Source organism: Cannabis sativa, chromosome 8, assembly GCF_029168945.1.
Source record: "Cannabis sativa cultivar Pink pepper isolate KNU-18-1 chromosome 8, ASM2916894v1, whole genome shotgun sequence".
NCBI classification, from domain to species: Eukaryota; Viridiplantae; Streptophyta; class Magnoliopsida; order Rosales; family Cannabaceae; genus Cannabis; species Cannabis sativa.
The window spans coordinates 30,170,909-30,242,997 of NC_083608.1; the positions used below are offsets into that span (position 1 = coordinate 30,170,909).

At 34.0% G+C, this 72,089-nt stretch overlaps 1 protein-coding gene across 1 annotated transcript; it reads left to right on the forward strand.

The window, feature by feature from the left end:
* The first annotated feature begins 891 nt into the window (after nucleotides 1-891).
* LOC115700010 (beta-glucosidase 40-like) lies at nucleotides 892-60,160 on the forward strand. The gene is made up of 14 exons (XM_061102756.1): nucleotides 892-2,043; nucleotides 2,528-2,594; nucleotides 4,683-4,741; nucleotides 4,859-4,934; nucleotides 21,165-21,236; nucleotides 21,342-21,429; nucleotides 21,549-21,789; nucleotides 21,863-21,978; nucleotides 22,050-22,258; nucleotides 36,869-36,873; nucleotides 42,877-42,903; nucleotides 44,065-44,167; nucleotides 44,274-44,382; nucleotides 59,960-60,160. The coding sequence occupies exons 1-14, from the start codon at nucleotides 1,891-1,893 to the stop codon at nucleotides 60,126-60,128; spliced, it is 1,494 nt and encodes a 497-aa protein (XP_060958739.1). The 5' UTR covers nucleotides 892-1,890; the 3' UTR covers nucleotides 60,129-60,160.
* Nucleotides 60,161-72,089: the final 11,929 nt, after the last annotated feature.

The following is a 72,089-nucleotide window of genomic DNA, read 5'->3' on the forward strand; positions in this document are numbered from 1 at the left end:
GGTTCTGGAGCAAATGCCGATTGTCCATTCTTTATTTCATTGATATATCTTTTTTGGGCATTATTACTGTTTTCAGCAAGATGCAGCTGTCCCAAAATGACCAGTATATCCTCGCCCTCAATAGGGGGAGGTTGCATTTTATGGTTATTTTGGTTATTAGGGTTGTTTGGCTGGTTTGGCTCGTTTCCTTGATGTCTTACATATTGTCTGAAATATCCACGCGAGATCAGACTCTTTATCTCATCTTTCAATTGTCGACATTCTTCAGTAGTATGCCCTAAGTCTTTGTGAAATCGGCAATATTTTATTGAGTCACGCTTATGTCTCACATGCCTCATGGGTTCAGGTTTGCGAAATGTAATCCTATTTTCATTTGCAAGAAATATGTTTTCACGAGTTTCATTCAACTCAGTGTATACTGAATAAATCGAAACATACTTGTCGTGCTTTTTCTGTTTCTTTTTATTTTTAGATGATTCTTTCAAATCATCTTTTCTTTTCGTGTTTGAACCACTAGGATTGTCTTCTTTAGTTGAGATTATACTCGCTATTGCCGTACTTGTGCCGTGTTTACTTCCCAAGCTAGTTTTCAACAACTTTGTTGACCTCGCTTTTAGCCAACGAAAATGAGTCTTAATTGTAAGCGATAAGTGATATAATATAGATATAATATGAAAAGATAAATAAAGAACACAAAGTTTTTAAAGAGATTCAGCCCCGAGCAATTCGGTAATAGCCTACTCCTCTTGATTTGTATTGACTTAAGAACAAAGAATATAATGATTCTTCTCTTAGAGATCTTACAATGAAATCTCTGAGTATACTCTCTTAGATAATTCTTTTGACCCTTTGCCCAGTGATAATATATCACTATTTATAGGGCTATGAGCTTAAAAGAAGGTTTCCCTTTTGTTTACAATGTTTATAATTGGTAAGATTACACATTACATATATAGAGTACACTGATTCAGGGATTTGGACAGCTTGCCATATCTCTGTGATACGATCCCAGATTTATAGGGATTACTTTTGTGCTTCATGATACAAGTGCTGAAGTTGCTAAGTGTTGATATGCTATTTGAATTGCCCACTGCTCGGCCAGGAGGACTTCGTCCGTGCAGGTATAAGTGGTGTTTTGTTCGGAATATCTCCTTCGGGTAAATATGGGGAGTCAATTCCACGTGTCACCAGCGTGTGATGCCACGCTAGAGTGCAAAAATTGAGATAATATATATACATATATATATTGATTGATATTAATATTTATGAAAATTAAAAATTAAAAATCATAACATTTTCTTCAATTTTATATATTGCTTGATAGCCTACTATTTGATCCTAGCTCCGCCCGTGCTAATAGGTTGTATATGGAAGATGGGATGGAGTTGCCGGCGAGGAGAGGACGAAGAGAGGCGCATGTACATTATTAACATTTGAAACAAACTTTTCTTGGAAGCTTCACATATATAATTGGGAGCTTGCTTCGTTTATCTATAAAAACGAAGCATTTCCTCTCCGTTCAATCCAAAGTCTCTCTCTTTTTCTACGCGTGGGGCGTCTGTTGTGTTCTAACTTTTCATTTCATAGAGGAATGTTCGAATCCTCTAATATTTAATCTCTAAATACAAGGAGATAACAAAGAAAAGTAAAACAATATAAAGATAAAATCAAAGCAACCTCATTATAAAAATAATAACAAAAAACAAATTAACAAAGAAAACATTTCTACAACACAACGATTATTTATTTATTTTTTTCATTTCTTTCTCTCAAGGCTTCCGCTCACTTTTCTTTTTGTAATGATTATTATAATTTATCAAACCCACAATTTTTCTGTACCCAACTATAAATATATACTAAATATTTTCTTGCCAGTCTGCATCAAAATCTATGAATAATTTTACGATGTTAGAAAGGAGAAAAAGAAAAGCTTTGGTCACTTTAATAGTGGTTTTTGGTTTGTTCCAACTTTGCTTTTCGGACCTTAACCGAGCAAGTTTTCCAAAGGATTTTGTTTTTGGAACGGCTTCCTCTGCTTTTCAGGTTTGTACTTTTATTGAAATAATAATAATAACAACGTATTCATCTTCACATCAGTAAATATTGACATTGTGGTGTAATAAAATAATTTAGGAGATGCTTAACAACTAACAAAATATAACTTTTTTTTTTTATTGGAATTGTTATTTGTTTAGTATCTATCCCAATGGTTTGTCAAACCAAAAACGAATTATATTTGGGAAAGTGGATTTAATTAAATAGGAATATAACAATTGTACTCTTATCAAAATAATGAATTAATTAGAGAAGTTTCTGAAGAGTGTGTGTGGTGGACAATTTTTGTTGTATATATATTATATGCTTAGTGAGAGAGATATGTTTCACATTTTTTATTTCTTAGTTTTGTTAATTGTGATTGTGGCTTTGCTCATCCAAAGTTGATATTACTACTGGTGTAAAATATATAGTTTTCTCAATTCGCCTTGAACAAAATATGATTGGTCTAAATGGTTAATTTTTATTTCAGTATGAAGGAGCAGTGAAAGAAGAGGGAAGGGGCCTTTCTATATGGGACACTTTTTCACACACTCCTGGTTACATTTTATTTTATACTTGCTCCAATTTTAAATATTAGCATACAGAGACAACAAGAACTTATGCACATAGAACATTAATTCTGCAATAATTAAAAGAGAAATGTTATTTGGATACTAATAATGTTCAATATCATCATAAGATATATGCACCCCTAAAAAAGTGTTCACTGATGTATCCTTTATTGTTTTGACATTTTAAAAAAATTTAGTATAATTTTTTTTTAATGATTTATACGTTATATAGTTATTTAAGACATCTTATAAAATTTAAAATAATTTACAATATGGAAAGCTGCTCAAACAATTTATTTCATAAGCATTTAAATAAAATTAAAAAAAAATAATCCTTGTAACAAATTATTTAAACTCTATTTTAAGAGTGGTGCACCCCTTTGAAAGAGCACTATAGAATTTTCTCTAAATATTTTGTATGATTATTGATGTTAATATAAAATATATTTTAATTCAATAATAATTACAAAAATTACTAACCACTCTTAACTAACTCCATCTGTTTGTTCGAAATCTGGATTGATAAAAATTTATGTTCGAGAGCATTATAGTGGTGCTAGATATAATAATGCCTTTAATATTTTCAATACAGATGCTCATAGATATTAAAAATATCAGTTTATATAGTTATAAAATAAAATACAGCAATTCTATATAGTATACCTCTTAAAAGGGTTCTTATGGTACACTTATTTTTTTTTGTTTCCGCATTCAGTAAAGTTTTTAATCTTTTTTTTAATAATTATATACGTTGTAATTATTTAAAAATACTTTAATTTATTAAAAACTTATGAATAGTTCATCGTATAAAAAAAAAATTAAACTATTTTGTTGCACGCCCACGTAACTCTTTTTCTTATATGCGTCGTAAATAATTGTTCGAGCTTTATTTTTAGCACTGTAAATTATTTAATATTTTTTGAAAAATTTACAGATTGCCTTAAATAAGTACAATATATAGAAAAAAAAAAAAAACTAAAAAACTTCACTAAATGCCAAAACAAATAAAAAATATACCAAAACAATCTTTTTAGGGTTTACTATAAATTTTTCAAATAAACTATTTTAAATAGTAACAAATATGTTCCAAGTGACATTTTTATTTTATTGTCCACCCAAATTGTTAATATTTAGGGTAAATAGCGGCATAAGCACCCAAAGTTTTAAGTTTGTAAGCGGCATAAATTTAATATTTATTTTTAGCGGCATAAGTACCCAATATTTGTAAAACTGTATTTTTCTTCCAGTTTTGTCAGTACAAACTCCGTTTTGAATTTATTAAAAGAATATTTAGAAGTAACTAATACTACATGTTTCTATCTAGACCCAATGATCTAGAATTCGAGCCTTATATGTATCATGTTTAAGACAATAACAGAGTCTGTACTAACAAAATTAGAGAACAATTACAGTTTTACAAACATTGAGTACTTATACTGCTAAAAATAAATATTAGATTTATTCTGCTTACAAACTTAAAACTTTTAATTGGTCAAATTGCAGGTAGACTAAAAAAATGCAATTTCTAGTGTAAAGTTGAATGTATTTAGAGATAAAATAAAAATTGAAGATGCTACAATCTTGAGTTTGAGGGGCTTGTTGAGACAATTAGTGAGTTACTGCCAATTTTCTGTTATGATTGTTGGCTAAGCTGTGATTGCTAGCTGTAACTTTCAGTTAGTAGTTAGAGTTGTTTTTCTCTATTCAAAGTGTAATATATAGCATCCTTTGATGCCACTCATTCAATAAGAAATTATCCTTTGGTTTCTTCTCTTTTAATTTGTTTCTCTTTAAAAATATTTAAAAAGTTCAATAACTACAAATTAAGTTTTTTAAATAAAATCTCATACTTTTATTTTGTGGAATAAATAAATTTTTATACTATACACTCAAGTGACTCAACCATACATAAGTAGAAATAATTTATTATTTGATTGTCTATATTTACATATCCACTATTCCTAAATTATTTCTACACTTTATATCAATCATTTTGCGTACAATCTTTAGATATAGATTTTATTACTTTTATATAATTCTTCACAATGACTTATTCTTTTGTTCCAATTTAAGGTATGATAAGTGATCGTACTAATGCTGATGTTGCTGTGGATCAGTACCACCGTTATAATGTAAGTACACATATTTTTTTTTTAAAATAATTAATATAAATTATAATCAAGTACATATCCTTATATAATTAATTACTATAAAATAAAAAAATATCAATTTTCAATAACTTTGAACAGGAAGATATACAATACCTTAAGGAGATGGGAATGGATGCTTATAGATTTTCGATAAGCTGGTCTAGAATTTTTCCAAGTAAGTTCTTTATAAATCTATTATTGTGTGTTTGATAGGTGACTTGATTTAGAGATGGTAGCTTAAGTTAGAGGCAACATAGGTTAAGGATGTGTTTCAAATGTTAAGAGAAAATTGGAATTGAGTTTACTTGAAGGTAATTACACAAATTTGTGTGTTTGTTAGAAGGTAATTAACACTGCCATCAAATAAACATAAAAAATAAAATCTACTTGGAAACATAAATTTTTGGGTCATTAACTTTTAATTTATTAAATATGAGTTGAGTTGACATTCTCATTCCCACCATATCTAACACCATACCAAATGCCCCATTAAGAAGTTCAAATTATAACAAATTGCTTGCTCAAAACCAGGGCCAGTCGTAAGGTATATGGGGCTTAATGCGAAATTAAATTTTGGGGCCCCTATATATAGTTTAACTATAATAAAATAATAGATTTAGTGCTTAGTGTAATGGTAAAGTTTTTAAAAAAACTTAAGAGATCCAAAGTTCAATCCCTCATAACTACACATTAAATATTTTTTTAATAAAAATTATAAAATAGGAGTTGGGAATTGATCCCATGACCTCTTATTTTAAAGTAAGACCTTTTACCACTACACCAAACAATTTTTATCATATTTTCTTCATATTTAATATTTTATTTATATATTAATATTTTTTTTTTCACAATTTTGGGATCCTGAGCATTCGGGGGCCTGAGGCGCACGCCTAGCCCGCCGACACTCAGGGTCGGCCCTGCTTAAAACAAGTGAGGGATACTGCTTTTTGAGAATGCAGTAAAAATATTATAGAATATATATGTATATATATATATTTGTATTTGAGACATAAATTAATATTGACTAATTATAAGTATACAACTTGAAAGAACTCTTTTGGTACACCCCTATAAATTTGATTTATAAAATTTTTTAGTCAAATTTGTTTTCATGATTATATATATTATATTTATTTAGGATCACCTATAAATTTTATTTATTTTTTAAATAGTTTATATTCTTGAAAATAAGGTTAAAATATTTTATTACATGTGTGACTGGTTTTTCTTAAACGCGTGGTAAATAATTATTTGAACTCTATTTTTAGCGCTATAAACTATTTTAATTTTTCTTAAAATTTACATGTGATTTTAAACAAATACAATGTACACATTTATATGTATAAAAAAATTAAAATAAAAAACTCTCTTGAATGTCCAAATTGATAAAAAAGTGTATAAACATTTTTAAGAATATACTATAGAGATTTCTAATAATATTTTTAGTTGATTCATAAATACACTCAATTTATTTTATATGAAAAAACTAATATAAAATATTTAAATTTGGATGAAAAACTAAAATACAAAAGTTGTGACTTTCTCACTACAATCAGTTAATTAGACCATAACAATTGTGTTCCTTCATAAGACTTTGTAATGTCTAAATAGAAAAAATTCAATATTAAAAATCTACAAGATATATTAATTAATTAATTAATTAAAATGAATTCAAAATTAATTAAATAAATAATAAAATACGTATTAAACCTAGAAAAGTTCCACCACAAAAAAAGTTTCACTACAAATTATTTTCTCTATAATATAAGATTAAACATAGAAAACTTCCACTACAAGAAAAAAGTAAAGTAGCAGCCAAATTATATATGCTATAACAAGTTAATTTTTTTTTTAATCTCTTCATGTTTAGAATAGATCAATTTTATTTATTCATTTTAGTCTTATTGTAGTGGTGAAATAAATATTAATTTTTTTTGAATATAAATAGTGGTTAAATAATGAGAAATTTCTTCCTCATTTTTTGTATATGGTAAGATAGTGTCCTCTAAATTGTCATACCATAGACTACAAGGTATGACAGTTATAGTAAAATCGTGGTCTTATTGTATGATAATTTCTATGGTAATGTTATCTAGTGGCATGATGTTTTTAAAACACGTCACCACAAGCATGATATTGCACAGTATAAAGCAGTGTGAAATCGTCATACCAACATCCACATCATATTTTTAAAACCATCATACGACATTAGTTTTATGGTAGTGCAACAACTCCATTATTAGCAGCAACAATTACGAGTTCACCACTAACAATGGACAAATAATAAGTAAATTTATTTTAATATGAGTATTAGTGTAAAAAATTTATCTATTAGTAAATATGAATTGTGGAAGAGTTTCCAACATTCATTTTAAAAAATTTTAGAGGCAGATATATTAAATATTATTAGCAGCAGGTACTGCTTTTAATAATAGTATATATTAAAAATCTTAATAGACACCATACCTCTTTTCTTTTCTCTTTCTCTCTCGCATGCACTTTTTTTGTTCCCCTTCTCGTGCGACACCTTTCACATCAGTCCAGTCATTTTCTAACATCAATGCACCAATTAGAGCACAAAATTGTGACCTCGACTCTCCAAACCCTTAGATATGACCTCTTGTTAGAAAAATAATTACAATAATAAAAATGATAACACCTGAGGCGTGCAAACAAGACACTGTCCTTAAGGATTTACAAAGTAATCCCCCAGGATTCAACAGGTCTTCTGATTACAATGAAAGAACCAGGAAAACAGAAACAGCAAAAATAACCCAGCCAAGAATAATTATATATATAAATAATATATAATGTATATATATGTTGTATATATGCGATACTGTATAGGTATGAAAACTCTTTTACGATATATATCTTATTGTTCTCTTAAGTGCCTATATATACGTATAGAGCACTAACGTTCATAAAGAACGTTGCTCTCAATTTTGAGATAAAAGTGGATCAGGTGGCATATTAATAGGAATGATATATCTCAAATATATGGCCAAGTCAATAAGTGAAAACTGCCATGATTTATTCTTTTGAAATATATATAATATATAATAATATAAATATACACATATATCTATATCTTACAACAATCCCCCACATATTTCAAAAGAAAGTTTATAAAAATAATTAATATTGCTGGGTAAAATATATGAGTGTAAAATGCTTCGAATCTGGTGTCTTTTGGACTATGAACCAGTTCTAGAAAGATAAGACATAATAAATAGAATATTGGTGAAACTTGTAGCTTCTATGAACCAATACTTTTTGGTATAAATTATAATCTTATCAATCACATTACACCCCCACAATTTTTGCTGTTTGGCGCGGTGTTGCGCAAATAGGCCGTGCGCGTGCCTGACAATTCATGAGTGCTCTAGAAATTATGCCACAATCTCATAGGAGCGGCCCCACTCCACACTCATATAGGTGATTTCATCAAGTATATACTGCATTTAATACACCACCCATAATGGATATGAAATTCATTAAGAGCACAGTAGCTCATCCTCACAATTATGCAGTCTAGCACTTCTCACACATAGGAAGGGACAAAATTAGTGCTAGCAGTATTAGCAAGCAACTTGTTGTTACCCATATGAACCTTATTCATGGGATCTCCAATAGAAAAGGTTGGGTTACTATCACTGCTAATATCTTAAATAAGCTTAAGTCCCATTCCCCTCGATGTTTCATTAATTAATTTTCTACCCAATGGTTTAGTCAGAGGATCGGCCAAATTCACTTCTGACTTCACATAATCAATGGATATAGATCCATCTTTTAGCAGCTGCTTTATCACTTCATGTCTTAGACGAATATGTCTATTCTTACCATTGAAGGTTTTATTCTTTGCAATAGCAATAGCTGCTTGGCAATCACAATGCAAAGACATAGAAGGTGTTGGTTTTATACCCAATGGAATATTGGCTAAGAAGTTTCTCAACCACTCAGCCTCATTTCCAGTTGACTCTAGAGCTACAAATTCAGATTCCATGGTGGATTTTGCAATAATAGTTTGCTTGGTTGATTTCCAAGAAACTGCACCTCCACCTAGAGTGAATATGTAACCACTAGTGGATTTTATCTCATCTGAATCTGAGATCCAGTTGGCATCACTGTAGCCTTCTAATACAGCTGGAAATCCACTATACAGGATACCATAATTCATGGTTCCTCTCAAATATTTCATCAGTCTGACTATTGCAGCCCAATGATCACGATTGGGATTGTGTGTATATCTACTCAATCTGCATACTGCATAAGCTATGTCAGGTCGAGAGAAATTCATTAAATGCATCAAACTCCCAATAATTTGTGCATATTCAGATTGAGCAATAGGCTCTCCCAAGTTTTTCTTTAATTGAGTATTAGCATCATAAGGGGTACTCACAGGTGTGACATCAAAATGTCCAAACTTCTTAAGAAGTTTCTCAACGTAATGTTCTTGTGATAGCATTATACTATCACCCTTCCTTATGATTTTGACACCCAATATCACACTTGCTTCACCCATATCTTTCATATCAAATTTAGAAGCAAGGAAAGCTTTGGTATTAAGTATAATGTCAATATTAGTACCAAAAATAAGCATATCATCCACATAAAGGCTAATTATTACACACTCGTTATCAACAACTTTAGTATATATGCATTTATCAACCTCTAAAGAAGAAAATCCATCACATATTAACACATGATCCAACTTCTCATACCATTGTTTAGGAGCTTGTTTTAGGCCATAAAGAGATTTTAACAATTTGCACACTTTATTCTCTTCACCATAAACAACACATCCTTCAGGTTGTACCATATAAATTTCTTCTTCTAAATCACCATTCAAGAAAGCAGTTTTAACATCCATTTGATGAATCAAAAGTTTATGGATAGAAGCTAAAGCAATTAAAACTCGAATTGAAGCAATTCTAGCAACAGGAGCAAAAGTGTCAAAATAATCAACATTTTCTTTTTGAGTAAAACCTTTTGCAACCAATCTAGCCTTAAATTTATCAATAGATCCATCTGGATTATATTTTTTCCTGGAAATCCACTTACAACCAATAGGTTTAACTCCAGGAGGTAAGTCAACCAAAATCCAAGTTTTATTTTTAATAAGGGAATCAATTTCAGTATTAATTGCTGCATTCCAAAATGATGAATCAGATGAAGAAATAGCTTCAAGAAAGGTTAAAGGATCACTTTCAATAAGATATGTATAAAAATCATTTCCAAAAGAAGTTTCTTTCCTTTGCCTTTTGCTTTTTCTAAGCTCTTCAAAAGAATTTTCAAAATTATTTTCAGCAGGCACATGAGAAATTGACTCATTTTTCAAAGGAAAAATATTTTCAAAAAATTCAGCATTCTTTGTTTCAATAATAGTATTACAATCAAGCACATCACTTTTCACAACAAGAAATCTATAAGCAACGCTATGATTAGCATAACCAATGAACATGCAATCAGAAGTTTTAGAGCCTAATTTTCTTTTCTTAGGATCAGGTAACAAGACCTTTGCAAGACACCCCCACACTTTTAAATATTTTAAGTTAGGCTTGTATCCCTTCCATAGCTCATAAGGAGACTTACCTGTTTTCTTATAGGGGATTCTATTTTGTAGATGACAAGCAGACAAAATAGCTTCACCCCAAAGATTATTAGGTGCACAAGAACTAATAAGCATTGCATTCATCATTTCTTTTAAGGTTCTATTTTTCCGTTCTGCAACTCCATTGGATTCAGGAGAATACGGAGGAGTTACTTCATGAATTATGCCTTCTTTTTCACACAAATCATTTATTGAAAGATATTCACCTCCACGATCAGATCTAACTCTCTTAATCTTTTTATTTAATTGATTTTCTACTTCAGCTTTATAAGATAAAAACATATTAAATGCTTCATCTTTATTTCTAAGTAAATATACCTTAGCATATCTAGAAAAGTCATCTATAAAAGTCACATAATATTTTTTACCACCTCTTGTCATAGTTTGTTTTAAATCTCCCAAGTCAGTGTGAATTAAACTTAACAATTCAGATTCTCTTTGAACAGATTTACAAGATTTCTTAGTTAATTTAGCTTCAACACAAATTTCACATTTATTTAGACTAGAATTATTAACTCCAGAAATTAGACCAAGAGATTGCATTTTATTTATATAACTAACACTAACATGTCCTAATCTAGCATGCCATAAATCAATAGAATCAACCAAGTAAGCAGAAGAAGATGCATTCTTATTAATAACATCAGAAACATTCAATACAAAAAGACCCTGATTACAATAGCCTTTCCCCACAAATATATTATTTTTGGTCATTACAATCTTGTCAGATTCAAATGACACCTTAACTCCAACCTTTCCTAATAGAGCCACAGAAATTAAATTTGCTCTTATATTAGGAACATGAAGTACATCATTTAGAGCCAAAGTCTTGCCAGATGTGAGTTTAAGAACAATTTTTCCTTTACCAAGAACTTGAGCAGTTCGAGAATCACCAAGATAAACATGTTCTTCACCATCCCCTACTGGTTTGTAGGAGGAAAAGACATCTTTGTTAGCACAAATATGTCTGGTAGCACCAGAGTCTACCACCCATTCTTTCACATTGGCCACAAGATAAGCTTGAGAAATGACCGCAGCAATAATATCATCTCCTTCTACCAAATTTGCATTTGGTTTAGGAGGATTGTCATTTCTCACCCTTTTTCTACACTGAGGTGCATGATGACCTGGCTTTCCACAGACAAAACAACTCCCTTTTTTCTTAAAGGTAGTGGTGTTATTAGCTTTAGGCTTGTAAACAGAGTTATTTGAATGATTGGGTTTGTTGGCATACCTTTTATTTTTGTTTTGTGTTTGTACCAAATTCGCCTTTGCTGCCATTTCTCTCGCTTTGGTAGCTTGGAGTTCCTTGCGGTTAGTATCTTCAATAATGATGTGGGTAATCAGATCTGCAAGGGACAACTGCTTATGCTTGTGCTTTAGGTGACTCTTATATTCGTTCCACGATTCAGGAAGCCTTTCAACTAATAATCCAGTCAAAAAATTTTCTGGTAGGATAATGCTCTCTGCCTTGAGATCTTCATTGAGTTTGTGATACTCATTAATCTGAGCCTTGATGTCTTTGTTATCCTCCATCCTCCAACGATCAAGATTGCCAACCACGAACTTTTGTTTTCCAGCATCTTCAGCAGTGTACTTTGCAATCATAGAGTTCCATATCTCTTTGGCTTCCTTATAAGAGCAGTAGACATCAAACAAATCATTAGAAAGTGTACTCAAAATTGTGTGTCTACATACCTTATTGGCATGAGTCCAAGCATCAGCATTAGTGTTTGTTTTCTCTTCAGAAAGCGCCCATGCAACAGCATGTATATCAAGGAGTGAGAAGACTCTTTCTTGCCATCTTTTGAAAAATTGACCATCAAACATTTCTATTTTCGAAATGTCAGGAAATGGCTTGGAGTATGGAACAACAGCAGCAGATGAAGAAGGAGCAGAAAGATTGATTGCTCCAATGCCAGATGATATATCTCCATTAATGGCAGCGGTGACAGAGGGAGTACCACCAATGGGAAGAGAACCTGAGGTATTATCAACAGCAGCAGTAGTAGCATTGGGATCCATAAATCCTTAAGATTGTTAGAAAAATAATTACAATAATAAAAATGATAACACCTGAGGCGTGCAAACAAGACACTGTCCTTAAGGATTTACAAAGTAATCCCCCAGGATTCAACAGGTCTTCTGATTACAATGAAAGAACCAGGAAAACAGAAACAGCAAAAATAACCCAGCCAAGAATAATTATATATATATATAAACAATATATAATGTATATATATGTTGTATATATGCGATACTGTATAGGTATGAAAACTCTTTTACGATATATATCTTCTTGTTCTCTTAAGTGCCTATATATATATGTATAGTGCACTAACGTTCATAAGGAACGTTGCTCTCAATTTTGAGATAAAAGTGGATCAGGTGGCATATTAATAGGAATGATATATCTAAAATATATGGCCAAGTCAATAAGTGAAAACTGCCATGATTTATTCTTTTGAAATATATATAATATATAATAATATAAATATACACATATATCTATATCTTACAACACCTCTCATATTTATCTCTCCCTCAATTTGTGTTTTGGATTTCCCTTTTTTTTTTTCTTCTTCTTCCTTCATGGTACTATAAGCACCTACAACATCAATGACAAACCCATATTTAAGATTTGTTCTTGGCATCAATGACAAAACAGAAGCGACAAACGGAGAAGACAAACATGCATTTGATGTTCTTGAATTTATACTTTTCTGAACATTAGTTGTATCTCTAAGATTGGTTTCATTTCTCATTGACTAGTATTTTGATCTTTATTCTCTTTTACAATTTGGGATTGTGTTTTAGAATGTGAAAAAAATGAATACTCTTCAAATGTTACAATTATTTTGATTATATTTTAATATTTGGTATCATTTAAAAATAGAATTATAACAATACTAATTTAAAAGTAATTAATAAATATATATTAGCAGCGAACCTCGTTGCTATTATTCGCCACTAATAATTGACTATTAGGGATGGAGCTTGTTTCTGCCACTAATAATCATTATTTGCATTAAACTATTAGTGACGAGACAATGGTGACGAATTCCCATCACTAATAGCTTTTAGGGGCGGATGATGAGATTAATTATAAGCGATAAATATTACTCCATCTCTAAAATATATTGAAATATGAAGACTTTTTTGATGCCAAAATATATGAAGGGTTTATTGAAACTTCTGGGAGTGGGAGTGTACTATAGATTTTTCCATTAGCATGTTGATTGATAAATAATATACTTAATTTTTAAATTTCGTAGAAAAACTACTAAGATACAAAAAGTATGTTGTCCTTGTTTCCTGAAGCACGTGTGTTACCACCATGGACATGATATATGACAGTGACATGTCGTCATGAAGATGAGTCAACATAATTTGTGAAATGATATCTTAAAGATTATTCTGGAAAGATGAGCCTTTGCAAGCCTAGGTTGTTATCCTATGGAGAGGCCTGGCGTCTTCTCTGCATACAAGCAACATGCGAAGGAAATAAGAACACACCAGATCCGGAGGAGTCTGGGTGTACATGTAGTCTTGGACATGGGCATTGTCTATAAGAGCGGTGTAAGTTGATCTCGGATGCTTTTGGGTCACTTAATACCGCAGATCTTTTACCTGCCATGTGGCCAAGAAGTGCGCTCAAGACGGTTACCTAATTTGGAATGACACTATAGCCTATCCCCTCTGTAGATTAGGTAAAGGTGTAACCTTTACATGAAGAGTATAAATATTGGGATACGAATACCAATTACTCTTTGAAATTTCCTTTTCCCACACCAAAAGTGGCAACTTATTCCTTCATATGTGATATCATTAAAAGGATAAGAATTATGATTTATAATTAGCCACAACTATTTTACTTTTAGTCACACATTTTGTTGTAATTCAAAGTAAATTTTTTTGTAGTGATCAAAACAAAATAATTAGAAAAAGCAAACAATCTAATGAAAACTATTTGACATAGAAGTCTAACTGTCTAAACAACACAAGGGTGCACTGCCCCTGGGGTGAAAAGCCGCATCCATTCCTTCCCTTCTGGATTGCAATCCCCATAGAAATGCCCTAGATTGGAAAATACTAATATGCATGGAACCAAAAGGGATTTAAAGTTAATTTTCTAAGAAATGCAGTAGAGAAAATGATCAGCTCAAGGAGGCTGATGCAGGGCAATTGTATTTATAATTAACCATAGAGTTTACAGAGATGGTAGAGATGAAATCCCTGCCTTACACGTGGAAAAAGAAAACAATCATTACAAAATGATAGAGAATCAAAAAAGATTCTATTGTAACGGAAATAAAGGCTGCTGCAATGATTGCCTAGGGATTGGAAATATTCCAACAAACTTGGATGACACCTCATGACAATATGACAAAAATACCCTGCATAATTTTATCCTGTAACACCACCCCTCAAGCGAGAGGGTGATGTAGTCACTCCGAGCTTGTCGACAAGAAACTGGAATCTTGAGTGTGAAAGTCCTTTTGTTAAGCAGTCTGCGACTTGGTCGTGTGATGGTATGTACCTGATTTCCAATTGCCTCTGTAGAACCTTGTCTCTGATAAAGTGCACATCAAGTTCGATGTGTTTAGTTCTGGCATGATAAACTGGGTTGGCAGCTAGTGCGCTTGCACTCATGTTGTCACACCAGATTATGGGAGCTGCAGGGAGTTTGAACTTGATTTCCTTGAGTAATTCTTGAAGCCATGTGAGTTCAGCTGCCAATTGAGCTAATGCTCTATATTCCGACTCAGTACTAGAGCGAGCAACAACTGTTTGCTTCTTGGAAGACCAAGAAATCAGTGAATCTCCAAGGAATACACAGTAGCCAGCAATGGATCTTCGATCGTCAGGGCAGCATGCCCAATCCGCATCAGAGAAACCCGTGAGAGTGAGTCTGTCACTTGGTGTTATGTGAATTCCATGTTGCATTGTCCCTTTGAGATACCGTAGCACACGCTTCGTGGCATTCCAATGAGTGTTGGTAGGACATTTCAAGAATTGACTAAGCTTATTGACCGCAAATGAAATGTCCGGTCTGGTGTGGCTCAAGTATTGTAATGCACCTATGACACTTCTGTAGTGTGAAGGGTCAACCATTGGTTCACCATCGTGTATAGACATTGGCTTTCTCGTCATAGGTGTTGGACTCGGCTTCAAGTTAACCATGTTCACCCTTTGTAGAAGTTCAGATATATACTTTCCCTGTGACAAGTATAGGCCCGTATCATCTCGAAAAACTTCAATGCCCAAGAAATAATGCAGTCCTCCTAGATCTTTCAAAGAGAAAGTCTTGTTTAGTCGTGACATAAAACTCTCTAACTCCCTTGACTTGCTCCCTGTCACAATAATATCATCGACATAAATCAAGACCATTATCACATACTCAGAATGCTTCAACATAAAGAAGGAGGAATCGGCCTTAGAGTTCACAAATTGCCACTGCAGAAGTGTACTTCTCAGTTGCTCATACCAGACCCGCGGTGCTTGTTTCAAGCCATAGATCGATTTCTGCAATTTGCAAACATGATGTGGCTTGTTAGGATCAACAAATCCTTGGGGCTGCAACATATAAACATCTTCATCCAATGTACCATTCAAGAAGGCGTTATTAATATCCAACTGCCTTATATCCCAGTTATGAGCAACAACAATAGTCAATACCACACGGACCGTGGAAGCTTTGATGACGGGACTAAAGGTTTCGCCAAAATCTACTCCAGGTCGTTGATGAAAGCCCTTAGCCACCAACCGTGCCTTAAGCCTCTGAAGGACCCCATTCTCATCAAACTTTTCAGTATAGACCCACTTATTTCCAACAACATTGAAATGAGGTGAAGGAGGCACAAGCACCCATGTTTTGTTGCGAAGTAAAGCAGCCATTTCAGTATTCATAGCCGAATTCCACCCCTCATGGTGGAGTGCATCGTGAACAGTCAGTGGTAAACCAGGGCGAGAGGATTGAGAAACAGTTTGTGAAACCAGAACTCGTGGCTTGAATATACCAGCTTTGCCACGAGTAACCATAGGATGTTGCGAAGTGAGTGGAGCAGGTTGGGCCACTGGTAAGTTGACGTGTTCATCGATCTGAGCTGCAGGAGACAACTGAGGAATAGGTGAAATGGTATGTTCATGTTGCAGAGGTGTAGGAGAATGAGAACTGGCAGTGGGTGAATGAGGTGATTCCTGAGCAAACAAATCAGAGGAGTGAAATGGAACAACAGAAATGGGAGAACCATGATTAGAGGATGATGTTACCTGATCGTGTGAAGAAGAAGTCTGAGAAAGTGATGCTGCAGAGGACTGAGATGGACTTGTATTGAATGGTAAATTAATCCACGAGTGTGGAAAAGTGACAGTCACTTCTTTCTCAGGTTGGTAATTGTTAAAAAAACCATGTTGACAGGGAAACTCTTTTTCATTAAAAATGACATGTCTTGAGATGTATATCCGACCATGTGAACTAAGGCACTTGTAACCTTTATGAACATTACTATAGCCTAGATTAACACACTTTGTAGAGTGATACTGAAATTTATGGGTTTGATAAGTGCGGAGACAAGGAAAACAAGCTGAGCCGAAAACTTTCAGCAGCTTATAATCAGGCTGCTTTGAGTATAGAACCTCATAGGGTGTTTTGTGGTTAAGGACAGAGGTTGGGAGTCTATTGATTAGATAGACTGCCGTCTGAAAAGCATCAGACCAATATTTTTGAGGCATTGCTGCCTGTGCAAGAAGTGTGAGCCCGGTTTCAACAATGTGACGATGTTTTCGTTCGGCTCGACCATTTTGAGCCGAAGTGTTGGGACAAGAGTGATCAAACAAAATGCCACACTGTGAAACAAGACTCGAAAAAGCCTGATATTCTCCACCTGAATCACTCCTTAATTTTTTTATTTTTCGCCCAAACTGAGTTTCAACCATAGCTTTAAACTGTATAAATGCTTGTAAAGCATCAGACTTGTTTTTAAGGAGGTATAACCATGTATACCTGCTATGATCATCAAGGAAGTGAATGTAGTAGGTGAAATTGGTGTGTGATGTTGTGGGGGCAGGCCCCCATAAATCGGTGTGCACCAGATCAAGTAAACCAGTAGCCTTAGACAATGAATTTTGAAAGGGTAAAGCATGTGATTTACCATATTGACAAGCATCACAAAAGTGCTGAATTTCATTCAAAGGAAATTTTACATTTGACATTTTAAGGACTTGATTTAAAACATTAACAGAAGGATGTCCTAGACGCCTATGCCAAAGGTCTTTTAGGGAATGATGATTAACATTAGTAACTGGAGGCTTGTTGACAGCAACAGCAGAGAAAGGATTGTGAACTTGTTGTTGTTTTGGTGTTGAGTCAATCCGATACAGTCCATCTTTAAGAGTCCCTTGCAGAACCACCTTCCCGGTGCTTCGATCCTTCACACAACAAAAATCAGGAAATAATTCAATTGAGACATCATTATCGGCTGTTAGTTTCGAAACACTAACGAGATTTTTAGATATACTGGGTACATACAGCATATTGTTTAATAGTAAGGAGTTTGAGGTATTTGTTTGAATAGAACCTGTACCAATGTGTGAAATCGGCAATTGGCTACCATCACCAATTGTGATTAACTCCTTACCCTCATATTCTGTCTTGGTTTGTAGCTTGTTAGCATCAGCTGTTAAGTGGTTACTCGCACCACTGTCAGCGTACCATGAGTCGTCATTGAGCATCTCCGGTGTTGCTACAAGTGCAGAAAATTGCTTATCTTGATTTCCAGCAGTGTTTGGTTGATTTCCCATGTAGTTTTCGTCATATCGGTTATAACAAATTGCAGCAGAATGCCCATACTTGCCGCACACCTGGCAAGTTGGCTTCGGACCAGTGCTTCTACCCCCTCGTCCTCTACCTCTGTAGCTATTTCCTCTAGTAAAACCAGTGTTCTGTTGTTGCCCACGGCCATGATTCGAACCAGTATTGAACCTCCTTTGTCCCCCAGCATTTGAAGAACCACTTGAGTTAGGCTTTTGGGCGAAGTTAGCAGATGCATTTCCCACCAGTTTGCTGCCTGCTGAGAGAACATTAAGCCTCTCGAGTCGACTGTCGAAACTCAGCAGCATACTTTGTAGCTGCTGCCAAGTGGTGTTGGCTTGAGACTCAATCAATACAACAATAGACAAGTAATCTGCATCTAAACCAGACAATATGTTAGAAATGAGATGTCTCTCTGGGTAAGGTTCACCTGCAAGAGCCAAGGAATCAGCCCACATCCTTTTCATCTTGAGATAATCTGCCATAGATTGTGATCCCTTGCGTGTAGTTTGAATCTTCGTTCTCAGATCGTCCATATTAGCTCGTGAATGTGCACCATACAACTCTTCAAGTGCACTCCACAAAGCAAAAGCTGATTGACAACCCATGACCTCTGAAGCTATTGCCTCTGTCATCGACCCATACAGCCAGCCCATTAAGAGCTGGTCATGTACAAGCCACGTTTCATATTCTGGGTTAACTTCCATACCAGATCCAGGAGCTTGTTCCACCATAGGACCAGTCCGAATGAACTCTGCAGGTGCAAGCCGTGTGCCATTGATGAATCCTTCCAATCGATGCCCACGAATGATGGTGTTTACCATGGTTTTCCACAAAGGAAAATTGTTGCGGTCAAGTTTCAAAGAGAAAGGTTGGCTGAGTGTATTACTGAAGGGAGTAGACACAGGTGTTGGGTTTGAGGAAGATGGAGTAGTCACCATTACTGAAACAGAACCAGCAGTCTGCCCAGCAGGAGTCTGATCACCTTGGTTCACTGCACTTGTTTGATCTTGAGGAGTCGACATAGCGTTGGCAAAGTTTGCTCTGATACCAAGTTAATTTTCTAAGAAATGCAGTAGAGAAAATGATCAGCTCAAGGAGGCTGATGCAGGGCAATTGTATTTATAATTAACCATAGAGTTTACAGAGATGGTAGAGATGAAATCCCTGCCTTACACGTGGAAAAAGAAAACAATCATTACAAAATGATAGAGAATCAAAAAAGATTCTATTGTAACGGAAATAAAGGCTGCTGCAATGATTGCCTAGGGATTGGAAATATTCCAACAAACTTGGATGACACCTCATGACAGTATGACAAAAATACCCTGCATAATTTTATCCTGTAACATTTAATGCTCTATTCAAAATGTGGATGTGAAAGATCACCAAAAAAAATTATTAAAATGATTAGAACAGCACATGTACGTTGTTCTTTCATAGGACTTGTAATATTAAAATAGAAAAATTTATAAAATTGTATTTTAATACTAAAAATCTAAAAATTATATAAATTAATTATTTAAAATTAAATCCTAGATTAATTGAATAAATAATAAAATAATATTTTTATTGATCATTCTCCAAATTGGTCATCTCTAAATTATATAAATTAAATAACCTAGAAAAATTCATTATTATCTTCTCGTAATAATTAAGGAGAAATATAATTTTTTTATGTTTTATTTACAATTTTATGGTCTAAAATTTTTATTATTGTATTAAAAAAACTAAAAATTAACGCGAAATCAACTTCACGACAACTACAAATCGACTATAAGTAAACTATAAAACAACCAAGAACGACAAAAAAAACCTTATAACAATTATAATACAACAATAAATAAAATATAAAATAACAAAAAAATAGTTTATTATTTTTATTGAAAATATATTTTCGTAAATAAAAAAATTCAAAATTCAAAAATGAAATTTTTTTCGTGTTAACGTATTTTTATAATTTTTTTTTAATTTTTGATGTACTATGTAATTTTTTTAATAATCAACACAACATTGTTCAAGAATTATTTTATCCCACGTACTATTCATACAAACAATTATCTTGATCAATATTTAAGCACGAATATATGATCTATCCTTAGAAAAAATCATTTGTTTGTGGAACTCAAATTTTACATTAGGTCTTTTTCATGTTCTTTCATTCGATTTATGTGTTTATATATTTTATACTTGAGTAGTTATCAATATAGTACTAATTAATTTAACTTATCCGGCCATCAAAACAATATGTATTTATATATATATATATTAGATGACAGTTACGTGGCGAGCTACGTAAATATTAGTTTTATTTTAAGTTTTAGTGGTTTTTGTTTAAGAATTTAGTGACTAATTGTAAATTATGTTATAAAGGATATGTTTTATAAAACTAATTGTTAAGAATGTCATAATTGTATATAAACCTATAATATACAGACATTGTTAAGAATGTCATAATTGTGTATATTAATATTTGTTAATTTTTTATTTATTTGTTAATTTTTTATTTATTTGTTAACGTTTAACTAACAAAAAAAAAATATAAAAAATTAGGATATACCGTTTGTTATGTTAGAGAGATATGTGCCTAAGATGATTTTTTTTTAATTTAAAAAAAGATTGTTTAAATTTTTGGGTTTAATTATTAGGTTTAAACCTTTAAAAAAAGATTGTTTAATTTTTTGGTTTAATTATTGGGTTTAATATTAATATTTGTTAATTTTTTATTTAAAAAAAGATTGTTTAATTTTTTGGCTTTAATTATTGGGTTTAATTATTTATATATTTTTGAAAGTTAACAGGAGGATCAAACCTGCTAACATCGTTAAATTTAACAGAATATTATTTTATTTTTAAAGTATATTTTGTTAAACCAAGAAATACCGTTAGATAGACACTTTTAATATATAAAGATATTTGTGCCTAATAAGATAAAACTTGTGACTAATTATATAGTATTTTGGTATATACATAAATAGATGGAAGTGGGAAAATCAATCAACGAGGAGTTGATCATTACAATAATCTCATAGATTCCTTACTAGCCAAAGGTAATACTAATACCTTAATGCTCTGTCTCTTTTTCTAAATAAATATAAAAATGATTATGTTATATATTTACAAACCTCAACTTGAGTACTACTGTAATAATTCAGGAATTGAGCCTTACGTGACCTTATATCACTGGGATCTCCCTCAAGCATTGGAGGACAAATACAATGGATGGCTCGATCGTCAAATCATGTAAAATTAAATGATTAAATTTTGTTATTAAAATCTTTGTAAGTCATGAAAGAAGTAAATATAATTAATACAGATAATCGTATACATATATATATATATATATATATATATATACATAGCAAGGACTTTGCAGTATATGCTGAGACGTGCTTTGAGAAATTTGGTGAGAAAGTGAAGCACTGGATCACCTTCAACGAGCCTCATATATTCTCCACACAAGGCTACGACTTAGGTTTGGAGGCACCTGGGCGGTGCACTTTCTGCAAGGCTGGAAGCTCAGCCACTGAGCCTTACATAGTTGCTCATAACCTTCTCTTGTCTCATGCAACTGCTGCAAATATTTATACCAAAAACTACAAGGTAAGCTATATATATACATAAAATAATTTTCATGTAAACACTTATATAATATAACATTATTATGATTTTGCAGCCTAAACAAAAAGGCTCTATTGGGATATCTCTTGACGTTACGTGGTATGAACCAGCATCAAACTCCACGGCAGATGTTGAAGCCACTAAAAGAGCCCAAGATTTTCAGCTTGGCTGGTATATATATAAATGTATTTTCAAAGTCACCAATACATATACTATAGCTTAATGTGAATGTGTAACTGCAGGTTTCTTGACCCTTTGATTTTTGGAGATTATCCAAAGTCAATGAAAGAGAGAGTAAAAAAAAGGTTGCCAGTATTTTCAAAATTTGAGGCTTCACTAGTCAAAGGGTCCTTGGATTTTGTGGGCATTAACCATTACACTACTTACTATGCTTGGAACCGGACAGTTGCACTTAACGATACCCTACAAGACTCGGGCGCCCTAACAATTCGTAAGTAATAATTAGATGTTGGATGGAGCTTGTCTTAATGGAGGCCTAAAAAAAAAGAGCAAAGGTCCCACATTTTTACTTTTTATTATTTTTTTTAAAAAATAATAATAAACGAATATAAGGCAAGGCGAGAGACTTTTATCTTCTTTTTTTCATTTAAAAAGAAAATTACAAATTGAGAACAATAATCACATGAAATATAACATACTATGGAAAACCAGAAACAATAAAGGTAGAAAATAAAAAAAATTAATACTAAGATATATACTGATTCAAGTTCGATAGATCGATGTAATTTATGGATCTACTCCAATTCAGAAATACCACTAAATCTTCTTTATTGATTGAGCGAGAACATGTACGTTACAGTACCGAGACAGATTTTATGTTGAGTTCTCTCAAAGTGTTTCAACTCTCATACTCTTACCCAAGAATCTTCTTCATCTATAGAAGATTTTTCATACAAAACCCAAACCCGATCTCTCTTTTTTCCACTACCTCTCTCTACCTCTCAATCTCTTTCTCTCTCTAACTCTCAATCTCAATCTGAATCATCTAATCTTCGTCCTTTCGATTCCGTCTTAAATGCTTGAGTGTGGATGGTATTTATAGCCTTAGGATTAAGATCCTAAAGTCGGTAGCTGCAATAAACGAAGTTGTTAAGTTAGTTAGGAAATAACTAACTTAACAAAATCTCCTATGAGCGAGATCCCTACATCAGCATCAGTCTTAGTGCATCCGAGAACATATACGAGCTTCCGGGATCACGGAATAAAGGCACTCACTAAAGGGGCTTCCAAATGGGATAGAATGAGCTAGAGTCAACTATCTGGAACTGCCTTCCAGGAAGAATATAATAAGCTGTTTGGAACTCCTTTTTGGAGGGGGGCTAGCTATCCTGAAGACAAAACTTAGAGTGGACATGATAGTCATTTGAGAACTTTCTTTCGGACTCAACTATCATTCCACATGACTCCTTTCAGGATGGAAAAGTTAGCTGTCTGGGAACAACATTTGGCAGACACCTAACATTTCAAGAACAACTGTTGGAGACCTTTTCATTTGGAGGAACTATACCACAAATTCCACCTAGTTACTTCAAATTAAAAGAATAATGATGATGAAGAAAGAATGCAGCCGTTGTGTTTTATGTTCTAGGAATCTCAGTGTACTAACTTTTGAGATTGATCAAGTTCAAGCACTACTTGAACTTGTTTACTGTGAAGACCTTAGTCCCAACATCAGTAGGATTATCTTCAGTTCTAACATTCTCTAAATCAACTAGCCCTTCCTCTATCTTCTCTCTAATCCAGTAGAGTCTTATATCTATATGCTTGGTATTTTCATGATAAACTGAGTTCTTACAAAGATGGATGGATGACTGGCTATTCGAAAATACAATCACTCCCCCTTTGATTTGTTCCAACTCATAAAGAACTCCTCAAAGCTATAAAGCTTCCTTGAATGCTTCCGCAATTGCCATAAATTCTGCTTCCGTGGTGAAAGAACAACCATAGACTGTAACTAGGCTTTCTAGCTTATATAGTTATGGTTTGTCAAAAAAATGTAAGAAGTGGTTGATTTTCTAGTATCTCTATTCGAGGCGTAGCCCGCATCTATGAATCCTTTCAATTCTAATTCTCCTTTAGATTTTTCATAGGTCAGATCATAATCCCAAGTGCCCTTCAAATATCTCCATAACCATTTAACGACCTTCCAATGTTCAATGCCCAAATTGGACATGAACTAGCTTAGGATGCTTAGAACGTGAGCTATATATAGTCTCGTGCTCGCCATCACGTACATTAAACATCCTAAAACCATAGCATAGGGTACATCCTTCATTTTTTCTTTCTCTCTCGTATTGTTAGGACAATATTCTGTTGATAAAACAAACTGATTCCCTAACGGAATGGATGTACTCTTTGCATCTTCTATGTTGAACTTTTGAATAAATTTCTTGATGTACCTAGACTGCTTTAAGCTAATAGTCCCTTCCTTTCGATTTCGCGAGACTTCGATACCAAGTATCTTTTGAACTGGTCCAAGCTTTTTCATCTTTAATTCTCTTTTGAGCTTGGCTTTGATACTTTTGATCACAAATTTATCTTTCCTCATGATGAGCATATCATCCACATAGAGCAATAAGAACACGACTATAGATTGCTCTAGATTCTTGAAATGTAAGCAGTAATTGTATGCGGATTGTTTGGACCCAATTTGATGCATATACGTTTCAAATCTCTTATTCCATTGCCTTGGGGATTATTTCAAACCATAGAGGGATCTGTTAAGTTTTCACACAAATTCAACTCCTTTCCCTTCCACTTGAAACCTAGGTGTGATTGCTTCATGTAGATCTCTTCATCCAAGAATCCATTTGAAAAAACAGTCTTAACATCAAGTTGTTCAACCTCGAACTCCAAGTGAGTTTCCAAGGATAACATCAACCTTATTGTCTTGTACTTTACTATAGGTAGAATATTTCTGTGTAGTCTATACCTTCCACCTGAGTAAAATCCTTAGCCACTAGCCTGGCTTTAAACCTCACTGGTTCATTCTCATTGATTCCCTTTTTCGCCTTGAGAAACCATTTGTAGTCCACAATTTTCTTATTCTCCAACTTCGGTACAAGTACCCAAGTCTTATTCTTCCAGAGTGAATCCATCTCCTCACCCATGGCCTGAAGCCATTTAGACTTGTTTCCACATGAATTTGCCTCTTCATAGCTTCTGGGCTCTTCAATTTCAGTTTGTTGTACTACCGCCAGTGCAAATGTTATTATGTCTACTTCCGCGAACACCTTGCTAGAGGATGAATCTCTCTCCGATTTCTATCACTAGCCAACTGATAACCTTCTAGACCTGTCTGTCTGAATCCTTCTAGCACCTCTATTTGGTTTTCATTATCTTTCAGCTCCGCAACAACTTCCTCTATGCATTGTCTTCCAGTTCCACACTATCTTCCGCCTGCGAACCTTCTTTCGGGAGCTTCGTTCCATACTCTATTTCCACACTTATAGTGTCTTTATTTTCTATTTTTTCTGCATTACACGGAGACACACTACATTTCCTGGAGGTCATGTGAGGATATTCAAACTCATTAAAAACAACATTTTTAACAATCACATCCTTTGGTCCCCTTCCTTGAAATGTAAATTCTATACCGCTTAGTTCCTAAGACATAACCTAGGAAATTTCCCTTCACAGATTTAGGTTCAAGCTTATCAGTAGATAGGTGTACATATGCTGTACACTCAATGTTCTTAAATGCGTTAGGTTGGGAGTTCTGTTGTACCACATTTCATAAGGGGTTTTCAAGCCTATAACTCTGTTTGGGATCCTAATTATAAAGTACGTTTTTGTTGCTAGAGCTTCCCCCTAAAATGGATTTTTTTAATCAAAAACTAAATAATAGACATCTAACTTTGTTCAAGAAGGTTCACTTCATCCTTTTAGCAACACCATTTTGCGTTGGGCTCTTCACTACAGTTCTATGCCTAATAATTCCAACCCATTATCAGCCTTCAGGTTCTTAATTTTAAGATTTGTTTGGTTTTCCACCTGAGTTTTCTAAACTCTAAATTGTTCCAGGCACTCATTCTCGGCTGATAGTAAATAGGTCCAAACACACCTACGATATTCATCAACTATTGAAAGAAAATATTACTTACCAGAGTGGGTAGGCACCTTGTATGGTCCCCAAAGATTAGCATGCACATATCCGAGTATCTTTTTTGTTTTGTGCCTTGCCAGAGTGAATTTTAGCTTATGTTGTTTCTCTAAAACACAAGCTTCACAAAATGGTAAGGCACAAGAATTTAAATTTTCAATTATACCTTGTTTGTGCAGTTTTTTAAGGCATTGTTTGTCGATATGTCCAAGTTTGTGATGCCACAACTTCATATCCGATTCTATCCCTTTCACCATACTTGTCTCTCTAGCTGGGACAATTTCTCCTTGAAGAGCGTATAAACCATTGATCTTTTCACCTTTCATCACTACCAAAGAACCTTTGGTTATCCTCAAGCTTCCGTGTATAGACTTGTATTCGTATCCTTCATCTTCAAGTGCACCCAGGGATATGAGGTTTCCTCTAAGCTCTGGGATGATCCTTACGTTCGTCAGCACCTTGATTCCACCACCATATTGTTTGATGGCAACCTTTCTGGTTATAATGACCAAGCATGAATGATTATTTCCCATTAGAACTTTACCCCCCTCAAGTGATCTATAATCAAAAAATGATTCTTAACTTAGACACATGTGATAAGTGCATCCAGAATCAAGAATTCCCTCCCTGTTCATTGAAGATTCTGAGATGGAGAATAATTGTCCATATGTGGAGCAGTCGTCACTATCTTCTGTGACTGCAACTGAATCCTTCTTGTGGTGACATAACTTATCCTTCCTATCTCCATTGTGAGATTTGTTGAAGCCTTGTTGCTTCTTGTACTTATTGTAAAATCTTTGCAAGTGCCCAGACTGTCCATAGAAGTAACACTTCCTTGTTTCCTTCTCTCTGGAATTCAATCTTGATTGCGAGTGATGGTGTTTACTCTTTGAACTTACTTTCTTAGACAATTTACCTCTTACCAAGTACACTTCTTCTTTCTTGGATTCTTTTTCCAATTGTAGTTTGAAATCTTTCAACTTAAATATGGCAAGAACATCTTTCAAAGCAATCACATCTCTCCCATACTTGATGGCTGCCTTAACTTCTTGATATGCAATTGATAGTGACCTCAACAGAATGATGGTCTTGCTTTTATCAACCTTGTGGTTTATATTAGCCAAACCAATAATAATCTCATTAAATATATCAATACTATCATCTAAACAAAGTGAAAAAATCATTCTAAAACTGTATAACCTCTCTAGCAAATTAATCTTGCTAACAATTGATGATTTTAATATAGTTCTTCTAATTTATTCCAAACTCCTTTCGTTGTCTTTATACAATGAGTTTCCTTTGAACACTATTTGACAAATACATGATGATCATGTAGTACGCCATCTTCTCCATTTTTTATTTTTCCTCTGGTTTCTTTTCTGCCAATAACTTCTCATCTCCAAGAACCTTGGAGACTTTTTGGTACACTAGGATTCCTTTTAAACTTTCTCTCCATAGCGCAAAGTCCTTAGTTCCATCAAATTTCTCCAATTCGAATCTCACCATTGATAAAGTTCAAAGTTTTCTTCAAGAATTATAGCGGAAAGAATCTTGATTTTGAGTTCTTGATCGATTACCAAGCTCTGATTTGTGGGAAAACTATGACTAATAGAGTAGAATTAAATCAATGAAACTTTAAATAATCGAACAATTAGCAATGACAAGATTAACATTGAGAACAATAATTGGATGAAAAAATAGAGGTAAATAAAGTATGGAAAACCAGAAAAAATAAGTGTAGAAAATAACGAAATCAACACCAAGATATATATTGGTTCAAGTCTGATAAATTGATGTGATCTATGACTCCACTCTAGTTCTGAAATACCACCAAATCTTCTTTATTGATTGAGCAAGAACAGGTACATTACAGTTGAGACAAATTCTATGTTGAGTTCTCTCAAAGTGTTTCAACTCTCACACTCTTACCAAAGAATCTTCTTCATCTACAGAAGATTCTTCATACAAAACTCAAACTAAATATCTCTTTTCTCAGTACTTTTCTCTCTCTATCTCTCAATATCTTTCTCTCTCTAACTCTCAATCTTAACCTGAATCATTTGATCTTCGTCCTTTCAATTCTGTCTCAAATGCTTGAGCGTGGATGGTATTTATAGCCTTAAGATTAAGATTCTAAAGTTAGTGGCTTCAATAAACAAAGTTGTTAAGTTAGTTATCCAATAACTAACTTAACAAACTCTCCTATGAGTAAGATCTCCACATCAGCATTAGTCTTAGTGTATTTGAGAACATATATGAGCTTTTGAGATCACGGACCAAAGGCACTCGCTGAAGGAGCTTCTGGATAGGATAGAACTAGCTGGAGTCGACTATTCGGAACTAGCTTCTAGGAAGAATAACTAGCTATCCATAACTCCTTTCTGGAGGAGAAATAACTATCTTGAAGACTAAGCATGGAATGGACATGATAGTCATCCGGGAACTCCCTTCTGAACTCAACTATCATTCCATAGGACTCCTTCCAGGATGGATAAGTTAGTTGTCTAGGAATAACATCCTGGAGACATCGAACTTTTTAGGAATAACTCTTGAAGACCTTTTTATTTAGAATAACTATACCACACATAGCTTAAAAAAAATTAGAAACACGTGTTCTTGAATTTATCATAATTGTTCAATATCTTATCTCTCTAAAAAAAAGAATGTTTATCTTATGTATGTAATCATTTCATTAATTAATATAAGTAATAGTATTTTTAATTATATTTAAAAATGTTTTGAGTAAAATTAAATTTTGAGGTCTTTATTTAAATACTTATACAAAATAAAGACATCTAAAAATTGATTTATCAAACTACACTGCATGTCTAAATAAATAGTTCACAAAACACATAATTATATGAACTAATATATTTTATGATTAATGATTTTTGTTTTTAATTTTATGAAAGTTGTAACTAATGATAAATGTATAATTAATTTTCAGCAATATCAGCTGATGGCAAAATTATCGGAGACAGGGTACGTAATATATTATACATTGAAGTAAATAAATTATATTTATGCATCCCATTAAAAAAATTATATAAATGTATATTTTTTTTTATATGTGAGAATTGTTGGATTAGGCTAAAAATCAAATTGTCTTGAAGTTGTAAATATATGGTTCAACTTTCAAGAGATTTGAGACTTGTTATTTGCGTTATGCAATAACTATTGACTTATACTCTCTCATTTATTACATATGGTTTGTACTACCTCTCATTGATTATATATGGTTAGAAGATGAACTACCTCTCATTATCACATATGGTTGGGAGTTGAGGTTTTTCTTTGATAAATATGAAGCTCTTAGAAGAGCATTGATAATTTAGTACATAACAATTCAGTGTGTACGAATTCGGGGTGAAAAATTTTGTGTACAAATCGATACTATCAGGTTTTGTGGGTAATCTGAGAGAGATAGAGCATCTATATATCCAAACTTTAGGAAATAATATGGTGAGTTTGAGAAATACTTTGGGAAACACTTGAGAGATATTATTAATAGGAAATCTGTATTTGTATTCTGTACATTTCCTTTTTTTTTTTTTTTTGATAAATCAGCAAGATTATTATTGATCCACAATACTTTTGTACAAACAATTACAAAGAGAAGAGCATCTTTATGTTAAAGACCCCTTAATCAACCTCTATCTTTTTACAATGAATGAAACCAATCTCTATCTTTTGGGCCAATTTTCTTTGGCCAAAACAATTCTATTCTATGCTTTACATTTTGTTTAACTCTTTGCACAATTACATCTTGGACGTCTAGATGATTATTCCATATTTGGTCATTTCGGGAATGCCAAATGGAATAAACTAAATGGGCAGCAGCTGCTGCAAGAATTTTCTTCCTAAACTTGCTGATTTTTGCCTTGTGTATCCACTTGAGTAGCTGCTGTAAGTCGTTGGAACAAGCACCCCACGACAGCCATTCTTTGACATGTTTTAGGCAGCCAGCTGAGAATGGACACCTGAAAAAAAGATGATCATGTGTCTCGGTTAGCAGTTGTGTGCACAAGCTGCAGCTCGGGTCAACTAGCATCTGAAACCGCTGCAATCTATCCTTGGTTCGGAGCCGTTTCTGCACAGCCAGCCACTCAATAAAACTATGCTTTGGTGTGTTAAAACGACCCCAAACCTCATTGCTCCATGTGACTCTTCTCTGTGTTGGAAGGATCAACTCATAGCCATCTGAAATCTTGTATTTCCGTTGAGCAAAGTGTTGTGTATCTATGGTTTCTTTGAGTTGGTTCTTGGCTGCCACTATTTGCTTCCAATACCAACTCTCTTGATTTGTTGCTTGGTAATTCCACCAATTCCCATCTTTCATATAAACTGCATGTACCCATCTGACCCACAGATTGTCTTCCTTGTTCGCAACAGCCCACACATATTTGAATAGAGCTGCTGTGTTCCATTCAGCCAATCTTTTGATGCCTATGCCCCCTGCTATCTTTGATTGACAAACGTTTTCCCAAGCTACTAACCCAGCTCCCTGCATCAAATATTGACCCTTCCAAAGAAAGGCTCGACAGATAGATTCAATCTCATTTATTACCTTCTTAGGAAGCTTGAGAATCTGGCACCAATAGGAGTGTATGGCTGTAAGCACTGAGTTGATGAGGACAGCCCTACCGGCAAAAGAGAGATGTCTAGTGCTCCATGATCTGATTCTTGCTGTCATTTTCTCTGTTAATATTGCACATTCTTGTTTAGAGATCCTTTTATGACAAATAGGAATACCCAGATACCTGAAAGGAGTATGTTGTTGTGAAAAACCTGATGCCTCCAGGACTCTAGTGACATCTGAATCTATCATATTACAACAATAGATGGCAGATTTTGCTTTGTTTGGTTGTAATCCTGAGGTAGCTGAAAAGAGTTTCAACCCTTGAAGCAAGAGGATGATGCTCTTATAATCACCTTTACAAAAAAGTAGTACATCATCTGCAAAACTTAGGTGATTAAGCTTTAGAGTATCACAACGTTCATGAAAGGAGAAATCTGCTTTATTCCCAACTTTCTTCAAAATGCGAGTCAGATATTCCATGCCAATGACAAATAAAAGAGGAGAAAGGGGATCACCTTGTCGTAATCCTCTCTTAGATTCAAAGAATCCGTGAAGGGATCCATTGAAAAAAAGAGAGAATTTTGGAGTTCTGACACAGTTCATTACAAGAGAAATAAACTTTTCAGGAAAAAGTAGCCCCCTTAGCACCTCCTCAATGAAGTCCCATTCTACCGTGTCATAAGCCTTTTGTAAATCAAGTTTAATCATGCAATTCGGCTTAGTTGACTTCCTTCCATAATGTCGCACAAGATCTTGACATATCATGATGTTGTGAGCAATGAATCTTCCTTTGACAAATCCTCCCTGATTTTGCCCAACGATATCAGGGATAATATCCTTGAGTCTGGAACATAGAACTTTAGTGGCCACCTTATAGATTACATTGCAGCAGGCAATCGGTCTGAAATCACTTGGTGAATTAGGACACTTCACCTTAGGGATAATAGTGAGAGCTGTGGAGTTTATCTCTTTAAGGATTTGGCCTGAATGCAAGAAGGATCTCACTGCTTCACATATATCTTTGCCAATCATTTCCCAATTATCTTGAAAAAAGAAGCTGGAGAAGCCATCTGGCCCGGGAGCTTTAGTACCAGGAATAGCAAACATGGCCTTCTTTATTTCTTCATTAGTAACGGGAGCCGACAATGTTACCCCTTGTTGAATCGAAACCGTGGGACCACTTTTGATCACATGGTCTAACACTTCCCTTCGCTTAGTCATCCTGGTGCCTAACAATTGTTTGTAGTAATCAAGAAAAACCTCATTGATCTTTGACGGCTCATCTACTCGGTTTCCTTGCATGTCCACAATGGAAAGAATTCTGTTTTGATTGGTTCTAGCTTTGAGGCTAGCATGGAAAATGGCCGTATTATCATCCCCTTCTCTAACCCATGTAGTCTTTGCTTTCTGCTGAAGGAATTGTTGATAGTTCTTGTGAGCATGAGAAAAACTACTTCGGGCTGATGCTTCTTGTTGTTGCAGTTCCTGGTTTAGAGGGTCCAAGGATAACTGGTTTTGACAATTATCCAAAATAGCTACAGCTTTGATCACTGAAGATTGCAGATCATTATACCCCTCATGATTCATCTTCTTAAAGATCGGCTTCAGAGCTTTGAGTTTAGTCACCACCTGGTACATTGCCGTGCCCAAGACCTGCTGCTGCCATATATTCTGCACACGGCTAGTGTATTCAGGGTGAGATATCCACATTTTAAAATAACGAAAGGGTTTCCTCCCATTATGAGCAAGCTGGTGGAAAATCACTAGAGCTGGGGAGTGATCAAAGGCACCTTCATTTAGGAAAATAGCTTCAGCTCCCGGATAAGTTTCCATCCATTTATCATTGGCCATTACCCTATCTAGCTTGGAGTAAACTCGGTCATCCCCTTGTTGATTATTACACCAAGTAAAGAATTTACCACTGCTTTTGATATCTTCCAGTTGACATTGAGACACACAATCTTTAAAAGAATGAGAAGTAAGAGTCCTCACCCTACTTCCAATCCTTTCTTCTTGCTCCAAAACATCATTGAAATCACCCATCACTACCCAAGGATCTTGGGTAGAAATAGCTTGTAAATCCTGCCATAGAATCAATCTACCTTCTTCATCATATTAGCTCCCTCCTGTAGAGTAGGCAAATTTCTAAACCATGTAATTCTGTGTGTTTTATTGTTTACCGCTTTGATATATATGTATCATAATCTTTTGCTATTTATTGCTTCTGCACACAATAAATTAGTGTCAGAGCCAAATATAGCGATATTATATATCAAATCGAGCTCTTAATGAGAGGAATCCAACACTACAAGAATCGCCTCAATCGGAGGTCCGACCCATCGCTAGTAGCCGTTAGAGTGTTGGTGCTAGCAACTGAGTTAACTCAGTCAAAAATTATTTTTTGGACGGAACCAACCTATTTTTGTACCTATTTTCAACTGAGTAGGACCTCTTCCTAACTAATAGGACCATTTTGAATTCAACTACGACATTCATTTTTCAAAATAAGGTATTGAAATTTCAAAAAATATTATTTTTAAGTCATAAGTTCAAAAGTTTTGTTATCTGTTTGCACTTATGGCTGATGATAGAGAAACTGAAAAAAGAAACAAAAGTTGACGTAAAAAGTTCTAAAGAGTCAACAGGTTCTATGAGGAGAACCATGTTATCAAATTCAAAGTTTGAGGTGGAGAAATTGGACAGTTTTAATAACTTTGGCCTCTGGCAATATGAAGTATTAGATCTATTGTTTCGAGAAGAATATAATAATTCCTTGGAGTGCAGCCAAAAGATTATTCTGATTAAGATTGGAATTTTTTCAATCCTCAAGATTATGGCACAATCCGATTGTGTCTGGGAAAGGTCAAAAGTACTTTTCATGAAAGAAAGCGTATATGCAGTTCTTTAAAAAAAGCTAGAGGACAAGTACATGACAAAAATATAGAGAATCGACTCAATCTGAAGAAGAAACATTTCGATTTTTAGTTCAAGAAAGGTACCCCTTTGATTGAACATTTAGATAATTTTAACAAAATTTTTGGAGATTTGCAAAATTTAGATGTTGAAATTAGTGATGAAGATAAAGCTTTGTTGTTGCTAAATTCATTACCTGAAAGCTATGAACATTTAACCACAACTTTGTTATATGATAAAAATGAGGTTAAGTTTATAGATGTTTCTAATGCTTTGGTAAATAATGAGTACCAGAAAAAGGAACAACATGATCACAGAGACTCAACGCCAGAAGCATTGGTTGTAACCAGAGGCAAATCGAACAACAAGAAATCAAGTTGATTGAATAATAGGGGCAATCCAGATCAAAGTCTAGAGAAGAGTTGTTGTGATAAATCCAACACGCAAGTATACGTATCGTTTTAACAAGTAATACTCAGGTAAGTGAGATCGTTCCCACGAGGACTGTAGCTAAGTACCAATCAATTGAACTCTTATTTCTATTTGGCAGAATCAATAATAAGGTTGAATAATTAAATAACTAAAAATTAAAAAGCAGGATAATAATAATAAAAAATGTAATTAATTATGGATGAATATTTAGGGAAAAGAATCCTGTTGATTTAATTACCCAATTGTTAATGCTAATTACTATTCTCTTTCTCAATGTGAATGACAGATTATAAAAATTAACCTAACTCTTTTCAGATCTTTTAGGTCCTAAATCACATGTTATCTAATCATCTCTGGGATAGATTAACATATAATCAGCATTAAGCAATAATCTAAATGTCACAAAGGCTATGCAAATACTTTCGTTTCACATCAAAACCTAGTTTATCCAATTTTAGCATTCTCCATTCTCACTTTTCAGATTTTGAATTAGGATCATAGAACATGAAGAAGGTGATCAATCTTAAACATGTAATTAAACACAAATATGGATAAATTCACAATCAAGAAAGGAGAAATAGCAATTATCATTAACCAAAAGTAATTTCAATCAACATTCATCATCTCCCTAAATAGGAGTTTAGTTCATCAAATCCATAATAACATCCATAATCAAAACTAAAACAGAAATTAACATAGAAATTAAGAGTTTAAGAAAGAACTAGTTGGTGATTGCATTCCGGATCGCCACAATTGCTTCCTTTGCCTCCTTCTTCATCTCTAGGGTTTTATTTATGCCTCCCTTCCTTCTAAAACATGAACCCCTTAAATAGAAATTAGGGTTGCTACCTCTTTGAAAAAGTCAAAAACTGCCCAAAAATCTCGTTTTTCGCCCCTAGTCGCGACTACATAAAGCCTAGTCGCGACCATGGGCAAAATACGAAAAAAATCTCGCTGTTTGGCTCCTAGTCGCGACCATGGTCGCGACCATGAAAAAGGGTCGCGACCATAGAAAGTGGTGGTCGCGACTACTGGAGCAAAATTTGACAGCTTCAGCATCTTTCAGTAAAATATGCATAACTTTCACATACGAACTCCAAATGAGTTGATTCAAGATGCGTTGGAAAGAAGAAAAAGAAATATAAAACTTTTATGTTTTGACTTTTTCCAAAATCAGATTAGAACATAGTCAAATTTAAGCTTGAAGTTTCAGCTTTATTTTCTTGCAGAATTTTCTCTATTCTATAGCTTGTTATTTTCCGAAATTCGATCAATTGATATATTCCAAGTGTGAAACCTGAAATCAAAGAAAACAAGCGTAATTCTATTCCAAAAAGAATAACAAAGAAGGAAAACAACTATAAAAAGTGACCCAAAATGTAGGCTAAAAATAGCCTAACAAGAGTCATCAAGAAGAAGTATTGCAAAGGATGAGTGTGCCTATTGTCATTAGAAAGGGCACTAGAAGAAAGATTATCCAAACAAGGACAAGTCAAATGAAAATGTTGCACAGAAGGCTGACATCGAAGAAGATTTAGCCTTTTTAGTTTCTTCAAGTGTGTATACAGACAGATGAATTATTGATTCCGAATGTTCTTATCATATGTGTCCAAACATACATTTGTTCTTGTTTTTTGAAGAACTTGATGGAGGAGTTGTCCTAATGGAAAATTACAATGTCTGTCAAACAAAAGGGATTGGAACAATACGATAGAAGATGCACGATGGTACAATTAGAAGACTTATAAATGTGAGGTACATTCCTAATTTAAAGAAAAACCTTATTTCTATAAGTGTTCTTGATTCTAATGGTTACATGATAACATTAGAAGATGGAAACTTGAAAGTTATACGAGGTACATTTGTAGAGATGAAAGGTACTTGGAAGGCAAATTTACATTTCCTAGATAGGGGTACTGTTATAGGTAGAGCATCTTGCTCTAACAGTTCTAAAGAAAAGACATATGATTCTTCCCGCCTTTGTCACATGCGCTTATGGCATGCTAGGGAGAAGGCTTTGCAAGGCTTAGTGAAGAAAGGTTTACTGAAAGGTGCCAAGACCGAAAAGTTTGATTTCTGCGAGTATTGTGTGCTGGGAAAGCAAACAAGGGTCAAGTTCGGCATTGTTATTCATTGCACCAAGAGAACTCTGGATTATATCTACACAGACGTTTAAGGACCTTCCAAGAACGCTTCACTTGGAGGTAAAAAATGGTTTGTGACATTTACTGATAATTTCTCTAGATATGTTTGGGTATACACCATGCGACACAAAGATGAAGTTCTGAATGTCTTTCATAAATGGAAGAAAATTATTGAGACTTAAACAGGCAGGAAGATCAAGAGGCTTAGTTCTAACAATGGTGCTGAATAAAAAGCAGATACTTTCTTACAAGTGTGTCAAGAAGAATGGATAATCAGACATTTTTTAGTACGCTCTACGCCAAAGGAAAAGCATTTTTGCAGAGGCTTTGTCATATGCAACCCATATCGTCAATAGACTCCCTACGACTGCATTAGATGGAAAAATACTTAAAGAGGTATGGTCTAGAAAACCTATTTTTGATTATGATATTCCTTATGAATATTTGGATGTCCTGCATATTTCCATGTCAAAGAATCCAACCTGGATCCTAGAGCAAAGAAAGCTATTCTCTTGGGTTTTAATGAAGGATTCAAAGGTTTTCAACTTTTATGTGGTGAATCAAAGAAGATTATCTTAAGCCAAGATGTCACATTTGACGAGTCTGTTATACTAAGATAGACTACCTTACAGAAAGAGAATTAAGTGCCAAATACTATTTCTAAGGTGGAGCTTGTGATACTGAGAGATTCAAAAAAGACTATTCCAATTGAAGATCACGGTGAAGATGAAATTGATGACCAAGAAGAGATCTTAGTTGAGGTGGAGGTTCCATTAGCATCACCATTAGTCAATCAACAATCAAAATCTATTGCCGCTACTCAACGAAGAAGGGAGATTAAAAGGCCTGCTAGATACACAAACATGGTAGCATTTGTACTTCAAGTAATTGATGATGACATCCCATGAACTTAGAGAGAAGTTGTGTAGAGTGTTGATGGCAAGAAATGAAAGTTGGCAATGGATGAAGAGAAGAAATCTCTACACCAGAATCAGACATGGGTGTCGGTTCGACCTCCTGAAGGAAAGAAGGTTATTGGCTACAAATGGGTCTGTGCCAAGAAGGAAAAAGTTCTGGTATAAGACAACATTTGATACAAAGCGAGACTTGTAGCAAAAGGTTATGCCCGAAAGTAAGGAACTCAGATTACAAGGAGGTATTCTCACCAGTCATCAAGCATTTGTCTATTCAAATTTTGTTGGCTTTGGTAGCTCAATTTGATCTTGAGTTAGCTCAACTTGATGTCAAAATAGCTTTTCTCCATGGTACTTTAAATGAAGATATTTACATGGCTCAAGTACATGATGACAAAGTTCCAGGATGTGAGAATTGGGTTTGCAACCTAAACAAGTCACTGTATGGTTTGAGCAGTCACCGTGATAGTGGTACAAGCATTTTGACAACTTCATCAAAGAGTGGAAGAAGTAAACTCACATCCAATTTAATCATTGTGTATACTTCCAGAAACTCCATGATGGTACTTTCATTTATTTTCTTTAATATGTTTATGATATGTTAATTGCATCTAAAAGCAAGGTGGAGATTGTCAGGCTAAAGACTCAGCGAAGTTCAGAATTTGAAATGAAAGATCTTGGAGAAGCCAAGAAGATTCTTGAGATGGAGATCAAAAGAAACATAGTTGCAAGCACATTCTGTCTAACAGAGGCTCAGTATTTGAAGAAAGTACTGTAAAGGTTTGACATAGATGAAAAGACTAAAACTGTTAGTACACCAATTGCACCTTATTTTAAGTTCAGTGCAAAGATGTCACCTAGCACCACAGATGAGAAAAAGAAAATGGAGCATATTCTATATGCAAATACTATTGGTGTTCTTATGTATGCAATGGTATGCTCCAAACCTGATATTTCACATGCTATTAGTATGGTAAGTCACTACATGCACAATCCTCGTAAAGGTCACTGGGAAGCAGTAAAGTGGATTTTACAGTATATTTATGGTACTATGGATATTGGTTTGAATTTTGAGAGAGAAAATATTGATGATAAACATCTAGTCAAATATGTTGATTATGAATACGTTGGAGATCTAGATAAGCATCGATCAACTACTGGTTATGTATTCATAATGGAAGGAGGACCAGTCTATTAATGATTGACATTATAGTTCATTGTAGCTTTGTCTACTACAGAGGTAGAATATATGGTTTTACAGAAGCATTCAAAGAAGCTATCTAGCTTCTCAGGTTGACCAAACATTTGGGTATTATTTAGAAGAATATGGAGGTTTTTTGCGTCAGTCAGAGTGCCATTTTTTTGGCAAAGAACCAAGTTAATCATGGTCGCACTAAGCACATCGATGCTCATTTTTCACTTTGTTCGTGAAATCATCGATGATGGGAATGTTATACTTAAATAAGTCAGGACTACAAATAACCCTGCAGATATACTTACAAAAGTGGTTACAGGGATCAAGTTTCAAAACTGCTTGAACTTGATCAACATCTCTCGGACTTAGAGCACCTAAGGCGTAAGTGGAGGCAATGTTTTTGGATTTTGGTTTTCTTGCCAAGCTGGAGATTGTTGGATTTGGCTCAAAAGTAAAATTTTCTTGAGGTTGCAAATATATAGTTCAACTTTCAAGAGATTTGGGACTTGCTATTTGCCACGTTTATCAGTGATACTATGCAATATCTATTGATTTATGCTCTCATTTATTACATATAGTTGGAACTACCTCATTGATTACATATGATTGGGAGATGAGCTACCTCTCATTATTACATATAGTTGGGAGTTAAGGTTTTCCTTCTATAAATATGGAGCTCTTAGAAGAGCATTGATAATTCATTACATATCATTCATTGTGTACAAATCTGGGGTGAACAATTCGCTCTACAAATTAGTACAATTAGGTTCAGGGGTAATCTGAGAGAGAGAGAGAGAGAGAGAGAGAGAGAGAGAGAGAGAGAGAGAGAGAGAGAGAGAGAGAGAGAGAGAGAGAGAGAGAGAGAGAGAGAGAGAGAGAGAGAGAGAGAGAGAGAGAGAGAGAGAGAGAGAGAGAGAGAGAGAGAATTTATGTATCCAAACTTTAGGAAACACTACGGTGAGTTGAAAAACACTTGAAAGATATTATTAGTAGGAGATTTGTTTTTGTATTCTGTATATTTCTTACTCAAATTAATAATGTCAGCTGCCTTCTTGGAGTAGGTGAATTGTCGAACTACGTAATTTTGTGTGTTTTATTATTTACTGCTTTGATATATATATTTATTACTATATATCTTTTGCTATTTATTGCTTTCGCGCACAACACGAATGACTTTATCAAATCAAAAACTATAAAAGAAGAACAAAATATTATCAGTGGTAATATCAAGTTGTGACTTTGATGAGAAAGAGAGATATCTTAAAGGTAATAAAACTTCATAATAGCTCTCACCGAAATGAGCCAAAACTTATCTCATAATTTACTTCGTACAAATGAATTATATATGGTAATTTCTGTAGAATAAACATTGAGAGATACTTAGGAGAATACCTCAAATAAAAGTTTAAATATGAAACCTATTTAATTATATGTATTCCACTAAAATTATATACCAAATATAACCTTAGTCTTACATTCCTATTCAAATAAACTTAAACGCTCATAACAAACACGAGAAGTGCCAAACAGTATTCATGATGCCTAACACTTCTATTATGAGGTACGTTATTGGTGTAATTTAGTATTAAAAGTATGTCATCTGATACTAGTGGTGTCTAGCTAACACTATATTTAGTAGAGAGGAGAAATTAATGAAAGGATGGAGAGGAGTAAAAGGAGAGAGATGAAGGGAGAGATAATTTTTTTTTGTTTGAGAAGATAGAGTTAAAGGGAGAGGATAGATAGACGGGTATCCCTTCTCTTCAAATATAAAAATTTGAATCCATTGAAATAAGGAGGAATTCAAAAAATGGATGAAACATATATATAAATTATCTTATATATCCCTTAAAAATATGTATAGTTAATTATATTATAAAGGATCCTTACAAAAAAAAAATATATTATAAAAGATATTATTGTATAGTTAACAATTATCAGTAATGTGTATAACCAATTATTATTACTTACGAATTGTTAGAACGCTAATATTTATTTATTACTTGTGAATTATTAACATTTGTGTAAGTATAAGTTAACAAGAATATAATGTAAAATTAATAATTCATTAGTAAGAAGTATAATGAAAAGTAGGCAAACAAAAATAACAAAAGAACATATTGTTTTTTTATTTTAGAAAATCTGACAACATAACGGCTGTAATATGAATTTAGCTATAAATCATAACCTGCATGAATAATTGTATAAAAATTTATTTGGCACTCAATGCCCCAAATTTTTTTTAGAAAATATGCATATTAAGTTCTTAATTTTTCAAACATTTTATAAATCATAAAAATTAGAATATTTCTAATATTATTCAACACATATAAAATCAAGTTATATAATCAAGTTGAGTCTCTATCTCTTTAGGATAATCAAATTTTCTCCAAAAGTGACGCTTCTAAGCCCCCAATTCTTAAGTTCCAAACGTTGGGAATATTTTACCAGGATATTGATTGCAGCTGAATATAATGACTCCTTTCGTTTAAGATCTCAAGCCCTTGATTCTTTTGTGTAGCAGAGCATAATTAAGATCTGAACCTGGATCTCTTTCTCTCCTTCAGGTTTGGTTACCACCGTCTTACTCACTATGATTAAGTACTTGACTTGCTATGTGTGGGCACGACACTCATTCACTCAAGGTTCGAATGGTGAAGAACAATGAAGGAGGTGAGAAAATACTAAGGAATGAACTCTCTCATCTAGGTTGAAGGCAATAGTCAAGGTGACATTAGTTTGACAAAGTGTCAAGTGGATGAGATGAGAGCATCATGTTCCTTTTATAGTGTTTCAACTAGGGCTTAGGGTTGAATTATATGAATTAAAAAAGAATAAAATATTAGGCAAAAATCACTTATGGCCGTACACAATAGTGGATCCATCTCTAGTTAGATTTTTGCCACTTTATTCAACCACTTATTCTTCTTTTCAATAATACCATATTTTCCAATTCAATCCTATAAATGCAAAAATTATTTATTTAATAATTATAATTAATTACTAAATAAAATTGTCATTTATGTAATTTATTAATTAGACCATACAAAGTCTCTTAATTAACAAATTGACCCCAAAACCTCTTTTCTTCACAATTAAGCCCTTGCTTAGTAAAAATTCATAAATAAGACATAGTCTAATTTTAAAATTATAATTGATCAACTAAAATCAATTGACTGAGTCTGAAACGAGTATTATCTCAACTAGTGAGGGACCATGGGCTTATATAACTGAGCTTTCAATAAGTAGATCTAGAATTCACAAAGTAAATTCTCTAACTTATTAATTCCTCCTTGCACCACTATAGATTTGGAATCAAATTGCACTCTCAGTTATATAAAACACTCTATATGTACCACGATATAGATACGTTATGATTATCCATTTTTACAATCCTAATAGTCAAAGATCCTCTATAGATACACTGAATAGAGACAAATTTACTGCTCTACCCTTAAATGTATTTTATCCTTAAAATACTTAGCAATTTATAAATGATATTTCAGTAAACTAATATAATTACTGAAATGAGATCTCAATCATTTATCTCCATTCAGCCAAGCTCGAAGAAAATCATCATTTCACTTCTAAATACTTATAGAAGCTATAGATTCTATATCTATGATCAGCGCTCCCACTCAATTGAACTACCATGTTTCCAAGATGTAAATATCCACCAAGAACCAAAAGTTAGCTTCGACGAACAACTCAAAGAACATAAATAATACAACTAAGCTAAACCTAACCATATCAGGATCAAGATCCATAGACTTAAGATCAACTATTGATATTGACTTAGAAAGATATAACGATAAATTTATGATATCTTATCCAAGATCCATATCGGTCCCTTCCAATGTATACTCCATACATCCGATACTGGTAAACTTTACTAATGTCTGGAAAGGACATAACACTTATCCAAGGTGTAAGTATACCTTATCGCAGATTATTATGCTAGTCTAAATCCAGTGAACTGACAAATCATGGGAATTAAACTTTTGAACATATAATCATGATTATTTTCTACTGTGCTGACGACACTATAATCATGAACAAATATATACATATTTATATATGTTCTGGACTTAATAGAATTTATACATTAAACATAATCATGAAATAAATCATGTGAACCATGCAACATAAATTACGATTTTTATCTTTTATTAATTAGTAAATCTGATTATATTGAAATGGGGTTTATTTAGGACACAAAACCTAACACCAAATAGCGACACTCTAAAAGTTATTTTTCCTACACTCTTCAAGTCAATAAATAATTATCATCATTACAATCGACTCTTTAAACTGAACCCAACAATATATAACACGATGCCATTTAAAGAAAGTCAAAATTTCATCTTAGCTGCACGTGATGGCAGTTTACGTCTGTCGATATCAGTGCTCTAGGAACGGTGCTGGATTTTAACAATGTATATATCAAAGCAATCCTCTTGACGAGTAGATCACAGTTGTACAAATCGTTAGCCCAAACAATAACTGGTCTCACCAAAAAAGCTCCCAAAAGGACAAAGATACAAAAATCTCATAAAAAACTAGTGTGTTGACAAAAATGACTTAGTGGGCGATGTTCTTCTCGCGATGTTGATTCTAAAGGTACCAACTATTCTTTTAATGGTGCCCGGAGTTGGCCGAAATGTCATTTCAATGTTTTGACGGCAAAACTTCAGAGCTTTCATATGGTAGCGTCCTTATTCCGATTTCAACCAAACTTGGGGTGTGGGATCCTTATCAAATGGTCATAGAGCAATATCAGCACGTGTGGTCGAAGGGTGACTAGAGGGTGGCGGTCGGAGCTTGGTCAGTGGTGGTGATGATAGGTTTAAGTGAGTGAGAAAGAAGGAAAGAAAGAAGGAGAGAGATGTTGCGTGTTGCACAGAGTGAGAAGGAGAAGAATTTTTTTTTTTTGAAAAAAGATATTGACCTAAGTGGGATCTGACAAAGTAAATATAATATATAGTTTTTTTATCAGTTATTACAAACATACCCTAAGAGCAATGCTCAACCAATTAAAGTACATACAATTTTTACACAATGTCTAGTTAATCTCAATTGCACAATTAAAAGGGAGATACAATCCCACTTAAATTTATAAATTACTGTGTCATGCTAGAAAAAAAATAGCTGACTGTGTCTAATAAATGTGTGTATTGAATGTGTATTTAGAGGTGTGAATAAATCGATCTAATCCAATGACAACCGACTATCAAATATTGGATATTCAATTGTGATCAGATCAGATTATATTTTATTTTTGAATATCTAATTAGATCGGATTGGATGTTGGATGGGGTGTCCAAAAATCTAATACATACAACAGTAAATCGAACTAATTAGTATTTTCATTTAGTTTAGAAGAGTAATTAGATTTTATGTTGTTATACATAAAGTATATATGTATATATTAAAATTAACATTAAAATTTTACTTTTTTTTATTCAATGGGTCTAATCCAATCCAATACATACTTGATCTAATATATTGAATGGATCCAATCTGATCCAAAAAAGTATTAGGTTTAAAAAATTAGATAAATTCAAATTAAACCAATAGATATACATGAAATACATTCAATGGATAAAACTGCTCTAATCCAACATCTAATATTGAACTTAATTATATTACATCGATAATAAAATTTAACATCCAATATATTTAAATCAGATCTGAATAAACTTAAAAATATTAGATATAGTCCAATAAACATCTCTGCGTGTGTCTACTTATATATATATATACTATTTTTTTTTTTTATAGTTGATTTTTTATCAGGCTCCTTATTTTTCTCCAACCAATTAGTAAACAAGGGTATCTGAGTTAATTTTTATGATGTATATGTATAAATACAAATTGACTTGTGATATATGATGTATATTTATTTAATGTTTCTAAATAAACTATATAAATGTGTGTTAACATTTGATGACATGTAGGCAAACTCTATGTGGTTGTACATAGTACCTGAAGGCATGAAAAAATTAATGAATTATATTAAACAAAAGTATGGAAATCCTCCGGTCATTATTACTGAAAATGGTAATAATTTTTTCAACGATACTTTTCTATTATTCTTTAGCTCTTAGCTAAGAAACACTTTAAACTTCCATTGGTTTTTTTTTTTTTTTTTTTTTTTTAATTACAGGAATGGACGACCCAAATGATAAGACAATCTCCATTAAACAAGCTTTAAAGGATGATAAAAGGATCAAGTACCATAATGACTATTTGACTAATTTGCTAGCTGCTATCAAGTATGTATACATAATAAGCTATTATATATTACTTATTTCCCATATATTTAGAAATATATAAAGGTTAAAATATTTGATATTTTTAAAATGTATACTTTTATAGTTATTTATTTTTTAGTAAATATTTTTTTAAATATTACTTATTAAAAAAATCTTTTTTTTTTGTTTTTCATAATTACCTACTGTTTTTGTAATGTTACACTTTTATACCACTTTCTTTCTTCTTCTTTTTTCTCTCAAAATATCACAAAGATATATGTTGACACAGAAATTTAGACTAAGAGTTCTAAGCAACACCCGCTCGCTAGAATGGCGAGAATAAAATAATTATTAAGTAATTATAAGATAGACACAATAAATGTATAGTAGCTCACTTCCAGTACCCGCTCGCTAAAGAGGGAAGCTCTCCCTTGTGGGTAGTTTTCTGAATCTGAAAAACGAACAAAGGGAGCTCTCCTTTTATAGGTGAAGGAGGCCCACAAAAATAGAAGACAAATACAAGTTGGCTATTTCTGACCGTAGATGATGATCTAACGTCAAAAATTAACTTCTGGAGTTGATCGTCAATTTTTGAAGTCAGGGTCGCGATGGGAGGACCCGCTCTGGGTAAGCCAGAGCTTATTTTTGTAACTCCATTTGGATGAAATTTGGGGTCGATAGCTTTAGAAATGCGATTGAAGTGTGATACATGACTTAATAGAGCATTCAAATAGCTTTGAAAAATAAGTTTTATCGCATCAATCAAATCAATATTGAGTGAGTTATGACCATTTTACTAAAGATTGTTCATCACCCAACGCAAGTTGACATCCAGCGCCCGGGTTGACATCTCAGCACCCAGCAGGTTGACATATGATGTCAACTTGGATGACGGGTAAGTGAAAAAACATCAAGGGGATGTATTTTATGATGCCTAAGTGATATTTTGACATCACTTAGTCTGTTTCAGTATTCTGGCAAAGCTGGTCACCAGTTCTCGAAGATGTTGTTATTTTACAGAAATGAGGGACTCGAAACTTTTCATTTTCGAGTGAGTTTCCCATGTTAAAAATGAGAAATACAAAGTTGTGAATTTGACTTCTCTGACTTTATGCATCTTAGTTATTGTGAAAAACTAGACAGACAGTTGAAATAGAATTAGAATCGGATAAGCAAAACCTAGCGCACCATGCCATTTTTCAACTTGGGTCCTGGGTATGTACTTCATTTTTGAGCACCCGGGTTGTCGTTTTGATACATCTCAGGTTCTAGAACTTGAGGAAGAGGTCACCTACCTTCACCATTCTAAATTCAATAGTTGAATCAGATTTGTCATTTAAGTGATCAAAACCAGTGCACTAGATCGATTGTCAACTTGGGCGCTAGGCCCTGTTTCAAAGATCTAGGGATTATGGTTTGGGCCCCAAGTTTGCTTGAATCTTCATTATTTCTAATGACAAAAAAAAATTCCCAGATCACTTTTTTGAGAACTTGATTTCAAACAGCCTAGGTTGACACCATGTCAACCTAGGCCCTGGGCCTAGTACGACTTGTCAACCTTGGCGTTGGGTCCCCCTATTGGCCCTTTGGAAGTTCTGTTTGGTCCCCAGAGATAGTTGAATATTAATCTTTGTTGAAAATAGAGAAGATGCTCGAAAGATTCTCGAAAAACATCATCAAAAATTGGGCCAAGTTTACAAAATCTCAACCTGGGCACTAGGCCAGCCCCAAGTGACAACCTGGGCGCTGGGCCTTGCTTTTTGCACCTAGGAAGTGCTATTTCTTCCCTGGAAGTACCTATTTCCCCATTTTTGATGAACACAAAGAAGATACAAAAGTCAAATCGTTGGTCTGATACTTGGAAGGCATCAGATTGACAAATTGTCAACCTGGGCGCTAGGTGCCTGGCCACCGAGTGCTCTTGGTGCTAAAAAATGAACTTGCTTTGACTCTGATTCTGATGCCTAAATTATGTCTTTGTATGTCTAGTTGACGTCGCAATGTAAATTTTGACACATTTGCTCTAAGACAGTCCTAAAAACTGAAACCCTAGTTGAGAATGTCAACTTGGAGATTGGGTGAAACCCTAGGTGCCCAAGTTGGCTTTCAGGTTGCATGTTCATCTAATTTCAGCTACCATGACTTGGATTTGATTGTTCCATGTCTCCTTGTACATAATATTAAAAGATAGTATGTTGGATTAAAATTATTAAAGTCTGAACTTCCATCTCGGAGCTCCCGAAGTCAACATGGACGCAGGGCTGGGGTCCCTTCTTAGGTTAATTACTATGACTTGGGTCTACTCAGCTGTGTGATATCATCCTTCTTGATACGTGTCAAATATTGATTTCCACATCACTAGGGAAAGTTTTTGGGGTTAACATTTGCCCTGAAGTCAACTTTACACTTGTGTGGAGTTGACTTGATGACGTGAACCGAGTCCGTTTCTCTAAAAGCTACCAAATGGGCATCAATTTTGACAATCTTAGACTATTATTTTTGCTCTTCAAGCATTCCTAATAAAATTAGGGAGTTTAGATTCTCTTGCTTTTCCTTGTAAATTTTCAAAAATTAATTAACAAAGAAAAAGAGGAAAAACTTATCTTTTATCTTTTTCTTAAAAATTTTGAAATTTTCTTGTTTTTGTTATGACACTAGGATTAATTGGATTTAAATCCTAATCATATTTATTAATGTCATTCAAAATTAGGGCGAGAAAAAAGAGAGAAAATATTTTTTATCTTTTGTTTATCATTTATCCTTTTATTTTAAATCTCTAATTTTTCCTTAATCTTAGTAGCATTAGGAATGGATGTTACCTTTTAAATTCAAATTCTTATTCTTATTTCTATAGGAATTTTGAAATTTAAGCTTAATGGAGAAGGGGAAAAAATATATTTATATCTTTTTCTTATCATTTACCTCTTTCTTTAAAGCTTTAAATTTAAAAGATTCCCAATTGTTCTAGGATTGGGAGATTGAAAACACTTATAAGTAAGAGAGTTGTCAACCAAATTTTTCACATTTCCCTTTTTGAATCCCACGCCCAAGACTTTGTAGAAGCTCCTTTGAATTTTATCTTCATCAAGCCTTCAAGTGTTCTTCATCCTCCAAAGTAGAATTTTTTTTTTCTTTTTTTTTTTCCTTCTTTTCCTTCTTACGACGCCACTTTTTTGAAAATTTTTCTTCTCCTCCTCCTTTGTTGATCTTAATCCAAGGATTCTTAAACTCCAAAGAATCCTCGAATTCTTTTTTTCTAAGACCTCCAAAATTCTAAAACACTTTCCTAGTCAATTGAAAATTTCTTCTTTTGAAATTGGTTGAATTTTTTACAGACAATAAGGCTTTTTTTGAGTTGTAAGGAACTTGAAGTCATGACTAGGATGAAGATAAGTATAAGGTTTCCTGATGAATATGATCCCCATGTGGCTCAGTTCATCAGAGCTAAGCTAACTGTGCCCAAGTCTAAGAACTTAGACAAGGCCCGTGGTGGGAAAGTAATGGCAACTGAGCTTCTCAAAGCTGCCATTGAAAGTTTTTAGCACTCTTACTGAATATCAAGCCCAATTAATTTAGGATGATTATTGCCTTCTCAAAATTATTGTCCAAAATCCACGATATGGTGGTCTTAATGGCTCCCAGAACACTTATTGTAATGCTTGGTCTAGATTTCACATGAATGTGGGTGCTTACTTTTCCTTGAATCCATAGTTTATATCAATAGGTGATTTCTTTGGAGTTTGTCCCTACCAAATAAATCCAAATGGCTATAGGATATTTGCCACCTTCTTCATATTTTACCGCTTGACAATTCTCCACAAAATAAACTTCCTTTAAGACTTAAAAATAATTCAAACTCAAAAAGAAGAAGGCTTCTATCATTTCCACCACTTCAGCCCATACATAGAAAATATTACCAAAAGTAACTAAGACCTTTACCACCAGGAGTACTTATACATGCCAGTTTTTTCATCGGGACACATAACTTTCCAAAAGGCTAGCCCTTTTAAAAGACCTGCTCCTCTAATTGACAAGAAGAGGAGAGTCGATGCCATGCTAATTGAGATTGATCTATGAGAGAGAGAGATGGAAGAACTTTATTCAATGTTAAGAATCCTTGTAAGGTTGGACTGATAATGTCTTCCCAGCGAGTGTATGTTGATACTTACTTTGCTAATGAATCTTGGATAATGCCACTCGAGGAGGATGACGAGGATGCTCAAAGTCCAACTGTCATCTTGTCTCAGACAGTGTTAGAAGATGCAACCTTAGTTCAAAATGACATAGAGTATTCAAGGAGAATATATGTGTTCTTAGACTAGGAAGATGGAGAAGTTATCTACACTCGAACTGCTTCGGAGAAGGATGGAGAATCAACAAGTGGATGATGCTCCACAATGTGAATGTTGAACTTTGCTATTTTTCTTTTCTTTTGTTGTACTAATCGCTTGTCTTTTTTCTTCATAGAAAATATGAGTTTCCTGGCTGCTATGACATCTTGTTCAAACTTGAAACAAAAAATCTAGTGCCAAAGGAAACCTCTGGTTAGGGAAGTTGTCTAGGGTATCCCTACTGCTTTTGTTGCTTCAAAGAAGAATGTCAGAAAGAGGAGTAGACCTGTTGATGCTGCTCCTCCTGCCAAAGTCTCTACCAGGAGAAATTTAGTACTACTGGTGCTAATGAGATATCTCTAATCATAATCTCTCTGGATAAGGCTGAGACTAGTACTCCGAACTCGAGTTCGAATTTGGTGGAGCAGCTACGTGCGTAGAGCTCTTGGCTTCTTGCCCATGGTGATTCCTTGATCGGGTCCAAGGCTGAGAATATCTCGTTGTAGAAGTTGGTTAGCACCGAACCTCCGCATGTTATTGCTCAAAGATGCTTCACCGACATCTTTGGGAAAATTATTTTTCTTGTCTCCTTCTATCTTAACTCTCTTTTGTTTACCATCACTTGACAAATTTTTCTTTTCTTCAGGATTGAGTTGGTTATGCTTACATCATGGATAAAAAAACACAAGAAGGTGGTCGAGCTTGCTAAGAGGCTCGAGGTTGCAAAAGATCTTGTTGTTGCTGCAAAGGACCAGGTGACTACTTTGAAGGAGAAGATTGAATCTCTAGAGAGTGAGTTGGCTAATCTTCGAGAAGTGGCTAGTGGTGCCAAAGCTCGAGAGAGTAGCTTGAAGAAGAGCCTGCCAATTGCTCAAAAGAAGACTTTTGATGTTGAAGAGTCTTCTCGTCTTGAACTCGATGAACAAACCTTATTGGTTGCTTACCTTAGAGATCATGTCAAGGCCTTGAAAGAGCAAGTGAATACTCTTGAAGACTAAGCTGTTCTTGATGTCACCTTCTACAATAACTTATGCTTTGATGCCATCTACAATGCCTGGTCTGCTAATGAAGGAGCGAAGTCATTCAATTGGTCGGCCTTCCCTAATACACAGGTGTCAAAGTTTGTAAAGTGTCGTGACCAGTGTTTCGGTGAAGAAGCTCTCCAAAAAATAGACTTTACTCTTAATGGTGGTGAGTTAGTGGTCGAAGAAGCTGCCAGAGTTGAACGCTACAACCCTAAGCATCCCGACTTTCCCCCTTCTACAGTTGTTGTGCTAGTTGTAGAGAGTGAGGATAAGGATGAGTTTACCATTGTTGTAATAAACTTCCTAGATGTTTCCTAAGTCCATTCTCCTTTTTTTTGTAGCATTTAACTTTAGTGTTTTAGTTGGTCATTCTCGGGCGACCTTTCCATATGGATAAACCTTAGTAAAATATTCTCAGAATTTGTTTTAGTTAAATTAGAAATTATTTCTAACTTAATAAAACTTTTATTCTGATGTTAGCTTTCTTTATTTTACTTTATCTGTTACCGCTTGACCGTTTAATTTCCCTGTACACCATGTTTTAAGAAACTCAACCACTAGGAGTAATGTCACTACTTCTTAAAGTTATATTTACCATGAGAGTACTTACGTATATGTGCAAAAAATTTTGAATGCTCATGTAACATATGGCTCTCGTATACCATAACATAATCTATGTGCCCCCAAGTTATCAAGGAAGTTCCTTCATTGGTCACTTTCCATACCGAATTCCCATGGGCCTTCATGATCATTGCTCTTGGGTGGTGTTACACGTGTGAACACTCTCCACTTATCAAAGGATTTGTGGGGTGTTAGTGTTGAACTCACTAAAGAAACAACTGAAGTTATCTCAAGACCAACCCTACTAGCTTTACTCAACGCTTGAGAGTGTCGTCAAGTCTGTCAACTGTAATTGATTAATTTTAATGAAGTACCGAAATAAATTTGTTCAACACTTTTTCTCATCAAATTAAATAAAATTACATTACTGTGAGCAAAGTTGAAAGAAAAAAGTACATTTAAAGTAGTAGTCGTAGATTTCCTTTTTCATCCAAGCTTAGCTGAAGTGATTCTCACTATACTAATGCATTGTTTGAATTTTCAGTATAAGTGCCATACCTTAGTGATGGACCTCTTAAGTTAGAGATAACTTCATCACAACCCTTTTAATTTAAGAGGCAGTCGATTAACTTGCACAAGGTAAAGTGAATCTTACTATGAAGCGAGCAATTTTGAGGACAACTGCTTTTATTTGTAGTACCGCCATAGATGCACCTTATTCCAATACCTTGGTACTGGTACTGGGTTCAAGTTGTAGTCATAGCATGCCAAATTTTAATAACCAGGTTCAAGTGCTTCAGTGATGGCATCTGGTCCTTCCCAATTTGACCCAAGTACTGATGTTGATGCGTCTTGCATGTTGAGGAATACTCATCTTAATACCATGTCTCTAGGTTTAAATTTCCTATCTTTAACCTTGGAGTTGTAGGGTTTTGTGACTCTTTGTTCATACGTCGCCTTTCTAAGATCAAACCTTTCTCTGATCTCTTCAATTTCATCTAAAGACTTGGCTAGCATTTGATGATTAGTTTATTTGTCAGATCTGAGTCTTCAATGTGATGGTGGTGTGAGCCCTACAGGTATCATGGCCCTTAGGTTCGAGAGAAGGGAGTGGGACTTGTTATTATATTTTCTGTTGTAGGATAAGCCCATAGTACTTCAAGCAATTCTTCAAGCTAATTCCCTTTTGCTTGCTCAAGGAATTTCTTTAGCATATCCTTAAGAGTTTGGTTGGCTGCTTCCACTTGTCCATTTGCTTGTCGATAGGCAACCGTTGAAAAACTCTTAATGATTCCATGTCTGATGCAGAAATTAGTAAAATGGTATTGTCGAACTGTGTTTTGTTGTCTGACACTATCTTATGTGGGAGTCAAAAGCGACAAATGATATTCTTGACCACAAAATCAAGAACTATCTTTGACATGATAGTGGCTAAGGGTCCTTCCTCGACTCATTTGGTGAAGTAATCTACCACCACCACTGCATATTGAATTTCACCTTCTCCCTTAGGTAGTGAACCTATAGGTCAGTTCCCTAGACAGTGAATGGCCAAGGTGTTTGCATACTCTTGAGTTCATTCGGGGCAACTCTAGGTATTTTGGAGAATCTCTGACACTCGTCACATTTCTTGACATAGTCCATCAAATCTTCTGCCAATGTTGGCCAAAAGTACCCTTATCTCAAGATCTTCTTTGAAAGACTTTCCCCCAACATGGTTGCCACAAAGGCCCTCATGTACCTTGACCATAAGGTGTTTTGCTTCTTCTTTTGTGACAACCCACAAATTGGCATTAAAATCTTGTTCTATACATTACTCCATCCATGATGATAAAACGAGCTATTTTCTCTCAATCTTTTTGCTTCATTCCAATCAGTTGGAAGAATACCATGTTCTAAGTATTGTGCAATTGGGGTCAGACATGATAGACTATGTTGATTATCAGGATAGGCTCTAAGTCTTCATTAATGCTCTATTTGGGTAGGCATTCAGTGGGAACTACACTAAGAGTGTCAAAATCTTTTGTACTAGCTAGTTTAGCTAGTGAGTCTGCATTTGCGTTTTATTCACGTAACACTTGTTGGATGGAGTAGTGCTTGATCTGCCTAATATATATTTAGCTTTGCTTAAGTATGCGATCATGTTTGATCATCGGGCTTGATACTCATTGAGAATCTAATTAACAACTAGCTGCGAATCATTGTAGATCTTAAGTGATTTGACTTTTATTGCTAGTGCTAATCATAGTTCTACTAGGAGTACTCCATACTTTGCTTTGTTGTTTGTTGTGGTACTCAAAATGCAATGCACTATGAGTTTGAAATCCCTCTAGAGTAACTAAGATGTGCCCAACACTAGAACCGTGCTTGTTAGAGGATCCATCTACATATAGTCTCCAAGATGGTCTAGTGTCCTCCCGAGTTGCAGTCTCAGGCGTGTGGACTTGGTCTTCACATATCATGGGATCGTCTTCTTCAAGGTTAGTGCAATTAGCAATAAATTCTGATAATGCATGCCCTTTGACTGATGTTTGAGGTTGGTAGGTGATTTTAAACTAACCTAGTTCAAATGCCCACTTTAGTAGGTGCCCTAATGCTTTTGGCTTCATCAGAACCTACCTAAGTGATTGGTTAGTTAACACCTTGACTGTGTGAGCTAGGACCAAGAAGTAGGCCAGCTTCTCAATGGAGGGATACCTTAACTCAACCCTAATGAGACACTTATTGGTGTAGTAGACATGGTGCTCTATCCCTTCTTCTTCACACACTAGAGTAGCATTGGCTGCATGCTCGATGATGACAAAATAGATTTATAATTCTTCCCAATCTATTGGTTTGATAGGATGGGAGGTTTGGCTAGATGATGTTTGGGAGCTCATAAGGATTGCTCACATTCATCAGTCCATTTAAACCCCTTGTTGCTTCCTTTAAGGAAGTTAAAGAAGGGAACACACTTTTTGGTTAACTTGGAGATGAACCTGCTAAGTGCAGCAATTCATCCATTAAGGCTTTGCATGTCTTTTATCTATGATGGTGACTTCATGTCTTCCAATGCCTTGATCTTTTCTAGATTTACTTCAATCCCTATTCAGTTGACAATGATTATAAGAAATTTTCCTGACTGGATGTCGAAGGCACATGTTAGAGGGTTAAGCTTCATTTGATATTCCTATAGGATGTTGAAGCATTCCTCTAAATCTTTGATATGGTCTTTGGATTTGTTCGAGCTAACCAACATATCATCAATGTAGACATCCATATTGTTCCTGATTTGGTTGTGGAGCATACAGTTGACTAGTCTTTGATAAGTAGCACCTGCATTCTTGAGTCTAAAGGGCATTACTTTGTAGCAATAAAGCCCAATGTCAATTCAAAAACTAGTATGCTCTTCATCCGGTGCATGCATGCTTATTTGGTTATAGTCGGAATAGACATCCATGAATGTGAGGAGTTCATGGCCAGCTATTACTTCCATAAGATGATCAATTCGTGGTAGAGGGAAACAATCTTTAGGGCATGCTTTGCTTAGCTCAGTGAATTCGACGCAAGTTCTCTACTTACCATTCAGCTTAGGCACAAGAATAGGGTTGGGTATCAAAACTAGGTGGAAAGCTTCCCCAACAAAGTTGTTGTCCGAGAGTCTTTCAACTTCTTCCTTGAGAGCTTTGGAGCACTCTTTGTTAAGGAGCCTATGTTTTTATTGTACAGGTCGAAAGTTTACTTTGTGTATGTTGAGGGCATGACAGATGACCTGGGGGTTGATCCCGATCATGTCCTCATACCACAAAGTAAAAATGTCTTTATTTTTCTGAGGGAAGCCATGAGCGTCTTGCTCAAGACCTCCGTCAGGTTTGTTTCAATCTTGACAACCTTGGTTAGGTCTGCTATTTTGAAGGGAAGTTCTTTGTATTCCTCCGTTGGACCAACTCCCAAGTTGATTTCCCCAAAATAGGGCTCAATGTCGTCCCCGTCTCGGGTGCAACTTCAAGTGGCTTTAGGTGCCATCTTTGTATTTTTCGTAGTTTGAACTCTGAATAGGCCTTCTTCATCTTTCTAGCTTTTTCAAGAGAGGCTCGTTCGTCCCTCTGGTGCCATAGCAACAGAGGGGGTCTTGTTTGTCCCCTCTCAAGCCGTATTAATAGAGGATGTCTTCTTGGCAAGTGATAACGAAGCGTTATAGCACTCGCATGCACTTCCTTGATTGCCAAGGAGACAACGAATACCAGTTGCCATTAGGAACTTGATGAACAAATGGTAGATTAAAGAGATGGGTCGAAGGTCATATAGGTCTAGCCTTCCAAGAATCACGTTGTACAAAGACTTCACATCCACCACAATAAATATGGCCATGATTGTGGTTTTCCTTGGTAAAGTACCGACACTGAGCGATAGTTTGATCTTGCCACATAGAACGATGATGGTTCTGCTGAAACCATACATTAGCTGCTTGCATGGTTCCAGGTATTCTAAGGTCAAACCCATCTTATTAGTGATCGCTTTAACAGGATGTTTTAGGATGCTCCGTCGCCGATCATCACCCTTTCCACCATCATATCTACTATTTGCACCTCAACAACCTAAGGATCACTGTGAGGGTAGCTGACATGATAGGAGTCTAATTCTCCAAATGTGATGGGATGACACCTGTAGCATTGAGACTTTTAAGGAAATTATGTGACCTCTAGTACTTTGACCCTTGGTTCATGTCAGAGCGATCTTGCATACATTTCTAAGGCCTTGAATTTCAAGCTAGGTTAGGGCCTCCAATCACAATCTCTAGCTTAATTGCAACTGGCCTAGGCTAGAGAGATGCATTGCCCCCAGCTGGAGCTTCAGGTCGTACATACCATTGGAGAGCAACATGGTTTTGTCTAATGAGAAATTCTATCTTATCTCGCAACTGATTACACTCATTAGTGTCATGAACGTAATTGTTGTTGTTCATGTCCTTCTTCCCTAACTCTTTGAAAGGAAGAGGTTTGTTGTACGACATTGTTGATTGTCTGGCCGTATAGATTTCCTCTATAGGGGCCAAGAGGATGGATTAAGTGGTAAACAGAGGCTCATACTCCTATAAGGGCCTATCCTCAACCTTGGGCTTCTTTCCATCGGGGGAGTTGCCTGGCTTACCACCATTATTAGCTCTCTTTCCCCCTTTGGTTCCTCCTTTCTTCCCATTTCCCTACACCTCAGTGTTAGGGAATGGGGAGTCTAGTGGCTTATTCTTGCCACCCTTTAAGCCCTTGGCCTAGGTGATAGCTTTTTCTAATTTGATAAAGCCATTTATTCTATCGAGGAAGTCATTCAAGGTGTAAAAGATCTTAAGACAAAGGTCAGACCATAGAGGACTCATCTCCTGCTGCTTCGCATCCACTAAATCATTGAGTTCAATCTGGCATTGCGGGAAGGAGAAAATTGGTTGCCAACATTATTTGCTAGAGCTTTCCATGAGTCGATCGATCTAGGGAGAGCTTAAGGTACCACCACTGAGCTAGGTCTGTTAATGTGGCAGGGAAGATTCTGCATCTAACATCATCTCTCACACCTTCTAGATCGGTCTGCACTTCAAAGTAGTGAATGTAAGAAAGTGGATCTTCCTTCCCACTATATTAATGCCAAGAAGGGTTCTTAAACCTTGGAGGGATAGGAAGAACTTTGATACTTTTAGAGAGTTATGAGCAACGCTCTCTATCAAGTTCAAACTCTGATAATATAGGGGCATTGATCCCTTTCACTAAGGCTGCTAAAGTGTCGAATTATGCCTAGTTAACCCCATCGGTGGTGGTTTACATTCAGTTGGAGTTTGTATTACCCGTGTAGGGTCTCCTTTAGAAGTTCCCACTTCCACCGACCTTTTATTAGTTTGGAGGTCACGCAGGTTTCTTGGTCTTCCAAGTTGATCATGTACTTCAGTCTTTTTGTTTTCTCTTGACCACGGGGTCATGAAAGTAACACTGGTGAAGTCTCCGGAATGAACTCAGGTTCATCTCGGGACGATCCACTATGAGAGTGGTCATTCAGAGCATTGTAGTGGCTACTTCTTTCAAAGTAGTCTTCATCTGGATCACAAGTGTGAAGAGAATTGAACTGGTTTCTCAAGTTCAACTCCTCTCCTCTTACTCGAGGGAAGTACTCATACTGCTAGCCATCGAGGCCACAAGCAAAGTAACGACACAATTCACCCTTTTCATCTCGAAAGTATTTTTGAGTGTGAAGTGGTTCACTGGTCCTTACCTGCCTTATCTCATAGCCTCTGGTTTTAAAGTAGTGTCTCCTACTACCTCTATCAGTTTCAGTAGTAGGTCTCTTTCTCCTTGTGGGGTCTTGGGGCCTAGTGTCATGAAAGCATTGAGAAGGACTTGGCAAAGTAGTCATGTTGGTTCTATCAGTGTTGTGAGGTCATTCAATATCAGGTGGAGGGCCCATCAATTGGCACCCACGAGCTTAAGTCTTTTCGGGATCTTGTTCGAAGGTGCTTCCCCTCTAGGAGGCCTCCCCGCCTGGTGCTTACTTAATGCCTACTTGGTTACCAGGTGTGGTAGTTGTATTCCAAGAGTTAAGGGTTCCCCCTTGAGCATTAGTTCCCACATGACTAGTTGGTCGACGGGGAGTCTCTTTCACCAACTTAGAAAGACCCATGTGGGGAGTATTTCCTTGACAAGAGCAATAAGTTTCTCTGATATGCTAAGATAGGTTATCTCTCCATTGTTCTTGCTTAACTTGTCTGCTTTCAATATTCCTCCAATTTTCCATGAACCAGTGTTGAAACTGTTTGTGTTGGATGTCAAGAGAGTCTTGCAGCTATTGTTGGAGATCAATCACAGTTATGGTAAGCTAGGCAACCCGAGGATCGACCTCCTTAGGGTCATCAATCTCCACGTGAGGCGTCCCGGGTGGGATCTCGTTGCTGGTGCTAGTCCTACGAGCATTATGTGGCCTGTGGAGCTAGTTTTAGGGCCTCCTCCTTGCATAAGAGGTTAGGAGTAGTCCTGTTTCCAACTTCAGTAAATGCCGTGCCCCCAGATGTATGGCCAGAAGTTGGGATTCCTCTGTCAACACTTGTAGAGCGTGTTACAACCATCTCGCTAGTAACATTCTTTAGTTGTGGCTCTCAATGAAAGTATCAAAATATTGACTCAAAAATCTGGACTAAGACTTCTAAGCCACACCTGCTAGCTAGATTGGCAAGAATGAAATAGTTGTTAAGTAATTATAAGAGAGACCCAACAGATTTATAATAGTTCACTCCCTGTATCATGATAGTATTGGAGCTATGTCTACTTTGAGTTTTTATTTCTAACGAGATGGTATTATAGAAAAAGTCTAAGTGTCAAAGCTCTAATTTCTAGAGAGAGAAACTCTGACCTTGTGGGTAGTTTTCTGAATCTGAAAAATGAACTAAGGGAGCTCTACTTTTATAGGTGAAGGAGGCCCACAAAAATAGTAAAAAATAAAATTTGAATATTTTTGACCGTAGATGATGTCTAACGATAAAAATTAACTTCTAGAGTTGATCGTCGATTTTCAGAGTCTGGGTCGCAACGCTGGGACCCGCTCCGGGTAAGTTGGAGCTTATTTACATAACTCACTTTGGATGAAATTTGGGGTCGATAGCTTTAGAATTGCAATTGAAGTGTGAGACATGACTTGATATAGCATTGAAATTGCTTCGAAGCACAAATTGAATCATGTCAATTAGTTCAATATTGAGTGAGTTATGGCTGTTTTATTGAAGGCTATTCATAATCCAGCACCTAGGTTGACATCCAACGCCCAGGTTAACATATGACGTCAATCTAGATGCTGGATAAGTAGAAAAATGTCTAGGGGATGTACTTTATGATGCCTAAGTGATATTTTGACATCACTTAGCCTATTTTTTTATTTCTGCAAAGGCGGACACCAATTCTCGTAGATGATGCTGCTCTGCAGAAATGAGAGACTAAGAACTCTTCATTTCTGAGTGAGTTTCCCATGTTGCAAATGAGAAATGCAAAGTTATGAATTTGATTTCTCTAACTTCATGGATGTTATTATGGAATCAGAATTAGATAAGCAAAACTCAGCCCACCAAGCCATTTGTCAACCTGGGTGTTCAGTGCTTCATTTCTAAGTTATCGGTTTGTCATTTTGATACTTCTAAGGTTCTAGAGGCCTCCTACCTTGTTTTTGACCATTCTAGATTCAATGGTCAAATCAGATTTGGCATTTGAGTGATCAAAATCAGCACATCATGTTGATTGTCAACTTGGGCGTTGGGCCTAGCAGTAGGGCAGTCTGGGTGCTGGGCCCTATTTGCAGGGTCTCAAAATTATGGTTTTCTCCCTAAGTTTCCTTGAATATTCATTATTTCTAATAAAAAAAATGCCCAGAATACTTTTTGGAGAACTTGATCGGAAACAACCCAAGTTGACAATATGTCAACCTAGGCGCTAGTCCCCTTCTTGGCCCTTCAGAAGTTCCATTTTGTCCCAGGAAATAGTTGAATCTTAATAGTTGCTGAAAACAGAGAAGATGCTCAAAAAAGTTCTCGAAAAACATCATCAAAATTGGTCCAGGTTGACAAAATGTTAACTTGGGTGCTGGGCCAGCCCCAAGTGTCAATATGGGCGTTGTTCCTTGCTTTTGGAACCCAAAAGTGTTGTTTCTTCTCCAAAAGTACCTATCTTCCCATTTTTTATGAAGAAAAAAGAAGATGCAAAAGTCGAATTGGCAATCTGATACTCTGAAGGTGCCCAGATTGAAAAATTGTCAACTTATTTGGCGCTAGGTGCCCGGGCACCGAGTGCTCCTGGTGCTCAAAAATTAACTTTTTCCGAATCTAGTTCTCATGCCTCAAATATTTTTGTGGTATGTCTAGTTTATATCTCAATACAAAGTTTGACCCATTTGAACTAAGACGGTCCCGAAAACTAAAACCCTAGTTGAAAATATCAACATGGGCGCTGGGTGAAACCCTAGGTTTCCAGGTTGGCCTCCGGGTTGCAAGTTCATATAATTTCAACTGTCGAGACTTGGATTTGATTGCTCCATGTCTCTATGGTATAGAATACTGAAAGATAGTGAGTTGGATTCAAGTTATTTAAGTCTAAACTTCTATCCCGAAGCTCTGGAAGTCAACCTGGGCATAGGGCTAAGGTCTCCTCCAAAGTCGACTCCTATGACTCGAGCCTACTCAACTCCATAATGTCATCCTTCTTGTCACGTGTCAAATATTGATATCAATGTCACCAGGAAAATTTTTTGAGTTAACAATATATATTTTAACACTGCTTCCACCAAATATTTTGAAAGATTAAGTATAAAAGTACAATAATATTTATAAAAATATAACATTTAAAAGTATTAAATATATCGACTATCATATATACTATACAATAGGATAGGACATTAAAAATAGGATGATTATGATCATGTCTAAAAAAAATTAAAAAAAAAAAAAAAAGAGAGCATGATATATAGAACGGTGGGAAGCTTTGTAAAGGGATATAGATAAATATATAAATGAATTTCAGTCCATTATTATAGTGCTGATAGATTGTAAATATGATTCGGTGCAATATAATTCAAACTGTTGATTAAGCAAAAAGAAAAATAAATAAATATTTTGCATCTATTTGTTCTATATTCTATATGTAATATGTTTGGATATTGTTACATATTAAAGATTTTGTTAAAATGCAGGAATGATGGATGCAATATCAAAGGATATTTTGTATGGTCTTTGTTGGATAATTGGGAGTGGTCTTCTGGGTACACATCTAGGTTTGGCCTATTTTTTGTTGATTACGAAGACAAGCTCAAGAGATATCCGAAGAAATCTGTCCAATGGTTCACCTTGTTTTTAAATTAATTGATAACACTAAAATTTTACAATGAAATAAATATGACTGCTTGAACAAAAAAAATGTCACATAAATCCATGTAATATTTTGTGTAATTTGTTTGTCAATCCACATACTATCATTATATATTTATAAGCAATTTTACGTTAAACCCTTTAAAAAATCATTATGAGAATATAGCTTATTCATTTTTACACTTAAAAATAGTTTTTTTTTTTTTTTTTTTATTTTTACGTAATTCTGCTTAGAAAACCCTATTGCAACCAGCGCTGCAACCTAAATTGTAACAAAAAATCGTACAAAAACCTCTATTGCAACTAGCGCTGCAACCACTTTAGAAGAATATGAGATAATTTCTTTTTTTTTTATTTTGTATCGATATTTAGAAAAATATTTTTTATATATATATGTAAATTTTCACAAATTTTAAAAAAATTTACAGAATTGAAAATAAAATTTAAATATTTTATTGTAGATTATTTTATATATGCATGTAGTAAGCAGTTCTAACTTTTTTTTTTCACACTATAAACTATTCAAAATTTTTTAAAATTTATATTTTTTAAATAATTATAACATACATAATTATAAAAATATTTAATTAAAAATATTTGTCTCATGCCAAAATAGATTAAGCTTGTACTAAAACATTTTAAGGAGTATTATAAATTTTTTTTAAATTTATTAAAAAGGCATATTCATCATTATTTGGTGTGAATATATATGGAAGAGGTTTCAATGGTTACATTTTTATTGTAACCATCATAGTTACATTTTTTTAAGCCATTGGATTATTATTAAATGGTTGTGATTAATTTGGAAATTAAATAAAAATAAATAATAAATAACTTGTAACCTGAAAGTGACCTAATCATTTATTTCCTTATAAAACTTTAATTAAGATTAATTATATTTTAAAATTAAATTAATTATAATTATTAATTAATTTTTTGCAATTTATTACTATATAGGATCTTTTAGCAATTTATTTTTTTATACTTAAATTATTTAAAATTTTATAGCAAAACTTTTTATAATTTAAAATTATACACATATAATTTCATAATTTAAATTTTATTATATTTGTAATTTTAATTTTAAATTATTACACTTAATTATTTAATTTTTTTTATTTAAATATTTAAAAAGTAAAAAATGAAATAAGTTGAAGGATTTTTTAGAAAAAAAATGGTTGCACTTGTTATCGATTGATTAGCTTGAGGCCTCATACTTAGATCATATAATTGTAACAAAATAATTAAATATCATTTAAAAATAATTAATTATTTGAAAATTTATTATAAGAAGAGAATTTTAATTTGTGTCAAAAAAGTTTAATTTTTGTAAAAAAAATAAATTTTATTGTAAATATTATAATTAAATGGCTTAATTATTAAAATAATTCAAGTAAGGATTTAAATATAAATAATAATTGCTAAAGAGGTCTTGTTAACTATTTAATTAATTATTTTAAGAAAATAATTAATTATAATTAAATAATTCTAAAAAAGGAATGTAGAAAATAGTTAATTATAATTAATTAAATCTAAAAAAGGAAAGTCTACCTATTAGTAACCTGCTATTACAGGTTAAAGAAAAATGTAACCATATGGTTACAATAAAAATGTAACCATTAAATAGTCATATTTGTTGTTTTTTTTAACAAATATATATAAGTTTATATATATATATATATTACTACACCGAAAATTATATTTAGTAACATCTAAAAATATCACTATTATACACTTTTATTTACATTTATAGTTTTTATAATATCTGTAGAAAATGTACAATATTGTCCTATGAGCTAAACAAAAATGTCATTAAATAATTCATTTTAGTAATAATTGAAAATGTCCCTTAAAATATTTTATATAATTATTTTTCATTTTAAAATAATTTTAGTCACATTTTAAAATTATTACTAAATCATATTATTCACATTTGTAAACATATCATTTAATCATTATTTCTAATATTATAAATGATTTTAATGACATTTTAAAATTATTACTCAATTATACTACTACCAATTATATAAATGTCATTAAATCATTTTTTTATATATATAATTAAGAAACACATTGTTGTTTTTTTATAAAGTATATACTATTAAAATGACATTTTATTTTGTAAATATTATGTAACTAAGGAATTAAGCCTCACTTTGTGCGGCGTTGTCCAACTTTCATAATTTTTTTTTTATATATATTTATTGTACTCATACACAGTGATATAATCTCATTTTTATGTGTATTATAATTAATAAAGTAATAGTATTGAAATTACAATTATACTTTATTATTTTTAAAATATATAAAAAAAATAGTAATTTTGTGGTAGACATTAAAAATAGTGAAATTAACAAAGAAATTGCATGTGAATGATAAAATAAATAAAAAAAATTAACTGTTTTAAAATTTAATAATTTGGTTTTTTGAGTAATAATGAAGTTATTTTTTAAAAGATTATGACTTTTTTTTTTGTTTAATAAAAGAAACAATTTAACTACTACTTATGAAAATTTTTCTATTTTGTTTTGTGGTGTTGTTTAAATGTCTTCGCCACAAAAGTGTGGCGAAAGGTGAATGGAGTATGAAAGCTAGAAAAGAGTCGTCACAACATTATTTATTTTTTAAAGCTAAAAAATTGGGGAATTCATATAGAAATATTAAGTGAAAGAATTTTTCTATATCAAATGTTTGGATAAGAGTATTGATTTTAATAAATTATGTGAATGTGAAATTTATATCTTATATTGTAATGATGAAAAAGAAGATCGTGATCCATATGACTAATTATTTCCATAATTAAATATTTATTTGTCTTAATATTTTTCGATAATTAAAATAATAAGTATCGTATAAAATTAGTTTTGCGGTCGCGCAATCGTTATAATTATCTCGTGCCTTGGACAATCATTATAATCATTAAAATAAAATTTAATTTATGACTAATTTTTTTTATTTCAGAAATTTATATTTTAAGTAGTTGTTAATATTTCTACTAAATAAGTGAAATAATCTTATAATTCATGATCATTGACTATTTTCTAATTATTTTTAAATAAAAATTAAATAATTTTTTAATTCCTATTCCATTACCTTATTTTTACTTATTGCTTCATTTAATTATTATTAATTACTATAAATAAAGCGATTACCTATTATTTGGTTTCTATATATCATTATATTTATTTTATTGTTGCATATAGTTTTTCTTTTGGGTAAAATATCACTTAAAAGATAAATAATTAAAAAAATTAGAAAAAACAAAATAGAAAAAATAGAATCCTAAAATAATAAAATGCTGCCTCATATTTTTTTAATTTTTTTAGTTTATTAATATATAGATATATTAGATAAATATATAGATTTTATTTGATAAATAAATAAAAATTATAACAAATCGGGCAAGATCAACTTATCAATCAATAATATATTTCGATAAATTAAAGTGAATTTAAGAATACCTTATTTATATAGTTGGAAGTATACGGATCATGTAATTTTTAAGGGGTTTTTACATTTGGTGCCTAATTTGGTGTGTTTTTTTTTTTTTTTTACATTTATGTTTTAATACGGTTATTTAAATTTTTTAAAAAAATTTGTTTTTCAATTTTAAATTTTGAAAAGTTTATTAATTAAAAATTAACCTACGCATGCTAATGTCATGCTTTTTTTCCACCATTACACGCCATATTTCCCTTCTTCTTCTCTTTCTTTCTTTTTCGTTTTTTTTTTCTCTCTGTCCATAACCCACGAACTGCAAACCGTCCTCAACTCTTCTACCCTAACCCACAATTTTCCAACCTCCCATTTCAGTCACGATCCCCTCTCTTCCATAACTGCATTTCGTTTTTCCTCTATCATTTTTTTTCTATAAATGGCCACCACTAGGTCAGGTTCCAAGTCCCCTCACCTGCTCAAAATATTTCAAAAAATCCTATGAAATCTCCTTCGAAATCCTCTAAAGGTGGTCCTAAAATGGGTTTGAAAGGCATTGCGAAGAAGAGAATGACTGATGTTGCAGAGCCTTCTCATTCTAAAAAAAAACCTCTTCCAACTAAGGTTGAAGCTCGTAAGGTAAAGAGAACCAAATCTTCGAAATCTGTTAAGGATGTAAGTTGTCTACTATTGTTTTTTGATTTCTTTTTTAGTTTTTTTTTTCTTGTTTGGTTTTTTGGTTTCTATTTTGCATTTGAAATTTTTTTCTCCATAACGTTTTAGGTTCTCTTAGATTTTTACTTCGAGGATGAAGTTCCTAATTTTGAATTGAAGCATAAAGTTAAACCCAAGGTTTGTATATTCTTTCGCATTTTTTTTAAGTTGAAATTTTTGATCATCTATTTTTTTTCATTTTTTATGTTTTACCTGTTTGTATTCATGGTTTTCAAATACTGACGGGTTTCGCTTCCTGAATCGCTCATACAACGGCTCCAAACGATTCCCTGCATCCGGTGGCACTACCAGAGGTGCTAGAGGACTAGGATTAAGGTTTGGAACAGGCTGAGCTCGCTGCTTCCTCAGCTCACGGATTTGATCACCCTACTGCCGGATAGTTTCTTGCATGGCAGCATATAATTCTTCCCAGTTGGGTGGTGGTAGAGGGTTCTCACCCTCACCAGCAACCCCGAGCCCAGCTAGCTCGCGGTTACCTCTACCAAACTGCCTCGGGTGCATAATCTATTCACTTGCGATCACATTCCAAGTAACGATAATTAGCAAATTATCTAACAATTAAAGCTTACTAAACCATGAGTCGAACGAGTCTTCGCAGCCAATGTACATATCAAACCAGTCTTCATGATCTAAAAACTTTGGCGCTCTGATACCATGTTGTAAGGCCCTATCCAACAGGGACGCCACGTGTGTGCTTTTATAAAGTTTTATTTACTAATAGGTATAATTATATCAAAAAGTGAGATTATTTAAAAATTATTCAATTTAAATAAACACACTGTTATAATTAAAAGCTTTTTACTAAACTTTACGGGGACCCACTGTTTCCAACATATTTACTAATCGGTCTACCAGTACTTTTACAACAAAGAATTATATTTCAAAATGCAATCAAAAGACACATCTTGTTTACTAGGCTGAAAACACCACGACTGATATGTACATCGATGCTTCAACCTTCAAACTCATGGCTGCTCAGCTTTGGCCTTCCCTTTACCTGCACCATGTAGCACCCTTGAGTCACAAAGACTCAGCAAGAAAAAGTAATTAAAGCAATAATCATTAAGACATTTATCGATCAACCTTAATTAGTACATTTAAACATTTACACAATATTACAATCACAACCCTGGTACTTTATAAAGTACCCTTACCACTCGTTAACCACGAGTTGTATATGTCACTACCGTTACCCGATAAAGCAAATGATAAGTAAGAAGCCTATCCACAGTTTCAATAGTAACTACTCGTAACGGTAATGACCGTTTCTCAACCCTCAGTCATAACCGAGGCTAAACAAACAATTAATCAGAATCTCGATCATAATCAAGACCTAGAATACTCAAATTAATCACTTAACCCTAAGTGATACTTAATACTTTTTCTTACCTCAGTCCAGAACTTAAGTGTGCGGGCTGACCTGAGTGGAAAAAAAGCTGGGCACTGTCGGTCCTATGTGACGACAACCCAAACTTAATAAAAATCTTTACTAGATTCTCAAAAATAAACCTTAATTCACATAACCAAACACTCTATTTTCCCCTGGACCAAACTAACCCAAAATATCTCTAAAATACTCTGAATCACACTCCAGAAAATACCCCGAACCAAATCAGATTTGAGAGGAAAAACTTGAAATTTCCCCCTGCTAGCCAAACCGGTCGACCGGTTTGCCAGTTGCCTGAAAAACCGGTCGACTAGTTTTCTGGGCAGCCATGAGGAAACTTGGTTTTTCACCCCAAAAACTGATCAAACCTCCACCAAACCTGCTATAACTTTCCAAAACAGTCCAATATCACAAATACAACAAATCCCAAGCTTTAAAACACAGTAATGAAGTCATTGAATCAAAATCATATGCTCTAGGAAAGAAAACCTAATTCTTTTAGCTTCAACTAACACAATTCAAACCAAACAGCCATCAGATCAATTAAATCATGCATAAACAAACTCAATTCTACATAGAAATCATGCTAAAAACTTATCTAAACCTACAGCCAAGAAAATCCATGAACAACTAACAAAACCTAGCTTAAAAACCTAAAAAATCACCAAGAACAATAGAAGAAGACTTACCTCAAGATTCTAGGTTTATTTTAAGATTGTCTTGTGCTAGAACTAACCAAAGAATTGAAGAAAAACTCCAATTGTCTTCTGAGTTGCCCTTGAGCTGAAGAAAAGAGAGAGAGAGAGAGAGAGAGAGAGAGAGAGAGAGAGAGAGAGAGAGAGAGAGAGAGAGAGAGAGAGAGAGAGAGAGAGAGAGAGAGAGAGAGAGAGAGAGAGAGAGAGAGTATGTTATGCAATTTCTTAATTTTCTAGATTATAACCTATTTTCTTCAACATAATACTTAATTTATTTTAACATATATTCTATACTAATCCTCATATCAGCCTAGAAAGTTTCATTTAGGACAAAATAATCTAATAATCAATAAAGGACCATTTTACCCATTAAAACTATTAAAAATATAGAAACATCACCGAGGGCATTTTAGTAATTCTAGCCATTCTGTCAAGTCGACAACTCAAAATTCTAAACTAGTCCGAAATATTTCTAAAATAATCCATCATTTATTATCGTGACATTTCTAACCACTCCGCCGAGCTTCCACAGTCGTCGGGCCCGAAAACATTTTATTTTAGAAATAGTATCCACGATACCCACATATTCTAAAATAATCTCAGTAATTAATAAATTATACTTTATTTAATCATTAATAAATTTACCCTAATTACACCAAGTAAGATCATAATCTTACTCCATTACTAAAATAATTACATATTTAATAAAATATGTCAATTTAAATACTATATTAATTTCTAGGATATTACGATCTAAGAAACAGTGTCCCACTGATCCTCAAGAGATAGAGGACATGAGAAGGGTTCCTTATGCTTCAGTAGTTGGTAGTCTAATGTATCCAATGTTATGGACTAGACCTGACATATGCTATGCAGTAGGAATTGTTAGCAGATATCAGACAAACCCAGGAGAGGAACATTGGACTGCAGTTAAGCATATTCTGAAATACTTAAAAAGTACAAGGCATTAAGTATTAGTCTACAAGGGTGGTGCTTTAAATCATGTAGGCTATACCGACTCAGATTTCCACACTTGTCTTGATGACTGAAAGTCTACATCAGGGATGGTTTTTACTCTTGGGGGTGGAGCAGTTGTTTAGAGAAGACAACTTAGCTGACCCGTTCACCAAAGTTCTGACTGTAACTACATTTTAAAAGCTAGCATAAATTGAATTTAGGATTAATTGAAATGTACTAATTGTTTTATGTTAGTGCAAGTGGGAGTTTATTGGGCTTTGTGCCCTAAATATAACTCTATTTCAATGTAATTTTTACTATTCAATTATCAATAAAAAACAGTATTAATTTCATTACTTGTTAAATGTGTTATTTGGTTCATGTGATCATTTATTTATTTATTTGATTTATAAATTTATCCAAATCCTTATCACACTAATATTCTTGTTTATTGTGTTGTCAACATAGTGGAAAGTAATCAAGATTGTGTGATTAAATGTATTCCTATGATTTATCAGTACACAAAGTTTAACTGATATGATAATCTACAACGTAGTTTACTTGCACCTCGGATAAGTGCTATGTTCTTTCCAGGGCATTGGTTAAAGTAAGTTTGGGTTGGATGTATGGAGTACGCATCGGAAGGGCCCGATATTGAACTTGGATTAGGTATGATAAACTTACCATAATATCTATACAATTCAATATCACCTAGTTGATCCTAGATCAAATGATCTCAATCCTGAGATGGTTAGCTTCTAGTTCACTTGCATTATTTGTGTTCTTGAATCTATTGATTAAAGTCGACCAAATGGTTCTTACCGTGAATATAGGTTAAGAACATGGTAGTTCAATTGAGTGGGAGCACTAATCATAGATACGGAATCTATAGCTTCTATCCTGACATAGAAGTGAAACGATCATTTCCTTCGAGCTTGGCTAAATAGAGACAAGTGATAGAGCGCTCATTTTAGTGATTATATTAGTTCACTGAAATATCATTTATAGGTTGGTAAGTGTTTTAAGGATAAAATAAATTGAAGGGTGTAACGGTAATTTTATCCCTACTCAATGTAAATCATCTATAGAGGATCATTGATTATTAGGATTATAACAATGAATAACTAATAGCGTATCTATATCTTGGAACATATAGAGCGTTCTACATAATTGAGAATGCAATTTCAAATTCTATAGTGGTGCCAGGAGGAATTAATAAGTTAGAGAAATTACTTGGTAAATTCTAGATCTGCTTATTGGAAGCTCGGTTATATAGGCCCATGGTCCCCATACTAGTTGAGACAAACTACTTGTAAGACACAGTTAATTGATTTTAGTTAATCAATTATAATTCTAAAATTAGACTATGTGTAGTTTATGAATTTTTCACTAAGATATGGCTTGATTGTGAAAAAATAGGATTTTAGGATTAATTTATTAATTAAGAGACTTTATGGAGTCTAATTAATAAGTATTATAAATGGCAATTTTATTTGATAATTATTTTAATTATTAAATTAATAATTTTGACATTTATAGGGTTAAAATTGTAAAAAGTGGTATTTGTGAAAAATAGATAAATGGTTGAAAAAAATGGCAAAAATCTAACTAGTGTTGGCCCCATTAATGGCCTCCCAATATACTCTATTTTTGCTCAATTTTTATCATTTTTTTTATTCCAAATAAATCAACCCTAACTCTAACACTATGTTTGGTAGGAGGGAGAAGTATAGGGATGGAGAGGAGAGGAGGGAGAGAGGTGGGAGGAGATAACAAATCCCTTTATTTGGCAAGAGGGATTGAAGGAGAGAAAGGAGAGGTGAGAGGATAGCGAATCCACTCAAATCTCTAATTTGTCATCCCACTAATAATGGAAGGATTGGAACTCTCCTTCTTCAATTATTGTAAATTATATAAATACCCTCAATAAATATTATTAAAAAATAATTATAAGGATAAAATAGTAATTTTATAGTTTAATAATTATCTATCCTTCAATCATTCCATCCTTCCTACCAAACAATATAAAAGGATTATTACTCTCCTCTCCCTCCTTTATATTCTCCATCGTTCATCAACTCTCCATCCATCCAACTCTCCCTCCTTCCTACCAAACATAGCCTAAGAGAAATTAGTATAAAAGGAAAGTTAAGTTCTCATTATCCAACTAATGCTTCAAAAGCTAAAAATCTAGTTTCCTTCTTTTTGACCAGTAGGTACATGAGACTTCTTCTTCTTCCTTTCTTCTTCTAATTTTGAATTCTATAGCCTTCTTCACAAAGCAAATTTTAGCCTTTAGTGATTGACTGCATGCCCACCCATAGCAAGTAAGTCTTCAATCATAGTGTGTAAGACTGTGAAGAATCCAAACTGTTAATTCCATTTTTGGCATATTTAATTGACAAAAATATTTTATTATTTATTATTATTTTCGGCTGGTATGCTTTAATATGGTTTCCTATTTTGTGTATTCAAACTTGGAAGGAAAGTTGTCTAGCTTTCCTATTTTTGGAAAAAAGGTAAAAATGGTAAGTTAGGTTAACCATTTCTTTTTTATCTAACCAGCTGGTATATTCTGATCTTGTGTGAGTTTCCCATTTTCTTAGATCAGATTTCTTGAAGAGAAAATCGGAGCTAAACTTTCCTTTTCTATAAAAGGAAAGTTATACTTACTACCCACAATTTTGTAGGTACAGAAACGGAAATTCCTAGAGTGATTGAAGAATTATTTTAGGGAAGTTTCTAGTGGGCTGAGGTCTTGTTCAGACCGAATGTAAGCTGTCAGTAAGATGTATATTCATTATAAATACATCTTATAGCAGCTAGGTTTTGTATCTCTTTCAAACACTTAGAATTGTATTCATATCTTAAGGAAAGAGTGTCTTTGTTATGTAGAGAAGAGCTGTTCGACTCTTACTCTATTTATTTGTAGTTTGTATTGTCTTGAGTCTGTATTCAAGTCTACAACTAAGAAGAACATCAATGCACCTTCGGGAGAAGGTATTTACAAGCTTTCAGGAGATTGCTTTTGAAATCTTGCATCGGGAGGATACAAACACACCTTCAGGAGAAGGGTTTTTACCAGCTTTCGGGAGATTGCTTTTGAAGTCTTGCATCGAGATGATACAAGCACACAACCTTTGGGAGATGGTTGTATAGGCTTTCTGGAGATAGCCTTTAAGCCTTGAATTGGGAGGATTCAAGCACTCTTCAAGGTGATCGAAGGGAGTTCGAGCTCTTGGAGTTTTATCAAGATTCAGTTAGTAGGTGGAATACATCAAGCTTGCGGCATACAATAAGAGGGAGTCTATTTATGCATAAGTCAATTACTTTGTATTTTTTATACCGATCTAATGAATCTTATCTCTGGGCGTGGCCCCGTGGACTAGTAACAATCTGAAAGGATTGTTGAAGCCACGTACAAAAATCTTGTGTGTTTTTACTTTTATGCACTGTTTGTTTTTTTGGGTTTCTGCAGTTACGTAGCCGAATTACGTAACTACGAAACACCGTTTTCGATACAGTTTCATTATTCCGCATTTAATTAATCACTTAATTAAATAATTAAGCTAGGAATATCTAAATACAGAATTTCAATTGGTATCAGAGCAAGTCACTAAATTCTTAGTGAGATCTTGAGGTTATTCCGTTTAACTTGTTTTGTGTGAGATATCTTTGTTTGTAGAAGGAAGCTCTATCTCTCGACCACCTCTGTTAAATGAGTCGAATTATCCTTATTGGAAGGTCAGGATGAGAGCATTTATCAAATCGCAAGATGAGAAGGCATGGAGAGCTATTCTTACAGGATTGTCTCAACCTACTGAAAATGATGAAAAAGGTAATACCAAGGTAAAAACCTGAACTTAGTTGGACCACTGAAGATGAAAAATTGTCTGGTTATAATAATAAGGCTTTACGTGCTATTTTTAATGGTGTTGGTGAAGGCTTTATTAAATTAATCTCATCTTGTGAATCTGCAAAGGAAGCGTGGGAAATCCATCAAATTCAATTTGAAGGTACCGCTGATGTAAAAAGATCACGATTTACCATGTTACAAACTAGATTTGATGAATTGAGAATGTCAGAAACTGAAAATTTAAATGATTTTTATGAAAGATTATCTAATATTTCTAATGAGTTTTTTGCCTTGGGAGAAAAATTAGATGAATCTGTCTTGGTTCAGAAAATTGTTCGAGTGCTTCCTGACAGGTTTGACACAAAATTTCTTGCAATGGAAGAGGCAAAAGACTTTGGCAAAATGAAGGTTGAGGAACTCATGGGATCTTTAAGAACTTTTGAGTTGAATCAATAGATCAAGAAAATGAGTAAGCAAAGTCTCTCGAATGAGAAAAGTAAAGGTATTGCCTTTAATGCTTCTGAAAATATTATTTCTAATGATGAAAATGATGATGAAATGGTTCTGTTGGCAAAAAATTTCCAAAAATACATGAAATCTGTTGGAAATAAAAAGAACTTTTCAAAGAGCTCAAAAGGTAACATTTCTGGTAATATTCCCTCTAAACCTTTTTCATCTAACAATAAAAAAGGTATTAAATGCAGAGAATGTGAAGGATTTGGTCACACTCAATCCGAATGTGCCAATACCTCAAAGAAAAATAAAAAGGGGTTAAATGTTACTTGGAGTGATGATTCTGAGAGTAGTGAGGATGAAAAAGAAAAGGTTGTCCTAACAAGTGTTTTGTCAAGAAATTTGTAGGAAAAAGAAAAGACCATTTGCATGAATAA

Excerpts from the sequence above, each read along its gene's own strand:
- LOC115700010 (XM_061102756.1), top strand. The coding sequence starts at position 1,891 with ATGAATAATTTTACGATGTTAGAAAGGAGAAAAAGAAAAGCTTTGGTC. Across the intron at positions 4,742-4,858 it reads ATCAGTACCACCGTTATAAT|GAAGATATACAATACCTTAA; the intron begins GTAAGTACACAT and ends AACTTTGAACAG. Across the intron at positions 21,430-21,548 it reads TGGCTCGATCGTCAAATCAT|CAAGGACTTTGCAGTATATG; the intron begins GTAAAATTAAAT and ends ATATATACATAG.